The following is a 72,089-nucleotide window of genomic DNA, read 5'->3' as shown; positions in this document are numbered from 1 at the left end:
AAAGAATCATTAGGAATATTTTGAAAACTTATATTCCAATAAGTTAACCAATCTAGAAGATATAGATAAATCTCCAGACATATATAACCCACCAAAGCAACCTGAACAGATCTATAATGAGCAATAAGATTGAAGCAGTAATAAAGAATGCACCAACAAAAGCTCAGGACCAGATGGATTCACTGCTGAATTTATCACACCTTAAAAGAACTAACACCTATTCTTCTCAAACTATTTCATAAAATAGAAAGGGAGGGAATAATACCAAACTCATTCTATAAAGCCAGTGTTATTATAACATCAAAACCAGACCAGGACACAACAAAAAGAACATATGTTACTTGATGCATATAGATGTTATTCTCATTAAAATACTTGCAAAAAATTAAACAACACAAAAACATCATGCAGCATGATCACATGGGTTTCATTCCAGTATTGCAGGATGGTTTAATATATGCAAATACAAATCAATAAATGTAATATAGGACATGAATAGAAATAACAAAAATAACAAGATCATCTAGATAGATGCAAAAAAAATCCTTTAATAAAATTCAGCATTCTTTCATCATAAAAGCAGAAGAAACTAGGACTAGAAGGATAATAGCGCAATATAATAAGGGTTATATACAACAAACTGGTAGCCAACATTATACTGACTATGGGAAAAACCAAAAGCATTTCCTCTAAAATCAGGAATAAGACAAGGTTTTCTTCTCTGTCCACTTGTATTCAATGCAGTGGTTGAACTCCTAGCCAGAAAAATAAGTTAAATAAAGTGAAAAAAAGGATCAGAAAAGGAGAGGAAGAAATCAAATTGTCCCTATTCACAGATGGTATAGTTCTGTATATACAGACCCTAAAGAGTCCACCAGAAATCTCTTAGATCTGATAAACACTTTCTGCAAAGTAGCAGGATAAATAGTTAAAATACAAAAGACTGTAGATTCTTCTATACACCAATAATAAACATGCTGAGAAAGAAATTAAGAAAAATAATCCATTCACAATAGCCTCAAAAAATACCTAGCAATAAACCTAACTAAAAAGGTGAAAAAACTCTACAGTGAAAGTTACATAACAATGAAGAAAGAAATTGAAGAGGACACTAGAAGATGGAAAGACCTCCATATTTTTGGATCAGCAGATTTAATATTGTAAAAATAGCTATATTACTGAAAATGATCTACAGATTCAATGTAACCCCCACTGCAATCCAATGACATTCTTTTCAGAAATTAAAAAAACCTTAAAATTCATGTAGAAGCACAGAGATCCTGAATACCCACTGAAATCCTGAACAAAAACATCAATGTTGGAGGTATCACAATACCTGACTTCAAATTACACTGCAGAGCCATGGTAACAAAAACAGCATGGTACCAACACAAAAATAGACACAAAGAATAATGGATATAATAACAGACTTGAAAATAAACCCACCTGTTAGAGCCATCTAATTCTTCACAGAGAATTAGAAAAGACAGTATTTTTAATAAATTGTTTTTAGGCAAACTAGATATCTATATACATAGAAGACTGAAACTTGATGCCTATCTCTTATCCTGTACTAAAAGCAATTCAAAATGCGTTACAGATCTTAATATAAGACATAAAAGTTTGAAACTACCAGTGGAATACATGAAGAAAATACATCAAGATACACTCACAGGCAACTATTTTCTGAATAGGACTCTAAGAGCTCAGGAAATAATAGGAAGAATTGACAAATGGGATTGCATCAAATTAAAAAGCTCTACACAGCAAAAGAAACCATCACCACAGTGAAGACACAACCCACAGAACAGGAGAAAATCTTTGCCAGATATTTGGCTAACAAAGGATTAATATCTAGAACATATAAAGAACTCAAAAAATTAAACACCAAAATAACAAGCAATCCAATCAACATACAGAGTAATGAATTGAACAGAGTTCTCAAAAGAAGCACAAATAGCCAAAAAAAAAAATTTAAATGTCTGACATCCTTAGCTACTAAATAAATGCAACTCAAAACTACATTGAACTTCCATATCACCAAGTCAGAATGGCAATCATCAATAAAAGGATTTTTTTCATCAAAAATTAGGATTTCTATAATCCTGAGAAAGCATGGCAGCAGGAGAAAGGGGGTCCTTAACCCCTTTCAGCAGTAATGCAAATTAAATTATTGCAGTCTCTATGGAAGTCAGTACAGGGATTCCTCAACAAAGCAAAGTAGAACTATCATATAATCCTGCTATACCACTCTTGGGTATATACCTGATAGAATAAAGACGCCTGCATCCCCATGTTTATTCTAGCACTATTCATATTATATATATGATTATGCAATCAGCCCAGATACCTACTAATGATTGAATGGAGAAAGAAAATGTGGCATATGTACACAATATAGTATTAGTCAGCCATAAAGAAGAGTGAAATTATCATTTTTCATGAAAATGAATGGAACTAGACATAATCATGTTAGTTGAAATAAGTCAGACTCAAAAAGACAACTATCACTTGTTTTCTCTGATAGGCAGAATCTAGACTTAAGAAAAAAGCCATGAAAATCGAAAGGGTAGTATTTAGGGAAAAGGAAGGGGACCAGTGTAGGAAGAAAGTGGACAAGAAACAGTAATGGGGAAGTGAAGAGCATATCCTATGCACGCACGAAAATGTCATAATTAAACCTTTTATTTTGTGCAATTAATTCACTAATAAAAATAGATTTGAATTAATTTCATATTTACCAGCTTAAAGATTGTGTCCTCAGTATGTATGTATGTATGTATGTACATGAACATATGTTTATATGTTTGCATTTGCATGAAAAAAATTCTAAATCAAGTAAATCTCAAGTGACTACATGTATATTTTGGAATTTACTATTATGCCAGTAAAAATATAGATGCCATTCTGGAAAGAACTTTGGTTATATCACAATCATATTTCAGATCTTCATGATTTTGTCATGAAAACATGCAGTGCTTTGAAATTTGAGACTCAAAATGAACCTTAAGAAAATCAAGAATTCTTTTCATAATTAAAGCAAGGGTCTAAAATAGAGCAGGTAGGTTGTGCTCAAAATTTTTCTTATTTAATTTACATGTATTTTTTTAATGCCAAGTACACTGTGTTTCTGCTGCTCAGCTTGAACAATTTGTTCCCTTACTCTGGGAACAGGAGGTCATGAGCAGTAGAGGAAGTCTGGAGGAAAGGGGTGTGGCATGATGAAATTTGAGCAGTGGTAGTATATATTTGCAAGCCAACTCAGTATAAAAACCAACTGTTAATTTTAAATGTTTTCAAGCATTGGAATATGCATAATTTTCCCAAATAAAGTGCACTAAATTATCTTTATCTATGGTCACATATCCTCCAATTGGAAATCTGCAAAGACTATCAATGACAAGAAGCAATGATATATATATTTAACACAACGTATCTGCATATTACTATGCTACTTGAATATAGAATGTTTCAATAAAGCAATGAAATAGTCCAATATTGATCAGAAATATGTTTGATAAATGTGAGAGACTAATCTTTGATGGTGGCTTAATCAAATAGGAGTTCATTTTAGATATAGCAAGATGGTTAGTGATGAGCCCAGGGATGGTACAGCTACTGAAGGAAACCAGCAAGAGCAGAAAGCAATCCTCCTAATGTGTCACTTTCTCCTCACAGTTGCAAGATGGTGGCTTTACCTTCAGATACATCATTGTTCCAGGGTGGAAAAGGAAGGAGAGCAAAAGATACATTCCATTTGAGTTTGTCATGAAGAAAAAAAAAACAGGGAACAATAGATTTCTTGGAAACTATACAGTAAATTTCCAGTTACATGTCATTGATCAGAACAGGATAGTGTAGCCAATGTTAATCCCAAGGAAGTACGAATGTTTGAGTGGGGAGAAAGTGGCTTATGAAGTTGGGCAGGTAAGTTTCGTTGATGTTAGTATCACTGAAGAAGTGGCTTATGCAGTTGGGGAGGCAAGTGGCAATGCCTGCCAAAAAGAATGAACAGAAAACTATGTATGCACATGTGAATATATGAATAAAAATAAATAAATAAAATAAAGGTGCAGATGAAAGTGTACCTGAATGCTTAAAAAAAAGTGAATGTATTCTCTTTACAATTTGAAGATGAATCACAAGTTTCCTTACTCTTATTTTTAGGGCCCATTTGAAAAAAAAAAACAACATAATTTACCTATTTCTTACACCTGAGGTGATTTCTATTAGTTTTATAAGAAAATCTCACTCCCTCCAAAAGCAATTTCAATTTAAAAGGTTTGGAGGCTTTATCATCCTACTGTAAGTTCATTAGTAACTAACTCACTTATTCTCCTGCGAACTGAAAATTATTTGCTTCTAGACTTAGGAGCACACCATATCTGATGAAAGCCCTTGAATCCAATATTAGCTTTTTCTTTATACAATACAGAAGAGCGGCATAAAATCTAGTATAAATCTCTACTTATGTCTGATCTGGTTTCAAAAGAACTCATTATCTTTTATATGAGTATCTGTCAATACAAAGGAAAAGATGACTTCTCTTTCCCAGGACAAAGGAAAGACTTGTGTGAGTGGCTGATTTTTACAGTGATATTAGAAGGACACAAAAAGTCTACTGCTGTTAACCTATCACAGACTTAAACAGTGTCCATTTATTTTCTCACACATCAGGAGGCAGGAAGACTAAGAACAAAATGTTGGCAGATATGGTTTCTGCTGAGGCCTTTCTCCTTGGTTTGTACCTGTGTCCTCATATAGTCACTCCTATGTGCCCAGATGTATCTGTATGTTCACATTTCCTCTTCTTGTAAGGATATTAACCAGATGGGTTACAATGTTGCAGTACACTCTGATTTCAACTGAAATGCCTCTTTAAAGGCCCTACCTCCAACTACAGTTTGCATTCTGAGGCACTGGAGGTTAGAACACTGGCATATGTATTTTGGGGAGAAACAATTCACGTAATACCATGTGTGTGTGTGAAGGAGGGGACTTTTGTATCCAAAATTAATTCCTTCTCACATTTCCTTTACTCTTTGAGGATTAGAAGCAAAAAGAGAGTTGTTTTGAGACACACTAAAAGAACACACATGTGATATCAAAGAACATAGAAAGGCCTCTAGTTGAGAGGAGAATAAGGAAAGTTTTTCCCAAAATATTTCAGGTAATGTTTCCCAGGACAAAACTGGGAGGCAAACATATGTGGCTTGAATATAAGCTGTAAATATATTACCCATAACATTTCTGCCAAAACAACTAACTTTTCTGAGCCTCAGTTTCCTCATCTATACAATATAGGAAATACCTTCCTCATAGGGTCATATTAAGATTAAATAGGAGAATGTATGCAGCATCTCCCATGGTTGTTGGATTACATAAGGTGCAAAAAATTACTTAGAATAGTACCACACTGAACAAAAGTGAGCCAGTGTTATTAAACACTAAATCATTGGTTAGTACTAATATTTTATAAAAGTAGAGATATTTAAAAATAAAAGCATCCCCTCCCCCAGAATAGAAGCAAGATAAAATCCTCCTGGGAAAGAGCATATCATTCCCTTATTTCCAATTCATTAACTCCAATTCTAGCCTGCCTACTGGAGAAGACTAGTGGTTGGAATTTGCCAAAGCTTAACATCTAGAAGGTGAGAATTAGACCTGCTCTGTTGCACTGTCTCTACTACTTCCTGTTACCTGTTAGCTGCCACCTAGAACTACATCTTTCTGCAGCTTTCAGAGAAACAAAATTCCGTAAGAAAAGCCCAGACTTGTCCTTCCTTATGTGAAGGCGGCACCTTCATGTGTTCTTGATTTAATCTTTGTGGTGGACCACATTAGCTTTTCCCAATCACTGTTTTTATTCAGTTTATTGAGGCAGGGTCTCACTATGTAGCCCAGACCCTCAACTATACAGCCTCAGCTTCCCAAGTAACTGGAATTATAGCCTCCTGTAACTGGAATTACAGGCACGCACCACCATGTGCAGGTTACTAATTACTTTTTATCCAATTCGGCATTCCTGTTCCTCCCAATCTCTACCCCTAAATCCCCCAAATACAAACCTAGTGGTGAGACTCCTTTACCCTACAGTAGTTGCCCGGTCAAAAGGTTTCTGCCAAAAAAAAGAAAGATAGCAAACTGACTTTGGTTGTCCCTGTCTGCATAACACCCTGGTCAGAAAAATGTGCCAGTCCCTTGGTAAGGAGATAGGGCAAAGCCAACTTGGAAACTAAAATTGCAAAACATGCTTGGATACAACTGAGTATCGATAAGCAAAGAAAGGAAGATGCTCAGGCTGGGTGCCACTGGCCTGTGCCTGTAACCCTAGCTTCTTGGGAGGCAGAGATTGAGAAGATCTTGGTTAGAGATGAGTCCAGGCAAAAAGTTTGTGAGACACCCCCATCTCAATAGAAAAATTGGGCACGGTGGCATGCTCCTGTCATCCAAGCCACTATGGAAAGCATAAATAGGAGGATGTTAGTTCAGGCCAGCCAGGGAAAAAATGAGACCCTATCCCAGAAATAACCAGAGCAGAAAAGACTGGAGGCACAGCTCAAGCAGTAGAGCTTCTGCCTAGCAAGCACAAAGCCCTCAGTTCAAACCAAGTACTGCCAAAAAAAGAAAAAAGGCTAAAAAGTAAAAATTCTATAATGAAATAATTCTATAATGGAAGAAGAAACTAATTTGAGGTCTTAGTTTAGACAAAGGACAAAGTGATCAACACATGGACAACTTGGAAGACTGTGCATAGGTCAAAAAGGTATTAGTGACTATTTCAGAAGAGTAAACTTATATTTATTTTCTCTAGTCTGTTTTCCTGTTTTCTAAAACACATAATTCCTTCACAATAGAATATTTATTTAAATTAATAGTAGTGATAGCCAGTCTCTAAAAAGGGTCCCACTGATTCCCACCATTTGGGGAAGATACCCCTTGTGTGATTTCCTCCCCTCTATACCAGGGTTGGTCTGTGTGACCAGTGTAATATGGCAGAGGTAAAGAGACTTTACCTTTTGAAAATCTTGAAATTTTGAAACTCTTGAAAATCACGAAAATCACTTTCAAGATTGGGTTCTATTAGGTTGAGCTTCCATCCTGGGCTTACTCTATCTTTCTGTCTTATCATCACTCTGAGGGAAGTCATTGCTATGACATAAAGACCATCGGGTAACCTATGGAGACAGCTACTTAGCAAGGAGCCAGTAAAGAACTGATACCTGCCAACAACCAACTGAGTGAGCCTGGAAGTGGGTCCTCCAGCTGTAATGGAGCCTGGGAGATGACTACAGATCTTCTGGAAAGTTCTCCTGCAACCTCAAGGGAGTCCTTGAGCCAGAACCAGCCCAATTCCCAGTACTTCCAGACTCCTGACCCTCAGAAAATATGGCAGTCATGAATATTTGCTATCTTAAGCTGTGAAGTGTTGGGGTAATTATTACTCAGCAGAAGTTGACTGTTCTTTCCCTACAAAATTGCAGATAAAGACAAATAACCAGAACATAAAATGTCTTTTTGTTTTCAGATGGCTTACACACATTTCCTTGGGAATTTTTAAGTATTATGAACCTTCATCCAGAAAGACTCCAAATTTGGAACAATTCTCCCTAAGTGGAAAATCTGATTAACATAAGATTCCTGAACCCTTTCTTCTTAATATCCTTCCTATCTGTGAACAGGGAATTTTTTTCCATTAGAGATTATATTTTATAATCCAGTAGAAAAACCTGAAGTAAAGTAAATCTAAGAAGTAGAAAAGAACCCTTAAGGTTAAAGTAATTTTGTAGCAACTTGGGAATTTTATTAAAGCAGCCCATAGCTATAATTTTACTGAAAACTACACCAAAGGAACAACTCAGATCGAAAGCATTGAGTTATTGCTTTCCTGCTCTGACAGCACAGGGAACTCATTCTGTACCTAGAAGAACCCTCAGGCTCTCTCAGGACCAAACTGTATAGATGACAATGTTGACTGAACATAGCATTTGATATACAAACATTTTACCAAAACTTGTCCATAAGACAGTCTTCTTATGTCACTTATTTCCTTGGAGAAATAATAGAATCCTTTAAGTAATTTCTGAGTAATGAGTATTTTTTTTCTCCACTGTTGGTACCTTTCCAAATGGGCCCCAGATCCCTATAAAGCAGACAATTGATAAGGTGATACGAACTTTGTACTTTGTTGCTACTTATTTGGCCATTTCTAGTGCATTATCTCTTGGGAAATGTAAACAAAGAGCACACAACAATTTGGAACAATGAAATCTTTTAATTTCACATCACAGAACATACATGTGTAATGAGAATGTCCAGAGGCAATCCTTGACAGAGAGTTATTCAGCACAGAGCCACCTTCACAATCACATGTACTGCAGCATCGCAGCCACTGTCAGTGACCCATCACAATGTCACCTGCCAAGGCCTATGACAAAGACATCACTTCATTGAATCTTTCTCTAATATCTTAACCTGATGTGTTCTTTGCCTTTTTCCCAAACTACCTTGTCAGTGTTTTTATTGCACCATTCTTTAATTTTACCTTTTAATATTATGTTTTCTGTATTTGTCTTTATCACAAAAAGATGGATTGACAGTAATTTTGCTAGGCACTGAGAATACAATGATAAACCAGGGATGATCCCTCAACAGGAACTAAGAGAACCCTACATCTAGATATCCTTATAATCCTGGAAGAACAGCCATGCTCCTCTTTATTTTAAAATGAAATGCCCCAACCATAACAGCATAATAGCTTTGTTTCACCTAAAGTGAAACAAAGTAGAACTCATTCTTCTCCCTGTGAGAAATCATGCAGACGAGTGGTGCTGCATTTGTAATGTTCTTCCTTAAACCTTGTAGCTTCCTCAGTTTTCCCCCAACTGTCCTAATGCTTCCACTGTGTCCTCTAGGGTGGCAGCAGCATAAAAGTTGAGTATCCTCAAGTTCTCTGAATGTTCCTGTAACTTTCTTGCTTACTTGAAACCATCTGAAGATTTTCTTTGCCTTAAGGACATAGCTTTTCCTACAGACCTCAAAAATACAGAATGTTCTCTCTCATCCCATAAGACACTAGGAGTAGATGGAGTTGGAATCCTTTTTGTTTCCCAGTGCAGATTCCAGGTTAATGTTTCTCCCTTGACAAAAGCAAACAAAAAACATTGACTTGAAACCTATGCCATTTTTATACCAACTTTCATTTTTATGAGGTATCTACCATCCACCTGATTATTTCCTATATTCATTAATACTTTAGCACTTGGCTTCAACTTCTTATTCCTCCAGAATTCCTGTCATTGATCATGATGAATTTAACATATATAGAGAGGAATCACTGAAACTTCTAGTTCTACAGGCCCTCAATTCTTTTTACATCCAATGTCTTACATTTCACCTTCTTCCAAAGGCATTATACTCTAAACCAAAGGGCCCAAAAATTATGACCAATAGTCAAATTCAATCCCCTGCATGTTTTTGTACAGCCTGTAAACTAAGAATGGATTTTGTATTTTAAGTTTAACACAGTCAGATTTATTCATTTAAATACTATCTTGAGTATCTTTTATGTTCCAATTGCAGAGTTAAGTAGTTGAGACAGAAACTCTATCACCTATAAAGCTAAAAATATTTATCATTTGGTCCTTTACTTAAACGTTACTGACTCTTGCAACAGACTTTCTTAATACTAATAAATGTCATTAAATAAGCTTTTAAGTATATAGATGATTGATTGATAAATAGGTAATAGATAGATCTATAGACATAAATTTATTTCAGAGTTACAAGACTATTGGAGTTGCTGACAGACTCAAAAGAATAAAGAAAGACCTAAAATAATGGTAACTGTGAATCGATACCACATTCTTGTCTCTATGCTTCTCTGTAGGTTGAGTTCTGGTCCCACATTGTTGACATATTCATCCACCAAAAGATTGGGATAGGGAAGGACAACCATGGATTTACATTGTTCTCTTCAGGGTTTACATTGTTCTTGCTTAGTGAAAGGCTTCTCTTCTTGATCACATAAAATCTCAGAGAAGAAACTGAATTGCCCTGGTGTAGGCTACACAACACTTGATAAACATTTCTAGTTATAGGGATCAAGTGTTGTGATTTGTCAGAAGTAATCACCTTGGTGTCTGGGAGGAGATTAGATAGGTAGAATACACTATGGACATTCCCATAATAAGTACAGATAGTGGTGAAGGAACCTACCCAAAAAGACAGGTGAAGGAACACGATAATCTTACCAGAAGAGGGAGGGAAGGAATTAATGACCAACACTCCTCTCCTTCCAAAAAAAGTCCATCTATTTTCTTTGTGAAGATCTTTAATTTCTTTGGACCCTCTAGGGGAAATACAAATTTTGTGGAATTTTAAATTCTAATAGCAATGAAATAGATATTTTAGGGATGACACAGACCTGTTTAAACTTCTTAATGCTTATCCAGTCTCTATGTAAGAGGATATTAAGCAACTCAAGTAATAGCTTTCAACTATTACCTGACTTCCACCAAAACTGGAATTACTTGAACATTCATAAATTTTGGAACCCTAGTCTGGCAGAGCTCATGTGGCCTTTGGAGCACATCTGGAGTCAATCACTTTGAACAGGATGGAACAATCTTTCAAAGGAGGAGAGACACACACTCACCTTCTTTCATAATGACAATGAAGCAGCAATCAAGAGTCTTCAGTGTCACTCTACTACCTCATGAGATACATGAAAGGGAAAATTTCATTCTAATCCTTAATAAGTATGCTGAAAAAAAATCACATAGAATTTTAAACAAAGAGCTTCTTCTGGAAATTCACAAATATTATATGTATTTATCTTTCATTGAAAAATATATAAACTATGTACAAACTACCAACTGGGTATAGCCACAGACAACCTTGTAGTACCTTACTGAAGGATAATAATCACAGTCTGTTAACATTGTGTGTCCCTGAAAGAAGGAAGAACTGTTGTAAGAGTATGAAGTGTCCTGCTTATGAAGAACCTACTGTAATTTCCTTCTTCAATGTAAAGAAATACACCCATGGCTGTGAAATGTGAAGGTGCTCATGGCAAAAAAGCATTAGGTATCCCCAATGACCAATGAGCTCTCCAACTTACTCCAGAGCAATATCCATAAAACAGCCAGTTGTGTCCTCCAATCCACTAGCCATGAAGTATTACTCAAAGTTCTCATTAATGGACTATGCATCGCTATGTTACTCTTACTTCCATTTCAACTGTATTTTATCATTTATTTACCTTGAATTTATCTTTCAAGGCCTAAAGAGCTTTTGATTCCACTGTACTTATGGCTATGTTGTCCCATATTTTTTCTGTGTTCCTTTCATCCAAAACTCATACCCTTCTATGCAGCATCATTCAGTTTAATTCTAAGTGGATAGTAACCAAAATAATGATTAAAATATGAAACTGGAAATTTCCATCAGTGGATATTAAAAATAGGGTTGCCTATCTAAATTATGAAGGCAATAAGATTATAGAAGTTGTAACATATTTAAATTTGTGGGATGGACCTATTTCAATGCTATCAGTGTACCTTTGTATATTTTTATAAACTAATTTGGAGATAATGTCAAACATCTGAAACTATGTCCTATACTTTCTGATCCCTTTATAGGAAAACTTCTTGCATGGCTTTTGCAAGTCACTTAACTTTTCTGCATTTCAGTTTCTTTATATTTGCAGTGAGAACATTTGCTTACCTATTTCTAAAGACTCTTTCTACATGAAAATTCTGTTATTCTGAGATCCTCTCCTATTCATCCTGTCATATTGCACTGAAATGTAAGCCCCTTTTAGACTCATAACCAGCTTCATATCTTACTGAAAAAGAATGAGTCTGTATTCTCAAATCTCTTCTAAATGACTCTTGAGGAGAAATGAAATTTTTGAGACTCTCAATTCTTGATTGACTGAGACCTTTATATCCCAACAATAGCTATTTGATACAGTCACTGGATAAAGCAAAAACTCTTCTGTTGATGTGTACAAGTGCCTGTGAGTTCAGTCAACCAAAAACTCCATTTGGTTGAATAGTCTTAGTGCTGGACAAGGTCTTATCCCAAGAGAATCCATCCTTTTGTAAGACAAGAGATAATGTTGGGTAACATTTTGTTAACATCTTTATGCAATAAAAAACCTCATCTGATAACTTGACAGGCAGAAGTGAAGGTAGATTTATATTTTATTTAATGAGTTCTACAGTTTCTCAAACAACCAAAGTAGCAATAATTGACAGAATGAACTACATTGTTTCAATCAAAAATAAAAACACACTAATGAAAGCATCAGTTCTATATTTCACAAAAATCTACAATGTGAGAGAAATAGAAATATGAATATTAAGGGAACTTATACATGCAGATTCAAAACTTTTGTGTATTAACAGCTTATGGAAGGCTAAGATAAAATCAAGTCCTTATTTGAACTGTTCATCAAATGATTTAATAAAGATTAGGCTGCTTTGTGATGAAGGGAGTGCTACATTTTGGGCTGAAAAATTCCTAGTTGGATGTGTGTGTGTGTGTTTGTGTGTATGTGTATGTGTGTGTGTGCATAAAAACCAACTAAAGAGAACTGTAAAAGTTATATGATAAGGAACTTTATTTACAAGGCTTTCAACATTTACAAAGCATCTAAAAGTCATTTTAATGGTTTAACATTATTAACATCTAGCCCCATGTCTTTCTCCAAATGTTCAAAAGATATATTGCTAAAATAATGAAATATTACACTGTTCTTAATGAGCTGAATGAAAGTGACTTTCTCCAACATTTTTGACTGTAACTGAATTTTGTTTATTCTTAATTGTCTCTTCTCTGAAGCTTTCCCTAACCCAACTTTCCCTAGCAGATTAATCACTAGCACATCTGCTTTTTCTTTTACTTGGGTATGTTTTTAACATGCATGCACCATCCTATGCTTAAATGTTTGCCTATCTCCCTTGCATCATGGTCTTTTCTGTGTCTCTAACACTGAGTATAGAGCCTGATGTAGACTATCAGCTCAAAATTGTTGAACTTGTGAGAAAACTGAGGCACAGGGAACAGTGGTTGTTTTTGTCAGATCATATGGCTCCTAAAAACAGTGCTTGTACTATAATTTAAATGATCTACCCTTAGTATATTGTCTCATATCACTCATAAATGTTAAATAAATTAACAAATCTATAGACTGATGAATCAATGGCTTCTGAGCACTTTCGTTTTCATCATCCTAATCAAATAACAAATACAGTATATATCTCTTTTACCCAGTCTTTGGGCTACTTGGAGTCAATGAGGCAAGTAACAGAGCAGTGTGGTTAAGTAAACATCAAAGACATCACACATTTTATATGTATTTGATTATTGTATTTTCATGGAGACATAGTTTATATTAATCTTCTAAACTTTTTCTAGTTGATTGATATGAGAGACAACTCTCTTACTAAGTTGAATATTGATCCTGTCAACACAGCTATCCTATGGTTGTTTAAAAAGTAATTCTCCTGGACATGAATCAGTCTATGCTTTAGGAAAAATTAAACAGCTTCTCTCTTGTTTTAAAAGCAAAGAGATAGCCTTTGTATTGAGTTGTATGCTGAGCAATTGCCCATTTCCCCTCAAGGCTGTAATATACTAGGAATATGTCATGTTTTAAAAACAAAGTAAAAACCCTCTTCCTTTGAATAGCCACAGGGCTTATACCCTCACACCAACCAGGTATCTGCATACATCAGCTTACCAGAAAGGCCTTTCCAGACCAATTTTTGCTAAAATAAGACCACTTTCTGACTTTCTTCCTCCATCATTCCTTTACCCTGCTTTTCTTATACTTATTCTCAACTAATCTATTTACTTTCTCATAGCTTATTATTACATACATGCTGTATGTATTTTATACATTCAATATTTCGAGTAATTAGTGGATAATATCATAGACACATCAGAGATTTTTAGGTAAATTTTAGACTAAAGTTTTAAAAGCTTTAGTGAAAAATTACACTTTGGTAAGAATATAATAGGTCACCTACTATATGCCATTGTTATTTTATAAGCATGACTTTAATAGTAAAAACAGTAGCTAATTAAGTACATTTGATGTGTCAGACACTGAGTAAATTACTTTATGTCTATCATGTAATTCTATGAGGCGGATTACTATATTTCATTGATTATTGAATTTACTATTTTTCATGGATTTAAAGATATGCATTTTTCACATTTAACGTCTTAGTACCTTTTTTTTTTTTTGGCAGCATTTGAGTTTCAACTCAGAAGCTTGTGGTTGGTGGGCAGCCACTGTACTACTTGAACCAAATTTCCAGCCCTTTAGTTATTTTTCAGCTAGGGTCTTGTGTTACTGCCCAGGCCATCCTCAGACTATGATCCTCCTACTTATCCTGCCATGTAGCTGGGATTACAGACATGAGCCACCACAACCAGCTACATTTTAACATCTTTAAATTATCAAAATTGAAGTCAGAACTAGCATTACATCAAAAATTTTATAATTTGATTACACAAATTTGGAAGATGTAGAAAGGAAAAAAATTGAAGAGAATGTTGAAATAAAATCATAAGCTTAGTTACTGTGTTTATCAATGTGCAACTTTTCACAAAGATCTCTAAGATATGAAAAAAGTTGTCAATAATATCGTTTATAATCTTTCTCTGATTTTTTAAGCAAAAATAAGAGTTAATTTCTTCCAAAATTTTTTTGTCATCATTCATATCAGACACAACATATAAAGCACTCTGTTTCCAGTGCTGGCGTGAGACTCTGCCATGTGCAAGGTGGCTGGATGAACCAGGATTAGGGGGTTCTTAGATTGTCTTTCAAGATAACAAGGTAAAAACCAGAACACATAGATAAGGATAGTTTCCAGATAGGATAACATAGTTAATTTCAGAAGTCCAAATTGAATAAAGGGGCCCACAGTGTTGGGTAGTAACAGAGTTGCTAGTAGACGGTAGGATTAGGGTTAAAGACAATAGGATTAGGGTTAAAGATAGGAATCAACTTTAACAGGACCAAACTGGGATTCTGACAAATTGATGCCAGCTAGGAATCAGGGCTTAAATCAGACTAGAGAAAATAGAAGAAGTAAGTCCAAATGGAGGATGAGTTTAAGTTTCTGAGACTGCAAACAGGTATTTGTACCTGTTTGTAAAAAGAAATATGAGTAATTTTTTAAGTGTGTGCTCAGCTGTGTGTCCCACAACTTCTGGTTTGGGGAACAAATAAGTTTCTGAGATACTGTCTGATTGACAGGGAAGGAATGGTGGTGACTACACTTGGGTGGATCCTCCTTGAGCACTAATAATTCTAATGACTACTGCAAAGCTAATGAAACAGAAAAACCTAAGACTCCACTGAGAGACCCATGTAATATCAAGCGTAATTTTTGATGAACATCTCCTCACAAATGTTAACACAATACACAACAGTCTTCTACTTGAGTCCCTCCAGGATCCAAATAACAGATTACCAGGTGCACAATAATTCCGATGATGACATTCTGCCAAGGCTTTCCTATTACAGTGCTACATTTGTGACACAGCAACACAGGAGGGTCATTTTCCACTACTTAGAAACCAGTCATTCAGTTTCAGAAAGAGATCTGCCTCAAAAATAAACAAATAAAGAGCCCCAACAACTTGTAAAATTGAAATGATAAGGTTAAAATGTTAATATGCATAAATATAATTAAGTCTATGAATACAAAGTCTTCCTTCTAGCTAAAAATATCTTAATAAACATAATCAACCCTTGGGAACCCCTACTGAACATTTCATTGAGTAAGAATAGGTGCTCATGAGAAACTGCTCTTAGTTTTGATCTTTTTTAAAAAATAAACAGCTTAGAAATTAACTGATTCATCTATACAGCGGTGGTGATTGAGGTAGCAAATTCAGCCTCAAATGTGAATATTTTAGCCTGACATCTCTATTTACCAGAAAAATGCTGATTTACCCATACTACTTAGCAGTAAAGCACTAAATTGGGGGGAAGATTGCTGCTACAATATTTGAAGTATTGACTATAGTTTTAAGCTGTTGTTTGGGGATATTTTTAGCATCTGACTGCAGCTAACACTTAAGGAATGTTTACTATTAGACAGTGAATGTTGAAAGACAGCAATTTGCTTTATTTCATTTAATCCATGTAGAACCCTTCTAAAGAAGTATTACTTTCTCTCATGTGACCGTTGGAGAAAGTTAAATTAAGAAAGTAAAGCAACTTATTCAAAGTCACACAATTATATGGGGACATCTGCCAGAGGATAAAGGGGGAAAAAAATGCAGTGTCTAGATTAAGCTAGTAAAATCCACATGCCTAATTCTTTTTCTTTTTTTTTTTGTAAGTAAACCCCAACTTGGCTGGTTGGCTGGGTTTTTTGTCTGGTTGGTTGATTTTTTGTTTTTCAAAATATGACTGAAGACCATAAGAGTTTGTGAACATAAAATCTTGACTCACAGTGAATCACAGTTACCAGGCAGTACTTTCATAAACGTAGAACCTGAATTGAATTTTTGCGTTGACAGGCTTACTTGCATTCTGCCTCTTGAGCTATAACGTAGTTGAAGTAAACGTGAAAAGAGGAGGAAGCTGTTATCCTAGAAGTTGAAGAGATGCAAGCAGCTAAGCTCATCCAGAATGTTCTGCTCGCGGAGGCAGACACGATCTCATCACGGAGAAGGGACATCAAGCTATTTGGCAATATGCCATTCAACATGGGAATTATGAACCTCCCTTGTTTTGATCCATGCTGACTTCTGATTATAATTTTGCTTCCTGAATATCACAACAGGAACAATTCCACTGACACAAGCGTTCTAGTTTGCTTGCCATTGCATTTCTTACTGGAGATGAATAAATCACAATTATGGAGGTGTGTCAGTTTCTACAAGAAGGAATATTATGGTTCTATTCCTAAAAGGCAGACCAGTTTTTAGTGTGCTAATGAAATAGCATTAAAATAAGAGGACCAAACTTCATTCATGGTGAATTCTGCAATCCAGTGAGCTCTGCACAGCACAACACCCTCAGAGCAACTCTGTTGGGAAAAAAAGGGTCCAAGGATAAGTTCATTTTCAAAACTCATTGTTTCTTGCTACCAAAACTATCTCTACTCTAATTTACTCTTCCAAACCTCTTATAAATTTCGAAAGCAATAAAACAGCAACCAAACTTAAAGAGAATAATGTACACCAATAAACTTTAATAAATATGCCTAATATATGAAGCAAAATTCTTTCAGCTAAATCTCAGGCATACTGTGGTGTAGTAGTGTTTTAGTAGCTTCTGGAACTTCAGTAATTGTGCTCTTTAAACGACAATTATCCAGTACTGTTATGATGGGGGGTACTTACTCAATTGCACAATAAAAAGAACCAGAGCTGTTTGCCAAAATGGCTAATCCTAGAGCTGGAACTGGGAATACACAAGATGAGACAGAAGCAACTTCTATGCCAGAATGAGAGGAAATGCTCAGAGGACAGAAGGATGGGGGCATATCACAGGAGAAAACTTGAAAGCGTTCCTAATGGCCAAAGCTGGAACAATTTGAGCAACAGAACAAATGATAGCATCAGAGAATAGCACAAAATGTAAAATAAATACCCCATGTCCATGCCAACACAAATAAATGACTGAATATATGAACCAAGGGGGAGAAGAAAAAACTAATCATTCTTACACAAAATTTCAAATAACTTTTGTAACTATTCCCCCTTCCAGGAGGTAGAGCTTAACCTGCTGCCAATTTTGAGTATGAGCTATACTTAATGACTTGTTTCCAACGGGCAGGGTGTAGATACAAGGAAAAGACATAGTTTAACCGCAGAGAAATCTGGCAAACACTTGGCCCAGGTGTCTAAGATTAGCATCATCAGTAGTAAATCATGGTGACAGCATGTAGCTTTGGTAGGACGTGATAAGAATTCACCTCTATAGCTTTCTTCCCCAAACCCAACACCCCAATTAAACCATGAGAAAAACAGGAGACCAATCTACATTGAGAAATATTTTACAAAATACTCCTGAAAACTGGCAAGGTCATAAAGAAAGACAGAGTAATTGTCACATAATGGAGGAGAATTAAGGACAGATGGTGATAAGTGCAATGTGGTGTCTTGGAGGGCATCCTGGAACAGGAAGCAAATATTAGGGGGGCGAAAAACCCTAGTGAAATCTGAGTAAAGTCTGGAGTTCAGTAAATAGCACTGTACCTATGTTGTTTTCTTAGTTGTGACATTGGCCCATGGGAATGTAAAATGCTAACCTTAGGGGAACTGGGTGAAAGGTATTCTCAAAGTCTCTCTGCCGTCTTTGCAATTTTCTATAAATCAGTAAGTATTCAAAAATTTTAAATTTATTTAAAAGAATTACTGCTTTCTTCATATTGTGGTACTAAATGCTTCTTAAAAGGTATATCATGGAAAATCTGCATCAGATGGATTGCATTATTTCTAATTGTTCTGGGGCAGTCACTCTCTTTGAAAAGATTCAGATTTATGCAGTGTTGAAATTCAATTTGATGCCACATCAAACCCTCTGCACTTCAGATCTTGCCCGACACAAGCTCTCTGAGCTCCATTATAATAGCAGGAGTCTGTATAGATTTGGATCCTTAGTTCCTAGGAAAGGCTAAACCTAGAAATAAAAATAAATAGATAACAAACGAAGGAAAACAAGATCAATGAAATCATTTTGTCCCTATAGACACTCAGCACAGTTTGGAAGGAAAGGAACAAAGCATGTTTTGAAAGGTCATCCCATCAGAATCAAGTCTGGGATGAAAAATTTTTTATTCACTCGATAAACTATTCAATAAAAAAAATATTGCCTGGCCATCATGAGGTAACTAATCCAGAAACAGAGAGAAAGGATAAAGTTTCTGTTATCATCTAAAAGGAACTCACAATTTAGGGGAAAAGACAGACCAAGGAAGAGAGAATTAATACATGCTCATAAAAGCTAGAAGTGCTGATTCCTTCCTATGTCTGAGCCTGGAAAAATACGGTGGATGCTGCTTCAACACATTACCTATTCCTGTACTGTTAGTTAGTGGCTAAGAGTTCAGGTACCATTCTGGATCTATGGAAAAAGAAATGGGTCTTTTTTTCACATTGAAAAGCTACTTCAAAATACTTTATCCCTTTTTAAAAAAGGATTATTACTTAACAGTGATTTCTCTGTTTCCTTCAACTATTGTTCCTGTGCTGCCATCTGGCCTGTATTAATTAACCATTTTTGCAGCAAGTCACTATAGCGACCTAACAGTATAGGCTTATCCTTAAAAAGAACATTTATGATTCCTAACGGTTTCTAAATACAACACCTGCATAAGAGAAGAATACAGTTTTACCAATATTATACAGATTTTTACCTCCTTTACCTTTGCAATCTGTACATAACGTATCATCTGACCAGTAAACCATGAGTACCATCTAGGGTTGTTTTTCTAATGAATCAATTTTATTGAGGAATAAAACACTGTCAGTCTACTTTTCAACACAAATGGATAAACTGATATAACCACCACAATAATACTGATAGAGAACATTTTTCCATTTACACTAAAAAGTTCCTTCCTGCTTCCACCTTCAGTCTAGGCAACCACTTTATAAACTTGTATATTCTGGGAAGGAAGGCAGAGAGGCTGGGCAAGATTAACCATGAAAGAAATTTAGGAAAAATGTCATGAAAATCCAGAAAAGACCTGAAGTCTTTGTGGGGTATTGTAGTCTGACATCTAAAAAACAGATGAGTTAGAAGAGGGTGACAAGGAGTCTTGCACTGCATTACAATTCCAAAAAAGTCACATCTAGGCCAAGGGGGTGTCCTCAAAGTCGTTTCCCATTGGAGGAGTCCTGTGTCTCTCAGGAATGGGGCTGACTGTGTATATCCTCAGTGTCCACCCACTGCCAGGGTGCTGGATTCCACTGTGGCATTACCACAACAAGTTATGTCCATTCATCTGCTGCTGGACATTGGAGCTGTTTCCAATTTGACACTATTTATGGATAAAGCTGCTGAGGACATTTGCATAATGATCTTTGTGTAAACATAAGTTTTTATTTCTCTTAGTTAAGTATATAAAAGTGGGATTGTTGGAGCATCTGAGAGACGGTCCGTAAGAATCAGTCATTTTCATCCTTAACTGTTTGAGTCATTATATATTTTACAAGATTAGCAGTTGCCCGTATTTTCAACATACGGTGTTACTGGTCTTTTTAGTTTTAGCTGTTCTAGTGGGTGAATAACAGTATCTCATTGTGGTTTTAATTTATCTTTTCCTGATGACTAGTGATGAGAGGCACTAGTACACAAGCTTATTGTTCGCCTCCTTCTAAGATTCCTGACTCTCATCCCATATAACATCAATGGAAATCATTTAAATTAAGCTTAGGCATAAATGAGGCACTGAGGTTAATCTGTTAAGTACAACTCCTGGGGACAATTCCTCTGCTTTTTCAGATATAAATGCAAAGTATTTTCTCCCAATCTGTGGCTTGACTTTTCATTTGCTAGGACTTTGTAATAAACACAATCCTAGACAACAAGCCACTGGCAAAATAAAAGTAGCTTATATTTAATATACCCTATGAATGAGGAACCCACCATTACTACTTGTAAACCAAATTTACATCTTACTAAGGCACCATTCTCCAAAGAATTTTTTTATAATCTGTTCATCTCAGTGAGAGGTTCCTAATAGAAAAGTAACAGGTTGATTTAGTGTAGACTTGAGGGGGAATCTTTGAATGTGACATAAATCTCATATCATGAAATGAGAACCTGATTATTGCTGGGGTTTAAACTCAGGGCCTCACCCTTGCTGTGTAGGTACTCTTACCACTAAGGCCACTATGCAAACCCCCCAGATCTGATTATTTTCTTAAGCAGTTAAAGCAACTATAATTTTTAATAATCACAAATAGTATAATGTAGTTTCTTCTTATTGAACAGCTGGTGAAAATCATGAGCCAGGTAGAAGGCTAAGATAATTGTTTCTGCTCTGAAATAGATGGTTCCCATTCTTTCCCTGTCCAGTTTCTGCTGCTTCAACATTGTATATGTTAAACTGACCTTTGCAGGATATTGTTCAAATGGAATAGCACACTTATCCCTATTTGTAGGAATTGTTCAGTCACTGGATTTGAAATTACTGAGGTTTTACTCAGTGATTAAAAAGAAGTCCACAGTAATGAGAGTTGACAGGGGTTTTTTTCACATCTAAAAGCCTTTAGAAATACCTGATGCTCTGTGCTCATTACAGGTATGGCTTCTCCTTCTTGTGTGGTGCATCATGCCTGTGTGCATGAAGAGCCTCCTTGTTCACATGGTACATTGAAACCCCTGGCCTTCCTTAGATGGTGAATGTAACTTTCTAATTTCTTTTTTTATTTTTTTTATTAATCATATGCTTGGGTCATTTCTCCCCCCTGTCCCCACCCCCGCCCTTACCACCCACTCTGCTCCCTCACTCTCCCCCCGACCCCCTCAACACCCAGCAGAAACTATTTTGCCCTTATCTCTAATTTTGTTGAAGAGAGAGTATAAGCAATAATAGGAAGGACCAAGGGTTTTTGCTGGTTGAGATAAGGATAGCTATACAGGGCATTGACTCACATTGATTTCCTGTATGTGTGTTTTACCTTCTAGGTTAATTCTTTTTGATCTAACCTTTTATCTAGTTCCTGGTCCCCTTCCCTTATTGCTCGCAGTTGCTTTTAAGGTATCTGCTTTAGTTTCTCTGCATTAAGGGCAACAAATGCTAACTAATTTTTTAGGTGTCTTACCTATCCTCATATCTCCCTTGTGTGTTCTCACTTTTATCTTGTGATCAAAGTTCAATCCCCTTGTGTTTGCCCTTGATCTAATGTCCGCATATGAGGGAGAACATACGATTTTTGGTCTTTTGGGCCAGGCTAACCTCACTCAGAATGATGTTCTCCAATACCATCCATTTACCAGCAAATGATAACATTTTGTTCTTCTTCATGGCTGCATAAAATTCCATTGTGTATAGATACCACATTTTCTTGATCCATTTGTCAGTAGTGGGGATCTTAGCTGTTTCCATAACTTGGCTATTGTGAATAGTGCCGCAATAAACATGGGTGTGCAGGTGCCTCTGGAGTAAGCTGTGTCACAGTCTTTTGGGTATATCCCCAAGAGTGGTGTTGCTGGATCATATGGTAGATCAATGTTTAGCTTTATAAGAAGCCTCCAAATTTTTTTCCAGAGTGGTTGTACTAGTTTACATTCCCACCAATAGTGTAAGAGGGTTCCTTTTTCCCCGCATCCTTGCCAACACCTGTTGGTGGTGGTGTTGCTAATGATGGCTATTCTAACAGGGGTGAGGTGGAGTCTTAGTGTGGTTTTAATTTGCATTTCCTTTATTGCTAGAGATGGTGAGCATTTTTTCATGTGTTTTTTGGCCATTTGAATTTCTTCTTTAGAGAAAGTTCTGTTTAGTTCACTTGCCCATTTCTTTATTGGCTCACTAGTTTTGGGAGAATTTAGTTTTTTAAGTTCCCTATATATTCTGGTTATCAGTCCTTTCTCTGATGTGTAGCTGGCAAATATTTTCTCCCACTCTGTGGGTGTTCTCTTCAGTTTAGAGACCACTTCTTTTGTTGAGCAGAAGCCTTTTAGTTTTATGAAGTCCCATTTATCTATGCTATCTCTTAGTTGCTGTGCTGCTGGGGTTTTGTTGAGAAAGTTCTTACCTATACCTACTAACTCCAAAGTATTTCCTACTCTTTCCTGTACCAACTTTAGAGTTTGGGGTCTGATATTAAGATCCTTGATACAATTTGAGTTAATATTGCTATAGAGTGATATACATGAATCTAGTTTCAGTTTTTTGCAGAGACTGCTAACCAGTTTTCCCAGCAGTTTTTGTGGAAGAGGCTGCTTTTTCTCCATCGTATATTTTTAGTTCCTTTGTCAAAGACAAGTTGGTTATAGTTGTGTGGCTTCATATCCGGGTCCTCTATTCTGTTCCACTGGTCTTCATGTCTGTTTTTGTGCCAGTACCGTGCTGTTTTTATTGTTATTGCTTTGTAATATAGTTTGAAGTCAGGTATCGTGATACCTCCAGCATTGTTCTTTTGACTGAGTATTGCCTTGGCTATTCATGGGCTCTTGTGTTTCCAAATAAATTTAACGGTAGATTTTTTTTAATCTCTTTAATGAATATCATTGGAATTTTGATGGGGATTGCATTAAACATGTAGATTACTTTTGGGAGTATAGACATTTTTACTATGTTGATTCTACCAATCCATGAGCATGGGAGATCTCTCCACTTTCTATAGTCTTCCTCAATCTCTTTCTTCAGAAGTTGATAATTTCCTTGTAGAGGTCATTCACATCTTTTGTTAGGTTTACACCTAGGTATTTGATGTTTTTTGAGGCTATTGTAAATGGAATTGTTTTCATATATTTTTTCTCAGTTTGTTCATTATGAGTGTATAGAAATGCTAATGATTTTTCTATGTTGATTTTATATCCTGCTACCTTGCTGTAGCTATTGATAGTGTCTAGGAGCTTCTCAGTAGAGTTTTTTTGGGTCTTTAAGTTATAGGATCATGTCATCTGCAAATAGGGATATTTGACAGTTTCTTTACCTATTTGTATTCTTTTTATTCCTTCTTCTTGCCTAATTGCTCTGGCTAGGAGTTCCAGTACTATGTTGAATAGGAGTGGAGATAGTGGGCATCCTTGTCTAGTCCTGATTGTAGAGGGATGCCTTCAGTTTTCTCCATTAAGTATAATGCTGGCTGTAGGTTTGTCATATATAGCATTTATAATGTTGAGGTACTTTCCTTCTATTCCTAGTTTTCTTAGAGCTTTTATCATGAAATGGTGTTGGATCTTAACAAAGGCTTTTTCTGCATCTATTGAGATGATCAAGTGGTTTTTGTCTTTTCTTCTGTTAATGTGGTTTATTACATTTATTGATTTTCATATGTTGAACCACCCCTGCATTCCTGGGATGAAGCTTACTTGGTCGTGCTGAATTTTTTTGATGTGTTGTTAAATTCGGTTTGCCATTATTTTGTTGAGGATTTTTGCATCAATGTTCATTAAGGAGATTGGCTTATAGTTCTCCTTTTTGGAGGTGTCTTTGCCTGGTTTTGGGACAAGTGTAATACTGGCTTCATAAAATGTGTTAGGCAGTTTTCCTTCCCTCTCTATTTCATGTAACAGTTTAAGGAGGGTTGGTATTAGTTCTTCTTTAAAGGTCTGGTAGAATTCAGTAGAGAATCCATCAGGTCCTGGACTTTTCTTTTTGGGGAGACTCTTGATTGCTGCTTCAATTTCCTTTTGTGTTATAGATCTATTCAGGTGATTAATTTCCTTTTGGTTCAGTTTTGGATGATCATATGTATCTAGAAATCTGTCCATTTCTTTAAGATTTTCAAATTTATTTGAATATAGGTTCTCGAAGTAGTCTCTGATGATTTCCTGGACTTCCATGGTGTTTGTTGTTATATCCCCTTTTGCATTCCTGATTCTACTAATTTGGGTTTTTTCTCTCCTCATTTTGGTCAGGTTTGCTAGGGGTCTATCAATCTTGTTTATTTTTTCAAAGAACCATCTTTTTGTTTCATTAATTCTTTGTATTTTTTTTATTTCTATTTTGTTGATTTCATTTTCATTGACTTCCAGGAACTTTTTAATTTCCTCTTTTATTTCCTCATGACCTATTGTTCATTAAGTAATGAGTTATTCAGTTTCCAGCTGTTTGCATGTTTTTTTGTCTTTACTTTTGTTGTTGAGTTCTGGTTTTATTGCATTGTGATCAGATAGTATGCATGGTATAATTTCTATTTTCTTATATTTGCTGAGGCTTGGTTTGTGCCCTAGGATATGATCTGTTTTGGAGAAGGTTTCATGGGCTGCTGAGAAGAATGTATATTGTGTAGAAGTTGGATGAAATGTTCTGTAGACATCAAGTAGGTCCATTTGATCTATTGTATATTTTAGATCTTGAATTTCTTTATTGATTTTTTTGTTTGGATGACCTATCTATTGATGATAATAGGATGTTAAAGTCTCACACAACCACTGTGTTGGAGTTAATATATGCTTTTAGGTCTTTCAGGGTATGTTTGATGAAATTGAGTGATTGACATTGGGTGCATATAGGTTGATAATTATTATTACCTTTTGGTCTATTTCCCCTTTTACTAGTATGGAATGTCCTTCTTTATCTCGTTTGATCAATGTAGGTTTGAAGTCTACTTTGTCAGAGATAAGTATTGCTACTCCTGCCTGTTTTGGGGGGCCATTGGCTTGGTAAATCTTCTTCCAGTCTTTCATCCTAAGCCTATGCTTATTTCTGTCGGTGAGATGGGTCTCCTGTAAGCAACAAATTGTTGGATCTTCCTTTTTAATACATTTCATCAAACGATGCCTTTTGATGGGTGAATTAAGTCCATTAACATTAAGTGTTAGTATTGATAGGTATGTGGTGATTCCTGTCATTTAGTTGTCTTAGTTGTTTGAAGGTTTGATTGTGTGTACCTAAGTTGAGGTTACTGTCTACTTTCTTGCTTTTTCTTTTCCTGTAGTTTGGTGCTGCCTGTCCTTTCATTGTTATGTTCAGTTTCACTTTCTATGTGCAGAATCCCTTAATGAATCTTTTGTAGTGCTGGCTTTGTGGTCACATATTGTTTTAGTTTCTGCTTATCATGGAAGACTTTTATTGCTCCATCTATTTTGAATGATGGTTTTTCTGGGTAGAGTATCCTGGGGTTGAAGTTATTTTCATTCAGTGCCTTGAAGATCTTACCCCACGCTCTTTTTGCTTTTAATGTTTCTGTTGAGAAGTCTGCTGTGATTTTGATGGGTTTACCTTTTTATGTTATTTGTTTTTTCTCTCTTACAGCCTTCAATATTCTTTCCCTAGTTTCTGAACTTGTTGTTTTAATGATGATATGCCGTGGGGTAGTTCTATTTTGATCTGGTCTGTTTGGTGTTCTGGAGGCCTCTTTCATCTGTATGGGAATATCTGTCTCTAGATTTGGGAAATTTTCTGTTATTATTTTGTTGAATATATTACACATTCCATTTGCTTGTACCTCTTCTCCTTCTTTGATGCCCATTATTCTCAAGTTTTGTCTTTTGATGAAGTCAGTGAGTTCTTGCATTTTTTTTCCACAAGTCTTGAGTTGTTTAATTAATAGTTATTTGGTTTTTCCTTTAATTACCATTTCATCCGAGTTCTGAGATTCTGTCTTCTGTTTGTTCTATTCTGCTGGATTGGCTTTCCGTTTTGTTTTGCAATGCTATTTCATTCTTTTTTCTGAGGTTTTCCATATCCTGGGTTGTTTCCTCTTTAATGTTGTCGATTTTTGTCCCGAGTTCATTTATCTCTCTATTAATTGTGTTCTCTGTTTCACTTTGGTGTTTATACAGTGATTCCATGGTTTCCTTTATTTCTTCTTTTGCATTTTCAAGTTCTCTATTTTTGTTGTCTTGGAATTTCTTGAGTATCTCCTGTACATTTTGGTTGACCATATCGAGTATCATCTCTATAAAATTCTTATTGAGTACCTGTAGTATTTCTTCTTTTAGATTATTCTTGTGGGCTTCACTGGGTTCTTTGGCATAGTTTATCTTCATTTGTTGGAGTCTAATCTGAGTATCTGTTTTCTTTATTTCCTTCTGGTTCTTGTACTAATTTTTTGCTGTGGGGAAACTGGTTTCCCTGTTTTTTCTGTCTTCCTGTCATTGCCCTTGATGTTGTTATTTTCCCTGTACTGTGTGCAATTAAATATTTTCTGGCTTGTAATAATAGCACTAGTGATATTTAGAAAGGAAGGTTGAGAGGGGATGGAAAGCAAAGAAGTTAAAGGAAGAAGGAAAAACAAATAAACCAGTAGAAAAAAACAAAACAAAGAAACAAACAAAAAAGTTTCAAAGATATAAACAGGGAGAGGCAGTGTACTAATCAACTGTAAGCTGAAAAGGCATTAGAGAGACAGAAAGAAGATTGAAAATAAAAAATAAAAAGAATAAAGATAAGAATAAAAATAAAAAATAAGCAAATGAAAGAAAAATATGTATATAAAAATAAAATAAAATAGATAAAAAATAAAAAAATAACTAAAATAAAAATTTTAAAAATATCTCCAAGTTCAAATACAATGAAGTTTCAGAATTAATAATTTTGGTGCTCATCCCTCAGCCTCCAATCCTGGAGATCGTGCCTCAGATGTTGTTCTGTAGTTGTTTCATCAAAGGGGAAACATAAAATAGAACAAAAACACACAAAACAAAACAAAAAACCCACAAAGCATCCCAAGTTCAAATGCAATACAATTTCAGTAAGTTTTTCAGCATGCAGGCGTAGTTCAGTTGTTTTCTCATCAAAGGTAGGGAGAGAGAAAAAAAAGAGTCTGGAGACAGTTTTGAGAATGGCTATCTGCGGCTATGGCTTGCCTGCCCACTGCTGTCAGCCTGCTGTTGCTGGAGGCGTTATTTATGCAGATCTCAGGAGTGAGCTTAACATTCCCCTGGCCCTGCAGGCTTTGTTTACTCATAGTTCTCCTGTGCGTGAGCCTCTGCTATGAGCTTTCCCCTTTCCAAGCACACTGGGGGAGGTGACACTGCACCCGCTTTCTCAGGTTGGTGTGTTTATTTACAGCTCATGTGGGAAGTGGGTCTTCCCCCTCTCCTGTGGAGTTTTCCTGCCTCTGCCACTCTCACAAGCTTTCCTACTCCTGGTTGCTGGGTGCACGCCCCCGACTCCTGCCTTCTCTGGCCAGGCCCGGCTTTTTATTTACAGTTCTGTGGGGGATTCCCCTCCCCCCCTTCGGTGCTCAGGGTGCCCCACCCTTTTTGCAATGTGTCTTTATTGTTCTTATTGCTTATTACTCAGTTTCTCTTTTTTCCCTGAGTGGGGGTTGGTCTGTCCAAGGGGCTGTGCTGATCTGGCCCAGGGTTGTCTGTGGAAGTACTGCGTAACACTTAGCTCACCTGTGGTCCACGTCTTCCCAAGCCATCTAGGTGTGGCATCTGGCAGCCCAGTGGCCCTCCTGGTTTCTCCATTCAACGTGAAGTGGAGATGCTCTGTGCAGTATGGAGGTGTGGAGGGTCAAAGGTTTGCCTCTTCTCGGTGGTCTTGCCTGCAAGGTGTGTCTCCGGCATCTCTCTAAGATTTCACTTTAGAAGGCATGCTTTCTGCTTCCTCCCTCTAGCTGCCATCTTGGAATCTTCTAATTTCTTATAATACTAACACAGTTTGCTTGTTGGAAAGAGACATAACTTCACTACAATTTCTATATAATGTTCTAAGCTAACTCTTTTAATATCTCCTTCACTGAAGTGCATATTGTTCAACCACTTTACATACAATGCCTCAAAATTTATTAGCCTGTTAATAGTCCAGGAAGTGTCTTATCAGGAGAATAGAAGGAAAAGGGAAGAAAGATGGAAAGAAAGGGATGAACAGAACAGGAAGAATGAGTGAAAAGGGATACATATTTATTGAGTTTCTAATAAGTGCAGTTAAATGTTTTACTTATGTTCTCTGTGATGAAAGAGTAGCAAATCAATCTGGAGAAAATAACCCCAAGAAAGTTGTAAGCTGTCACTTTAGGACTATATATTACTTTAACCTTACATCACCTAGCTATGACACTTCATCAGTTTGCAAGAACATTCAGCTGCTAAAAACAGAGTTCTAACCAGAGAGACTTTAACACATATTGAAAGTGCAATAGAAGTAAACAGTTGATGTCATCAGTTTGGGAGGTCAATACTAGTGTTGAACTATCAAGAGTCTCTTGACCTTTTTTTTCAAGGGTCCCAGGATAGTTGCCATTATGCCTACCATTCATTCCCACTTCAGAATGAGAAAGGGAAAGGAAAAAGGGGAAAGAACATGCTTCCCAACCAAAGCAGCCCCTTAAAGAGTTGTCCCAGAGGCCCCGCTCAGTGAATGGGAATCATAGCTCATTGGCCACTTAATTTCAGGGAGTCTTGGAAATCTAATTTTAAACTGAGCATATTACTATAGCTAAAAATATAAGATTTGTTTCTCAATAATAATGGAGTTCATATGGAGTAGAAAACTAGCAATCTTCACAGTCTTCTTCCCTTCACAATTCAAGATCTTAAAAAGAACAACTTTTAATTACTGTTGTCTATTTGATCACTTTTAATTCACTTTGCAATACACCTAGCTCCTGTCTCCACTAATTCTTCACAAATGTCTATATTTAATCCCGTCAGAATAGTGCATGCTTTTATCTGTAACATTTATCTATAATTAAAGTCCTTTGTGTAAAATGTCTTCCTTGCTTTACAGTAAGTTGTGGTGATTACCACCACTGTCAGGCTACTCCTGCTTAGTCTCCTTTTGTGTCTTCTCAGCTCTCTAACCTTATTCCTATGTGCTCTTCCTGGCAATATCATTCACACCTATGACATAAATTTTAATCTGACCTGTCTTCCACCTATGCTTTCTTTTAAATCTCAGATCCTGAATTGCTAATCTTTTTACATGCTTACTTGAATTTCCAACTACATGCTAAACACTTCTGTTTGGGAATCTTACAGAAAATCAAAGTATAGATGGTCAACTAGAACTTTCCATACTCTTTTATTTCACTGAAATTTTTCCATATGTCCTACCTCAGCTAAGGTTGCAGAATTAATAATAAAAAGAAGAAAAGACAAAACCAGAAAATTATTAATCCCTTATTAGAGGCCATTGTAAAATATTTTTATGCCCCATCTCATTTCCTTGCCACTATATTCTTTAAAAAGGTAGTTTAATATATCCAGCTTACAAATGAGGAAACTGAGACTTGCAAAAATAATTGATAATTAAGACCAAAGAGATGGTAAATGGTACTCTTTCCTACACTTGAGTCCAAAAATGATTATTTTAGGTTCTCATTTTTAATTCTGTTAACATATCTGACAGAACTTTGCTACATACTTATGTACCTGCCATGAGAAGGCGATTTCTTCTACCTGAACCCTCACAAAATTCAGCAGAGTATACCTTATATAAACCGGTCTAAATAGCCATCTATCCTACAGTCATTACTTTAATGGAGGATCTAAGTCTTTATTGCACACATTCTACCACTTGAGCCAGTCCACCAGCCCAAAACTTCCAACAGTACTTTTTTGTTTTGCTTTTTGTGGTATAGGGGGTTGAACTCAGCCTTGTGTTTGCTAGGCAGGCACTCTACCACTTGAGCCATGCTGCCAGCTTGTCTTAGCATTTCTTATCCGTCTCCATACCAGTGCTACCAGGTTTTGTTTCATCGTTCTCTACCTCCCACCAAAAGAGATGTTAGTAAAACTAAATTCTGACCATGTTAGCACCTTGGTTGTATTCCTTCAATGGCTGTTTACTACATGCATGCAGAAGAAAGGCCAGATACTCAGTAGGGTGAAATAGTGGCATGGCCAGCCTCATGCCTGCTTCTCCCTCAAATCATCCTGTGGTTCAGTGTGAAGAGCTACTTGACGACTCCATGTCCTTGTAGATGCAGGTTCCCTGAAGGCCCTCTCCTCAGCCTGTCCCATAATTCCTCTCCAGCCTTTGAGAGTTGGGTGACACATCACCCCCTCTGGGAATGCTCCAGCTCTTTCAGGCAGGCATAGTGCCTCATTCAAGGTTAGCAGTCATTTGTGACTATATTTAAAAATGTGTAATGCCCTATGCAGGACAGACTGAAGGTGCCATATTAATAGATATTAATACATGTATTAATGTTAATGATATTCACTAATATTAATTATTATATATTAATATAGAGAGAGATGGTAGATGGAGATATATATATAGTTACAGTGATAGTTATTTTCTGTAACCTGAATTGTTCATGACATTTCTTCTTCCTCATAATTAGCATAAAATAATGATATAGGCTAACCCAGATTGTATAAGATTATAAGATGTTAGTGGCAAAAGAAAGAAAGTATTATGTCTTTTGACCATACTCTGGAGGAAGGAGCGTTATATTACACCAACTATATCCAAAGACAAATAATGAAAGAAAGCAAGGGATATCTTCTAAATACAAACACCTTTCTCCTTTCTTACTCTGCACTACATTGAATACTTGCTTCTGATTTTCTAGGTATTTATCAACTTTGCTGAAGTAGCAAACAACTCCAAGTTTCAACACATATGTTTTTCCCATATGTAACTGAATTTCTGTTCTAGGCAGAGGCTCTACTCCGTGGTTTCCTCCTCCAAGGACCCAAAGTGAAATACCAGCCACCATCTGTGAGTGGACTATGAGCTTGAAAGCAAGTTGTCTCTATAATCACAATCCATATTCTGTCACATCTACTCATGTCTCCCTCAGCAAGTCACATAGTCAAGCCTGACAGTAGTGCAGACAGTGGAAAAGCATAGGAAATTTGTATGGCAAGGATGAGATATAATCTTCTTCTATGGGATTTTTCAATGAACCTCACTCAGTTCACTTGATTTTTAATCTTTCTCTGTAGACAGAATACCACAGTGGAAAGAGAACTCACCAGAAGTCAGGGGTTAAACATCTATCTCTTGATCAACTCACTTGACCTCATTGAAGTTTTGTTTCTTGATTTATAAAATGAAAGAATAAATCTAAAAAACACTTTCCTAAAAGGCCACCCAAGTTTTCTGTGACACTTTCTCTTTTTATCATGATCAGGAAGGAAATGTAAAATACAAAACAAAATAAACAAAAAAGTAGGCTCTATTTATAAGGCTTGGTTCAAACATATCATGTCACAAACATAAATCCTTTCATATTTTATTGGGTTTCTGTGGTTCTTGCTGATATTTTCCTAACACATGATAGAATAACCAATTTCTTTTTCTCTAACAAATGAACATGTCACTCATAGGTACTCATGTCTATTAAGAGTCTTTCTGTGTCAAATAACAGAAAATCCAACTCATACTGTTGTTTTTAAATGAAGATGATTTATGAGTTAAGAGAACTTTTAAAGTCTAGAAAGAGGTCAGACTTCAGGTATGGCTGGATTTGATGACTAAATCATGTCAACAAGAATATGTCAGCTTAATCCCAAAACTGGCTTTTCTGTTGGTCACAGCTGCAACTGGAGTAATGCATGCTTTTACTTCCAGTTCAATAGGAGAGGGTTTGCCACCCCAACTATTGATCATAAGATCTGTAAAGTACTAAGAATGGAATATGTGTGCCAAGTTCCCATCTGTGAGCAAATCACAGTCAAAAGAATATGAATTTGCTATTTGCCTTCTTCCTACTTTGCCCCATGGTTTTTCCCAATGGGAACAGAGTAAATGCCAGAAAAGGGATCAATCAAGTGAACAAGTAAAAGTCAGAGACTGAAGATGAAAATTTTCTTACTGCATTGTAAATTCTGTCAGTGTTAAGGAATATACTGCTGTCATATAAAGAAGTAAAACATACAATAAAGAACATGCCATTTTAATATATCCCTGAGAATATTTTATATTTCTAATAGAAAACATGAAAACTAATTCTATCCTGGATTTTATAAGCTTCTAATGTGTTTACCTCCTTAGAGTACTTACGTTCAGGAAAGTTAAATTTTCTAATTTTTAAGGGTTCTTAAAAATCTTTCAGATAAAAATATCTCACTGTAAATGATAAGTATTTATGGTGAGTAAAATATAACCACATAGCTCTACTGTTATCCCTAGGGGTCACCCCTAATTGCTTTACATTGATTCACATTGATTCGAGATCTTAAGTAAGCCACTGCTTATTTTAATTTTTTCTTAATGTAAACATAATTTTCTTTTACATGGAACAGACATAGGAGACATAGAAGAAGGGATCCCTAGGTGAAAACACATTGCATACCCCAAATACCAATTCTGTTTTTGTCTCTTCTCTTTTTCTTTCTTTTTTTTTTCAAATAAATAACTTGTTATTATTCCCAGAGGAGTCCTTGGAAAAAACAGGCCATAAGGGTAGTATGGGGAAAAGCTAACCAGGAGGGTAATTCTCAGCTTCTGGAGAATCAGGTGATACAGATGTGCCTTCAATCTTTTGTATGAAATAGTAGGCATTCCTAGAGCACTGGCTGCAGTTATTCCAAGGAAAATGCCAAAATGTATTCAAAACACAAATATAAGTGATTTTTGAATTATCTGTTTTTGTTCCTGTCCAATAGCTTGGAAAAATGAGTCAACTGCATGTGAACTTCTCACGCACAGCTAGACAGAATATAGCCTCCTCTGAATTATTCATGCCAATTATGAGGAAGAAGAAATGTCATGAATAAATTAAGTTTACAGATGAACGAAAATATCTGTAATTCCATGGCACATTGTATTTCTCCTTGAGATAGACTGTTTCCAAATATATTATGATTATTCGTAATGGAGATTTAGAAGCACCCCGTGATAAGAAAATTGAGGCAAGCACTAGACATATAGAAATTATGAAGACACAGTTGGGAATCTAAAGGAATTTAGAATCTTACAGAAGACAGATAAAAATACTGAGGTTTACAGAACAGTAAGATAATTGCTATGACAATTGCTACAGGGACACAGAAGGAAAGGAATTGCTTAGAAGAATGAAGAAATTCCAGGAGTAAGTAATATATGAGCTGAATGTTAGAGGATGAAGTATCTAGACAGCAGATGAGGAAAAGCATAAGCAACCACCATGAGTGAAACAAGGAGACCCCAGGCTTGCCAAGAAAACTTAGCTATTTCTTTGAGCTGTAGCAAGTCCTGGTAGAAGTCTGGGCCTGGATACTATGACAACCTTTATTGGTATCACAATTAGTTATGCCAGTTAATATTAGAGTACCATACAAAGAACTGAACACTTGAGGACTTATTTTTTTAAAGCATAGATCTCTGGATGCCACACCTGACCAATAAACATGAAAACAGGATTCGGCCTCAAGAACCTTTTTACAAAATTATTTAGATATTTTAAATGTTCACTAAAATTTGCAGAATTACTGATCTATGACATCTAATACATATTATACTCACCAAGAAAGACTTAAGAGATGCAAATGCCTGGTCTCCATAATAGACATTGTAACCCAAACATCAGTGCATTTTAATAGTTCCCAAGTGATTCTATTGCACAATTTCAAAACCACTTTTCTTTTTGCTGACACAGGTATCCAGTGATTTTTTTTAACTATGGCATTGCCCATTTCATCAGATACTAAAATCCACTTTTACTAGCATCAAAATAATGACAATCTGGTTTTTCCGTTTGTACTTATCAATGATTTGAAATAAACTTAGTAGTCAAGCAACCACCTAATTACTCCTTTTATCCTGAAAAGTCTACATAATTGAAAGAATATTAGAGTATACAAATCATTAGAAAGAAAGTATTGCTAGTCTCAAGTACTATATGTTGGAACTAAATAGCCCAAGAGTTCTATTTCAGGGAGCTCAGAATCTTTGTTTCATGAATTTAATGATGATATGTCTGTCTTTTTATATATGTAAATACATTAATTCACCATTATGAATTTCTCAGTATAAAGTCCTTCTTTCATGAACATATATTTATTACAAGATCATTTTAAAGACATATTTGAAGATTTTTTTGTGTGGCTTTTCCTACTACCAATTTATACTTACAGTAAACTCTTAACTGCCTTTCAAATGGATCAGTGTCCTCCAACCTGTATTGTTCAGTCACTGTTCATCAGAGTGTCTCAACATCCCAAATTTTTAAGAAAGGACAAGAGACAAACATCAGCAGTAATTTAATTTCCAGCTGTACCAGAGAATAGAATCCATAGACCAGTCTCTAATTATTTTTGGTACAAAAACAATGAAAAAGATAATAAAGAATATCAAAAACATAAATGTAGGAGAGTGAGTCCATTTATTTTGTTAGCTGAAATAATGGAAGCACCAGAATGTTTAGCATATTTTAATAGAGAAATGGCAAGAGAAATGAGGAGGAGAAGAATAAAGCCATAAGCCACTTTTTATCTCTTGTTGAAGATATTCTTAGCTATTTTAGGTCTCGGACTGATGTTGTTTACAATAAAGAGCAAGATTGTGCCTGACTTGAGGTGGGGTGAGTCGTCCTTTTCCAAACCACTTCAATATACTGACAGGAAGTGAAAAAGAAAAAGTAAAAGTTCATTCTGAAGTATCAGCTTTATCACTTTTCTAATGACATCTTCAGGCCAGATATGAGCATTTATTACCTACTGTCATAGCATAAATGGCCTAATTTTCACTTTGTTCCCAGCCTTGAAGCCATCAGTGTTACCATAAGCATTGATGATGATGCCCAAAGCATTGCACATAGAAAACAAAATGCATTTACACTGTCTTTTGTGACATTAAAAATCAAAAGAAACTGGCTTTATGCATGGGTCAGGCCAATACCAGATGATCCTCAGACATTTTGTGGTGCTAAAAAGTAAGGAAGTACTTGAAAATAAGGTTATGGGTCAGGTCAAAGTGACCAAGGAGATGATCTGCACACAGACTCTGCAATCAAAGCTGGGACAATTTAAGCAACAAAAATAACTATCACAGCATTAGAATATAATTCAAGATATAAAGTATATATCCAAAAGACCACACTGGTATAAATAAATGATCAAATAAGCAAATGGAAGAGAATAGAGAAATCTTTCTGACAGAAGAATTCCAAATAACTCATGAAGATATTCTCCCTCTCTAAAAGATAACACTTAATCCTCTATCTTCTAGTGTAAAATGAGTTTAGTGACTTGATTTCAAAGAATAGAGGAGGGGATAAGAAAAATAACTTTACAGTGGAGGAACCTAGCAAACACTTCCTTGGCCAGATAATCAAGGTTAACGTCAATAATGATGAGTTGAGTTGATGGCAGTCATGAAACATAAAGAAAGACTCAGAAACTATGCCAGACCAGAAGATTACATAACATGCTATGTCCTGCATGTATACTAGACTAGAAATACATAGTGAAAAAACTAGTGAAAACCTGGAGTTTAGTATGTATCAATGTTGATTTCTTAGTTTTGACAAAGGTACTACATATGAACAAGGTACTTACAGGTCCTTGTACAATGCAATGCTAACAGCAGGAGAAACTGGGTCAGAGGTATTTGAGACTCTTCATACTATCTTTGAAATTTTTCTGTCAATCTAAAACTATTCCAAACTAAATAGTGCATTTTAAAAAAGGCAAATAAAGTCAATAAAAGCGTGTGGGATGTTACTGTCAAAGTAAAAAAATATTTGACACAAGTGATATATAGGTGATTTAAAAATTGTGTGAATTAAGTGCACGTAAGAGAAGAAACCAAGAACATACTATAAAAATTTATGCATGGAATTTAATACGGTTCCATTTCATCCTGACAGTTCAGGAAGTCTTCCTACATTAGTTTGCCTGCTTTTCCTAACATAAGCAAAAGATCATTATCATTAAAGTACTTTCAAGGATGATTTTCTTCAGACCATATCAAATCTGAGATAACTATGCAATAGGATAAAAGCTTCAAAGATTTTGCTTCAAAATCCACCTAACATTCATTATTGGCCCCTGTCCATCTGAGACGCCCTTGCTTTTTTCTGTAAACTCAGGCTGTTTCCCACTGTTTATCCTCAGCTGTTGCTTTCTTGGTTTCAAATGATGTCTCATTGTCTTGACTGGCTTCTGTTTCTCTGCCATCACTGCCTTATCTTTATTTTTTGTTTGAAAAGAGGAAGAGCATTTGAAAAAGAGCTTGATTTCCATCACAGGGTGTTTTAGTTCAGATCTGGAATGTCTCTCAAAGGCCCATGTATTTATTAAAGGATTGATCCCCAGCCTTGGTCTTATTGGAAGGTGGTAGAACCCATAAAAGGTAGGCCCTCATGGGAGGTCTTAGGTCATTGGGACATGCTCTCGAATGGGGATGGTGGAACCCTGATACCTGCTCTTTCTCTTCTTTCCTGTCTTGGGCATGAGACAGACAGGCTTCACTCTGCTGTGCACTCCATCCTAACAAGCTGCTTTGCCACAGGCCCAAAAACAACAGGGCCAATTGACTATGGACTGCAGCTCCCAAAACTGTGAGCCAAAATTAATCTGTCCTGTTTATAAATTACTGACTTATCTCGGGTATTTTTATGGCAACAGAAAGTTGACCAACAAAGCTTACAAATTTTTATCAAGATTGGATACCACTCAAGATTGTTTTGACTGCCTTAGCCTTCTTTCTAGGTCACAATTTCTCAAAGAGTAGTATGAGGATGTCCTATATGAGATTCATCTGGATATTGATTCTTGGCGTAGACCTACTGACTTGGAATCTCCGAAAAACATGAAAATTTTTCATCAGTTTCCTAACTTCAGGTGAATGTTAAGGTGTGCCAAGGTTCAGAGGCTGAGAAGCTGTATCTTGAGTCTCTGTTAGGAACACTCTATCAGTCTCAAAATAAAGAACCTGTAGAAAAAAAACTTCTTGTGATTGTGTCGATCTTAGTATTTCCAAGGAAGCTGTATAAAGAAGGTTCTTACCAAGACCTAGCTACAAAAGTCTTCATCAAAAATTGTTCTTATTTATAAGTAAAATACGAAGGCAAAACCACACTGAAAAATGAACATACACTGAATGAGGACAGGAATATAAAACAGGTCGTGTTAAGGGGAGGGTGTTAGTGGGAGGAGGAGAGTAAATGAAATGGTATGGGTGATGTATTTCTACTCATGTATGAATTTGGAACACTGACATTTGTTGAAGTTATTTTAAGAAAGGTGAGAGGGAATAGGGGGAACAATGGAGGGGATGAACCATGCCAGTGTACCTTCTATGTGTATATGGAAGTGTCACAAAATTATGAACTAATAAACAATTATTATAAATGAATAAAAATAAAATAAATTAAATAAATAAAAATAAAAGTTTTCTTACACACACAAATGTTATTTCTATTACTTGATGCACTTTTGTTAATTTTTTGTCACACATACAAATATTGTATTTGTATATGATGAATAATATAATAGGTGTTATATAATGATTAAATGGAGAAAATTATACTGAAACAATGTGAAAAACAGACCATTTTAGCAGACACAAATTGGCTTAAATTTTTCCTGAAAAATGCTCTTCTCAAAGCTAGAATAACTTGAAAAGTGTATGTAGTTTATACTTTTTCAATTTTTTTTTTGTTTTCTTCAGTAAACAAAATTTCCATTGTCTGCCTCTTTGTAGAAACATCATTCTCATTTGCTTCTCATTTTGCTTAAAATGATCAAATTGTCTTTCATGTTAGTTTTGAATAAGAAAAAATATCTCTGTGAACTTAATATCCAACTCCAAATACACATTATTTCATTAGCTTCATGCTTTGGAGACACAATGACTGCTTGGAGACTAGTGTAAATTAGCTCTAAGTGAGTCATTCATTAAAAGGCTGTGAGAGGTGTCCTGAAAGGCAAGGTCTCTTTGTTTAATTTACTGGTATTTTCCCCATGAAATACTAATGTTTCTCCAACAGTTCAAACACACATCTATTTTAATTCATTTCTAAATTCTTTACTCCAAAACAATACCTTAAAAATGAGAGATTTAATGCTGATTTGAACTTAAGAGAAAACAGACCTACAACACCAGAGTTTATTCCAGCCAAACACAATTGGAACCTATCCATTCACTTTTGTTCAAAAATAAATGTAAGCAAAGAGCTGTTCATGGTTATTGAAATATCAAATTTAATTATTTAATGGACACTCATAATTTTTAAAGCAAATAATTTATTCCTTTAATATTCTGAAACCTGAAGTAACAATCTATCTATAGCTTAGAATGGTTCATTAAACCATTTAAGATAGAAAACCTTTGTATTATAAAAACCTTTGCAGTTTTTTTGGGGGATGCCTACTGGAAGACATGTGTATTTTAATGGTATTTTGTTCTATCTTATATTATATAAGGAGGAAAGCTTTACGGTTTGGGGGAATACAGATGTCTAATTAGACTTTTTCTGAATAAAATTTTTCATTCTTTCAATAAAAATTTTCTTAGCCCTCTTCTCTTAACAGGCACTATATCAAAACTTTTTTGAGAACAAGCTTGAATATGGCAGACACACCCCTTGCCCTCATGAAACTTAAAACCAACTGCTATCATTTTTTTCCTAAACGTGTAATGATTTTGTGCCAATTGGATTCACTGCTTATTAATCACTAACATTTTAATATCAACAACACAACAAAAGGAAATAGAAAATTTTAAACATAGTAGAAGCTCAAGTCATGTATTATACATGAAATAATTCATCATCAAGGCAATATGAGTTTTATGGAATTACTGACCATTTCACTTATTATATGGTTCAGTCAATTATATGATAAAATGAAAAACCAAGAAAGTAGCTGACAAAATGGCCATTTTGTTATATAAATCTTACTACCTATACAATTAGAAGATGCATCTTCTGGAAGTTTGTCAGAATAGATTAACTCTGAAGTCAGAAAGCTCAAGCTCTTGTCTTTCTCAAGTAAATAATGATATGTTATAAATTAAATAAACACTCTCCCTTTGCCTCTTTTGATTGTTTCCATTTAGAAAATTACATTTTGTATATTAAGAAGGTTAATTCTGAGAAATTCATAAAAATCTCAGGAATGATTTTTTGATTTTGAGATTAATACTGCACATACATATTAAAATTTATAGTTTACACATTTTACTACATGATCAATAAATTTAAGAATCACCTAGAAACTGGGTTTCTTGCAACTTTTACTTCAGCTCACTTTACCGTTCACCATTACCAAATCAGTAAGGATTTCTGCTGGTTGTCAAGGAAACTATAATGTAAAGGGGGCTGAAAATTGTGATAATCCCATCCCCCATAAACCTGTACATAGGAGATAAACCAAGTAGAGCAAGCACAAATGCACTCACCATTCCTTTGGAGAAAACAGGTTTTAAATTATGCAACCAAAAGGCTCTTCAAATATAGGATATGCTGTTTCATAGTAGAAAGAAAAGAAGAGCAACAATTTGAAAGAATCTCAAGAGGTACTGGAATAAATGAGAAAAGAAATGAAACCTAAAGTAAAATGACATACATGCATTGCAAACTCAAGAGGTATTTTTTCTGTGTCTAATTTAAAAATTGGAATCACGAGCCTGCAATTCTGCCAATATTACTTTACTTTTATTATACAGTGGAACAATTTTATTTGTTAGCATAAATATAAGCAATTTTCAGGAAGCTTAATAAAAAGAAAATCTTAGCAGTAGCATTTGTGTACTTACTTCAGTGGTTTTGGAAATACCCAGAACTATTACTTTATTAAAATTCTAGGAATTAAATATGTAAAGTGTTCAGATTTCTACTTTTCAATTTTGAAGTTATAAGACTTGGAAAAAACCCCACCTCTTTGACAAGAAGAAGAAAGAGGAGAAGGGGGGAAAACAGGAGGAGAGGGAGAGAAAAGGAGGAAAGGAAGAGGAGGGGAGGGGAAAGGGGAAGTAGAAGGAGGGAAAGAAGGGGGAAGGGACGGAGAGGGAGGAAGAGAGCAATTCCATTGAATTTTCAGCAGCATTAATTCTGGTCATTTAAAAGCCCAAATAAAGTCAGTAGTAGGGAAGGAACAGAAATAAGTAAATATGCAGGATATTAATGGTAAGGAAGATCAACAAAATCAAGTTTCAATTATTGTACAACTTAGATAAAGCAGATCCTACATAGGCAGTTCTTCTAGTACTAATTGCATAAGTGATATAAATCAATACTTGGTTATATTGACAAGACACCCTTCTTAATCAAACTCATCAGTCTCCTTTGAACTCATTACTCAACTCAACCTTGACCTGTGAACTTCAGGTCTATTTATGCATGGCTCAATTTTAGCAAAAATCCTGCTAAATCAGTTTAGCAAGAATCGCCCACTCTCAATGTCTGATCTAATTCCATATCCCTTAACCTTGGTATCTGATTCTGCAAAGTCAATTTAGTCAGTCTCCCCTCATCCCCTATATTTTCTCTTAGTAATTTTCCAGCCACTGGCCCTTACCCTGCTCCTTGGCTATAAATCCTTATTTACTCATGTTATATTAGAATTGAGTCCAATTCTACACTGAGGTCTTCTTTCCCCTATTGCACTATTTCCTGAATAAAATCTTTTTACTTCATTAATTGCTATCAATCACTAGTTTTATTTAACAATAATCAATTAAATATTTTGGTACAGACCACTTTCTATGTTTCCTTATTTCACAGTGCTAATATTCAACTCTATAAATACTAAACCTAATTCTATTGAGACCCAGAGCATACAATATATTTCTCTTATGCTTCCCTGTCTCTTACTCTAGAAGTATGCAATGATAAGTGTTCAAAAATATAAGTAAATTAAACAGGAAGAGGATTTATTTTTCTTAAATATTGAGTAGGTAGGTAAATTTCAGTCTTAAATTCTTTGCTTGTACCAATAGAAATGTATGTCCAGAGGTTGCAAAGTTGATTTTATGAGTTCTTTTCATTGAATAGCTTAAAAATTAGAAAAATCTCAAAATCTCAGTCAATTATTAACACAAGATTTAAAAGGAATGTTCAAAATCTATTTAGCTTCCTTAGATTCACTTGATAGAATCTTCTCTAAAATGGAGAAATAAGAAATGGGATAATAAGATATCTAGACTTTCTCTAGAATAACAATGGCTCTTCCAACAGAAAATGTGATGTACTACATTTTCCTAAGACCCAGTTTAAGTTGATATGGGAAAGACGCACATAATGCAGTTAGCTTCTGAGTAAATGATGCTATCTGCAGAACCACATACTCTCCAGCTGTTTTTCTCAATACTCAGTCACCCATTATTTCAGCACTTACTGAATCTTATTTTTACTAGTGCTCATCCCTTCTGGCTGTGAGCATGACAGGGGGCACTGTGTTCAATTTGTGATAACTTAATGAACAGATACTGCTGGAATATTGATAAACACTGAAACAAAGCAAATACGGCTACCTCTGCTAAAAGGCCAGAGAAAAACAGCAACATGTATGGCTGGCTGCCCAGCCCCAGTGATCTTCCTAATAATGTCCAGCACCTTCCCGCACTCCCCCTTCACAGTCATTTTTTCTAATGCCCACCCCCCTCCAACCTCCCTTTTCCCGCCACAGGATGCTTAAAACTCCGGACCGGAGAGAGAGCCATGCCTCGCCCCTCTCAGAGGGGCTGATGGCCAAGGGTCCCTCTCAGGTCTCCTCTCCTTAATAAAAACCTGCTGCTTGCAGAGGTCACAGATTCTTGGTCTCTCTCTTGCTTCTTCATTTTCCTTTCAGATACTGAATCTTTAGTTTGTATAGTTTCCATTTTTATAGGAAAAGTGGCATTTTAAGTAATTATGAATAGAAAAAGTACTAATATTGAAAATCATGCAAATTTGTACAATCTTTCATTATTTATGTATTAATTTTGAATATATTTTCTCATCTGAACATCAGGAAAAAATCTCTGAAATGACTATAATAGTTATTATTTCCATTTTTCAGCAAATGGAAATCTGACTTAGAGAAAGTTTAAATTTGCTCTGCTTAAATATTTAACTGCAGCAAAAATCAAAAATACATGGAAGAAATAAGCCTTCATCTCTTAGAGGTACCCTTTCTAAGCTACATGGTGATCTTTTCAGGATTAGAATTCATATAAGATGTAAGATATAACTCATATTACATGAGGTATTTCCTTCTTTTGCCACATGTAATGATATGGGAGAAAGAATTCAGTGGCCTAAATAGCACCCAAATAAAAACAATGCCTGCTGTAATAGTTTTTATTATATGTAAGGTAAATTTTATCTTTCGTTGGCATAACTTTTTAAAGTTAAAAAGGATTTAGTAGGAAAATTTAGTGTGTATTTTAAGGTCAACCTGTTATTAAATGCCTGTGGAATTACATTGTCAGCACTCCTACCAGAAATTGCACATTATCCTGTAAACTTCATAAAGAACTAGGACAATCAGTCCTAAATTTCCTTCTAACCAAGTAAAACAATAAACATTGTATTCCATTGCTATGGACAAATATTTCACTAGTTCATGTCAAAGGTTGGGAACAGTGAACACTTGTTTGGAATGATGGAAAGACATTGTCTATAAAGAAGAGACTGGCAAACTACAATGGAAATTCCCCTTCTCAGATTTCCCTTGATAAATTCCAGTGAAGTACCTCTTCCACTTACAACATAGATAAAATGGGAATATTCTCATTATTCATTCTATGTTGGTCTTTTTATGTTTTAGAAACGTGGAAGTTTATGTTTCACCTATATTTGTAGTTCAAAATAACAATAAATTTTTCACAGTGAACCCAGTGTTATTTAAGCATGTGTGTGCAAATCTTGGTGTTAAGTCATGGAGGTCCTATTGGGAAACATTTTTCTGTGTAATGTTGCAAGAGCTTTGGGTCACTGATAATTTTCCTTTGTTTTCCCTCCTGTACTTGTCAAGATCCATCCATACCAGCAGGGAATGAAATCAGCAGGATGCCTTGCAACCAACTTCAAAAAAGCACCTCTTCACTAATGAGGCATTGAGATGAGACAGCCATAAAGTCTGATAAAATTACACCATTATATGAAACTTTTGATGCTTCTGGGTACATTTTCCACTAGAATTACATGAAAGCAAGGAAATACATAGTAAGACCATGAAGTATACTATAATAGAAATTCAGCTAGTTGCAACCACTACAGGAAGACACACACAGTTTTACAGCTTTTTAAAAATTCAATACAACTAGAATACAAATGTTTTAAGAGAATAATGACTTTAAATTATGCTAAGCATTATATTAATTTCCTAACAAGTTGCCATCAACATCATTTTCTGTCCTAAAGATTCAATACTGATGAGGTGAAAACAATTCCCCAATTGAAACAAAAGATTTGAGTGATCTGAAGTCCCACCAAGAAGAACGAAATGTTATCATTCATTGGTAAATGGATGGAATTGGAGAACATCATTCTGAGTGAGGTTAGCCTGGCCCAAAAGACCAAAAATCGTATGTTCTCCCTCAGATGCAGACATTAGATCAAGGGCAAACACAACAAGGGGATTGGACTTTGATGACAAGATAAAAGCGAGAGCACACAAGGGAGGTATGAGGATAGGTCAGACACCTAAAAAACTAGATAGCATTTGTTGCCCTCAATGCAGAGAAACTAAAGCAGATACCTTAAAAGCAACTGAGGCCAATAGGAGAAGGGGACCAGGAACAAGAGAAAAGTTAGATCAAAAAGAATTAACCTAGAAGGTAATACACATGCACAGGAAATTAATGTGAGTCAACTCCCTGTATAGCTATCCTTATCTCAACCAGCAAAAACCCTTGTTCCTTCCTATTATTGCTTATACTCTGTCTTCAACAAAATTAGAGATAAGGGCAAAATAGTATCTGCTGGGTATCCAGGGGGTGGGGAGGAGAGGGAGGGGGCAGAGTGGGTGGTAAGGGAGGGGGTGGGGGCAGGGGGGAGAAATGACCCAAGCCTTGTAGGCACATATGAATAATAAAGCAATAAAAATTAAAAAAAAAAAATGAAGTCCCACCAAACTACACAAAATGAACTTGGTTCTGACAAAAGCCCTTGAAAGACCATGCTGTGATGTGAAAAGGCTCATCTCTACCTCTTTGTGGGTAGAGCATCAATCAATCAAGATCAAAGTTAATACTGTGTTGTGGGTAAACCTATGGCAACAATGGAGTAGAGAGAGCAAAGGTAATAAAGAACATTCCTTTGCATTCTTTTCTCCAGCATAATTCTATGATTATACTTCCATTCTATGCTTTTGGTTAAAAGGAAGTTACAGCTGACTCAAAATTTCAAATATCTCGCCAAGACTACTCAAATGTGCTTTAGTGGAATGATACTATAGGTTGGGGTTACTGAGTTGTGACTAAGAGATTTCAGACACATGGATTCATCTGGAGAACTTCTGGAGATGATTAGGAGCTACCTTCACAGACTCCTGATAAAGGTTTCATCACTTGTCTTTGGAAGAGAAAGACCAATATCACTCAGATTTGTCCTCACTTCATTGTCTAGCCAAGATCTCAAGCTCTCATATAAAAGTCATCAGAAGAAAATTTTTGCATGATAAATGAAATTGATTTCACAGAGAAATTTTCATGGCATTCAAGGAAAACAATGGTGGAACAATTTGGGAACAAAGTATACCAGATGTATACCAAGCACGTGACTTTAAGCAGCATTTTTTACCGTATATTGGGATAGCTGGTAAAAGCTGAAATAAGCCTAAGGATTAATTTAATAATATTCATTTCCTTATTTGGGTGATTGCTTCATATTTGAATTATTGAATGGTTGTGTAGAAGACTGTCCATAAACTCATTACTGTTCTTAGTTGTAAGAGGATATCAGGCCAGCAAGTTAATCTCAAATGATTCAAGAAAAAAGAAGTTCTAATTACTAAACTTATAACTTCTGGTAGGTTTCTAAATTTGAGATTGCTTTAAAAATTAAACCAACATTTCCAGCATTTTTACTCATTGTTCTCCTTCACAAATTTTCTGCACCATTTTGTTGAGTTTATTGCATATTCCCCCTAGCATACAGACTACAGACTTGCCACTATCATGATTTTGCTCTATTACCCCACCCAAGGAATGATCGCCCCACTAAATTTGTCAAATTCTATTCTTCTTTGATTTTTTTTCCTTTTTTCTTTTGAATATTTTTACTGGGGATATAACATTTACAAAAGTTCTTACAGTATATCATAATTGAATTCACCCCCTCCATCACTCTCCTGTATCCCCATCTCAGCATTCATGTCTCATTTTTCCATTTTCATACATAATATTTCTACCACATTCACCCTCTTACCCCTTTTTTTAATATCCTCACACACACACACTGGTACCAATCAATAGTCTACTCTTCCTTGAAGGCTCAGATTAAATCACATATCCTCCATGAAATTTTCTGTCAGCACCTAGTCCAATGTCTCATACAAAGGATGTGCTCAAAATATATCTAGTGAAAAGAACTCAATCACTACAATTTTGGCGGTTAAAAGCAAATTAATAGAGAAAGTATGGAAGCTGAATCCTTCAAAATCAGCAGAAATTGACACGGTGGTAGGGGTAGATGAAGAAAACATATTCTATGAATAGGAAGTAAATAATGTCTTGGAGGATACACACTTAAATTGGGAAAGACAATGAGATTTACCACCAATTCAAATGCTAGTCTTCTCCAGAAATGCCCTCACAGACACAACTAGAAATAATGTTTAACAAGCTATCTGGGCATTCCATGGCTCAGTCAAATTGGCATATAAAAATTAACCATCAGAAAGAAGGAAATCAAAAAAGGAGATATAAATTGGCTGTTTGAAGGTAAATTTGGGAATGCAATGTAATGATCCATAAAAGTAGTATAGAAGAGATTCAGATTGTTGTAATTGACTGTATGGAAGACTAGCCCTGCTATGTTTAGGGACTGGGTAATAACCTAGAAAACTAATGAAATCAAGCAAGACAAGATTCTGTTTCTAAGTATGGAAAATGTGTTTGTATATTACTGTGTTCAAGTCCTTGAAGGAACATAGAGTTGAGACACAGCAAAGACTAGAGATAAATCTAAAGCATTACAGTGGGAAGAACAGCCAAAAGAGGATTACCTATTCTGGCTGTATATTTCCCAGAAAATAATGATCTAAATTAAATATATATTCATTATCTATAGTTATGATAATAACATTTACCTGCTAGAGACAAACCATTCCAACTTCTCCTTGAATTTCCTGTCTAATAAAACCTAGAAGAAAATGGTAGCTATTTCATTATATCAGAATATTTTTCCCAGAGGACTGCCAAGAATTGTGCAGATATTACCAATTGCTGTTTTAATATGAGTTTTCTATTTTAAAAGAATTTCTTCAGGAATGGTGAAAAGAATAAAAGTGATTTCTATTTCCAAAGGAAAATACTGGAATAATGCCATTTATCAAAAATCAGAAGTTTGGCAAATTAAAGTCTGACTCACAAAACAAAAAGAAGCAATTTCATAATCACACAACATTGCCAGCACAAAACAGCTCACCCTTAACCCTGGATGGTTCAGTACTTCAATTAAGCTGTAGATCACCTGGTTTTTCTCAATTCTTTCACTTCATCCAGAATTCCACTAAATAAACCAAAAAAATTGTGCAGGGTCTTTACAAAAAAAAAATGCATATATCCAGAGTACATCGATCTCAGAATGCTTGGAACATCTGTATTCCTTTGTGCCACCATTTTTCTCTGTTCCTAGCCTCCCCCACAGACCCATTTTTCTTGATGGGAAAACATTGTTCTATGTCTTACTTTATTTTATTATCATTGTTGCACTAGGGGTACATTGAGGTATTTATAGAAGTTCTTCAATATATCATAGTTAGGTTCATCATTCTTTATTCTCCCTCTCCCCCTCCTGGAATAGTTTCAACATGTCTCATTTTTCCGTTCTCATACACAAGTACATAATATTTCCACTACATTCAGACTCCTTCACACGTTCTGATATTCTCTCCCTTCCCACTGGTACAAACCCCTAGACAGGATGTGTTTTACCTTTCTGTTCACTGCTTTTAGAAACAAAACCAAAAAACCTCATTTTTGTTTGTTTAAGATAGTGTTACAGGGAGTTTCCTTGTGACATTCCCATGTATATATGTATGTAACTCAAATTGGTACATATAATCTATACTTCGCCTTTCTACCTTAGTCCCCTTCTTATGATAATTTCAAAAGATTTAAAAATTCTATGTTCATTTATTGTACACAAAGCACATCACTCATATTCACCTTCTTATCTTACTCCTTTCACCCTCTTTCTCCTGCTAATGACCTCCCCTTAGAATAACCTGTTTTTTTTATAATATTGCTTATATTTGCATTGTATCTTTCTCCCACATGTGAGAGAAAATATGTGACTTTCATGTGAGTCAGGCTTACTTCAGTTAATATGATGTCCTCCAATTACATCCATTTACCTTCAAACCATATGGTTTTGTTAATGGCGCTGGTGCAGTCTGTGATCAGAAGACATCCAAATTCTTTGAATCCCACCAGAAAGAATCCATGGCAGGATATGTGAGTGTAAAGTTTATTAAAAGTTAGGGGAATATTTGCCATGTGCCTGCTGGTGGGACATTGTTCAGGCTATACATCTGCAGCAGCTGTGTGAACTCTTCTGACTGCAGGACCATAGGGAGGCCACCTGGATGCATCAGAAGCAGGAAATGCCAGTGCAGAGAATCTCCACTTCACATTAAATAGAGAAACCAGGAGGGCCCCCAGGCTGCCAGTCACCAGTGCCCAGACGGCTTGGGAAGACACGGACCAGGTGAGCTTCATGGTACACGGTACTCCCACAGACAAGCCTGGGCCAGAACAGCATAGCCCCCTGGACAGACCAACCTCCACCCAGGGAAAAAAGAGAAACTGAGTAATAAGCAATAAGAGCAATAAAGACACGTGGGAAACAGGGTGGGGCGCACTGAGCACCGAAGATTGAGGGAAGGGAATCCTTCCCGGGACTGTAAATAAACAAGCTGGCCTGGCCGGAGAGCCTCTGGCGGGAGCGGGGGCGCACACCCAGCAACCAGGAGCGGGAAAGCTTGTGAGAGTGTCAGAGGGAGGAAAACTCCACAGGAGAGGAGGGAAGACCCACTTCCCACGTGAACTGTAAATAAACATGCAGGCCTGACAACGTGGGTGCAGTGTCACCTTTCCCAGTGCTTGTAAAGGGGAAAGCTTGTAGCAGAGGCTCACACACAGGAGAAATCTGAGTAAACAAAGCCTGCAGGGCCAGGTAAGTGCTAAGCTCACCCCTGAGATCTGCATAAATAACGCCTCCAGCAACAGCAGGCTGACAGCAGCAGGCAGGCAAGTCACAGCTGCAGATACCACTCTCAGAACTGTCTCCAAACTCTTTTTTTTCTTTGTCTCCCTACCTTTGATGAGAGAACAACTGAATTACAACTGCAAGCTGAAAAACTTACTGAAACTGTATTGCATTTGAACCTGGGACACTTGGTGGGGTTTTTGTGTGTGTGTGTGTGTGTGTGTGTGTGTGTGTAGTTTTGTTCTACTTTATGCATCCCCTTTGATGAGACAACTACAGAACAACATCTGAGGCACCATCTCCAGGATTGGAGACTGAGACGGACACCCAAATTCATTGCATTTGAACTTGGAGGTTTTTTGGTTTTTTGGTTTTTTGGTTTTTTAAAATTTTCTATTTTTACATTTTATTTTAATACATTTTTATATATAGATTTTTCTTTCATTTACTTATCTTTTATTTTTATCCTTATCTTTTTTTATTTTTGATTTTCAATCCTCTCTCTGTCTCTCTAATGTCTGTTCAGCTTACTGTCGATTAGTACACTAAACCTTCTTGTCTGATACCTCGTAGTTTTCTCCTTCCAGTCTCTGTATTTGTTTTTCCCATTTCTTTACCTTCTTGCTTTCCATCTCAGCTCACCCTTCCATTCTAAATATTACCATTGTTATTATTACAAGCTAGAAAATACTTAGTTGCACACAGTACAGGGACAGTAACAACACCAAAGACAATGATGCGAAGACAGAAAAAACAGGGAAACCAGGTTCCCCACAGCAAAAAATTAGTACAGGAACCAGAGGGGAATGAAGAAAACAGGGACTCAGATCCAGACTCCAACAAAATGAAGACAAACTATGCCAAAGGACCCAATGAAGCCCACAAGAGTAATTTAAAAGAAGACATACTACAGGTACTCAATGAGAATTTTATAAAGATGATACAGGATAGGGTCAACCAAAATGTACAGGAGACACTCAAGAAATTACAAGACAACAAAAATAGAGAATTTGAAAAAGCAAAAGAAGAAATAAAGGAAACCATAGAAGCACTGTATAAACACCAAAGTGAAAGAGAGAACACGATGAATAAATAGATAAAATGAACTCAGGACAAAAATAGACAACATTAAAGAGGAAACCACCCAGGATATGGAAAACCTCAGAAAAAAGAATGAAACAGAACTGCAAAACAAAACGGAAGGCCAATCCAGCAGAATAGAACAAACAAGACAGAATAGCAGAACTTGAAGATGAAATGGTAATTAAAGGAAAAACTGAAGTGGTCCCTGTTTCAATGCTTAATTGCATTATAGATAGATAGATAGATAGACAGAGATATAGATATGTATAAAACAGACAGATGTTAGGCCTAAATGGCAGAACTTTTAGCATTTTTCATAAAGAACAGAAGTGTCAAAGACCTTATTAGATAAAAGATACCTTAGATAAAAGAACTATAGCTGTTTACATGTGTATACTTCTAACTCAAAATGACATTTAGATATAAGCAAAAGGCACTAGGAGTATTAGAACCTAGTTCTTTTAGTGTTATCAGAAAAATACCTTAGGGTTTAGGCAGGCTGTAAGGAATAGTAAGTAATTTCAAATGGGCGTGAAGAACTTGTTATCTTATTTTTAGTTACCAGGATCAAAGCATCTCCCAGTACTTAAGGATACAGCCAAGTGAATATGTTGGCTTCCCCTATGCTGGTGGTGGAAAGAGAGAGAGGGCAGGGAAGAAGGAGAAGCCATTCACACCTCCACCCCTGCATGAGGGCTTCTGAATGGAATTCACTATGCTGGCCAGTGGAGAATGAGAGAGAGGAAAGTTGCTCTTTGGTAGAGAGTGAGATCAATTCCAGGATCTTCGGGGCATCTCCCTTATATCTTGAAAGTCTAAATTGCAGGTCCTCTAGACCCAGCTTGCCTTAAAGGCCCTCAGCAGACATCTTGTCTTTGTGAAACAAGCAGCGGGGTCCCCTGACTTCCTACTACTCCAAAGGTCCAGTCTCTTGCACTCCTGCATGAGGGTTCGTAAATAGGATGCTGATCCTGTGTGCCAACCCAAGTATTAAAACACCAGAACTATTATACACAGGGCAAAGAGGCGAATACCAAAAGCAACATATAAAGGGAGACAATCTGTTGGTTGTTAAAAGGGAAACATCTCAATATGAACTTTTGTAGCCAGGGTAGAATCCAAATCACACCAAGATAAGCTTGGCGGATACAAATTCATCACTCATGGTCCATTTTTACATCAGGCCACGGTGTTGTAGTTAGCTTGTAAACTGAGAAGAATAGGGAAACAAGTACATTTTCTAAAAATATAATAATAAACCAACAAGACTGATGTCTCAAATGATTAAATACAGAAATTAGGGAGTAAGCATAAAGTTAGTAAACCCAATGACTGAGAGTCATGGCTTGGATATTGGTAGGAAATAAACCCCAACATCCCATCTGGAGGGTGAACTTTTGTTTGGTTTTGGTAAAATTGTATGTCAGTCTATAGCAGCCTATATCCCTGACAGTTATTTTAATAAAACAGAAACCCATTTTTAAACACACATTAATATCTTCAATTTTGACCTCAGAAAACTTTTTAGGGAATCTTTAAACTATAACCAACCCAATCACACATATAAACACAAGCTTTAAGACTTTAATTTATACCTTGAAACAACCTTTGTAAAAAAATTTAAAAATCCAAGTTTAGATAACACTGTTTTTAATAAAACTCTTAGTAACCTTATGCCTTAAAAGACTTAGGAAGAAAATTAAATTAAACCATCTTTTTAACAATAGCAATCTACAAGAAATCCTGGGTCAATAAACCTAATATAAAAGAGTTAAATGTAAATTACACTCACAATAGAATGAAATAGATTGAGATTATTGTCCATAAATTTTCTTTAGTCCTAAAACAGAATAGTTAGGCATGGTTGGGATTAGAACTTTAGATAACTTTTGAGACAGTTGTGCACATTAACTTTATAAAAGTAATTTAGGAACCATCCTAAAGACATCTGCACACACACACACAGATGTTATGATCTAGGCATGTCAAAGAATATAAGCATATATAATGAACTCAAAAAAGTAAAAATTAAGTGGCCACAATTAGTAGGAGACAAAGACATACACAGAAAACACACACAATAACATAAAATAACCACATTAATTTAGCATGCACTCTTAAACCATTTCTTTATTGTTATCTTTAGAAGATTAGTCAGCTAGATTCCTAAGTAGTTTATAACAGATTTTTAACAGATATACTCATATTTATTTGTCCAATCTTTAGCAGATTAATGTATCAAAAACAACATATATAAAAACTATATTTATTTAGAAAATTTTAGCCACAAGTTAGTTATAATTTTCCTAGAGGATGACAAGATGGCATCACCCATTCATAGAGAGTGGCAAGATGGCACTGAACACATGGTGGCTTAATCATAGTGGCAGCATTTCCTGTGACCACATGGTCTCTCCAAAATGTCTCTCAATTGGAACACAAAGACATCTTACATGCAACATACAGGTTCAAAATAGCAATCTGTGATAGGAATAAAAGACATCTCCCCCTGAGAGACAGGTGTCCATGACTTAGGCATGCTAATGAAAATACCAAGTTGAAGCAAGCTAAGGTGGGATTTTAAAAGTTTTGTGATGTGATATCAGTTGATACTTTTGGAGAATTAGTCATAGTTTGTAGAATTTTTTTATTTGAATATAATGTCCTGTCTTGCAGTTTTAAAGGCTAATATAAATTCAGGATTACTGGAGCTAGGGAAAATGTAAACCTTTAAGCTTTGTTACTGTCCAGTTTACTCCAAGTGTTTATAATTAGATCCTGGATTTTTCTCATAACAGGGCCAAGAATTCAAGTCTTGTAGAACCCAGCCATTTACAGATCTGTAGTTTGGAAAGGACCTTAAACAAGTTTAGAATCTGATGTACTACATTGAGCTTCAGAGGACAAAAATAATTGTTAGGAATAAAACCTCTATTTAAATTGCCTACACATAAGGACCCATTGTGTTTAATCTCTTGGCTTAAAGTAAGCCTAATTTTTTTCTCTGTAGGAAATGGGGCATTAAAAAAAAAAACAAACACATGTTATTTATGTTGTACTTTGCAAAATATCAACAGAGAAGACCTAAAATTTTGTAAGAAAACTACAAAACAAAACCAATGATTAACTATTACCATCATGTTCTCCTTAAGTATATATTTAAAACTCGTGTTCTAGTGTTAAAAAAAAAAAGACATCTTTTTAAGGAGCAGCCACCAGAGCTGGCCTACACTATAGGCTGGCTTCCAGTGTTGTGGAAATATTGTCAGAAGAGAAACCAAGCAACACTCAGAGAAGTGGAGCACTTGGATTTTATTTTATTCGGGTGGTCCCAGATGAGCTCACACTCAAAATTCTGGGCCCTAAACAATGAATTCACAGGATTCTTAAAGGGCAGTGCAGGGCATCAGGTTACAAGGAATGTGTTAGTTATTAATAGGTTAGCCAGTGTTGGGTTAGAGATCCAGAGTTGTTTAGATAAGGGCAGCAGGGGAGATCTGTCTTGGAAAGTTTGTCTACAGAAGGAGACAAAGGAAGGCAGGAATGAGCAGTTATCTCTGCATGGGGCCTTTTGTCTTGGCCCTGAAATAACTTCATAGCTTAACTAACAATTTCTCACATCCTATGGCCTTGCCTGAGACAATCTTCTTGTTCATTCCCCACTTTCAATGTTTTTCCTACTTGTAGACAAGCATCAACCCTAAATTTCAATGGTTCCATTAGGTTCCTCCTGTCCCAAAGGCCTATATGGGGTCACCAAGAGCTGTAACTTTATTGCCTCCATTCGTGAGCTAATGAAGTGAGTTATGGCATTAAGAATGCAAGGGCCAAATACCAGGGCCAGCAGGAGCATGAGAAGAGGACCAGACAAGGGGAGTAGCCATGAGGCCCAATTCCAGATGCTGCTCCATCTGTTCCAGGAATTTGCTAATTCCTCTCTCCTACATGTGACCCGGTCCTGTAATTGTTGAGCCATGTCTCTGACTATTCCCAACTGATTCACATTAAAAACAACATTCTTTATTTAGGAAAAGGCAGAGCCAACAATCACCCACCAGTGGTGGGTTTGTAACATTAAGGAGGCGGTGAGTTGCATTTAAAAGTTTGTACATTTGGGGTTCCAAGTTAAAGTTCCCTGTCCAGAAGGAAGACTTAATGGAGTTGTGGTGGTGGCAGATCAATGTCTTTTATAGGCTCATTGCCACGGAGGTAATCACCTCTGGATGGCCTCTCTATATCTGCAGCTTTTCCCTTAGTAAACTGATTTGGGGATGGGAAGGATGGGTAGGGTGCCCAGACATAACAAGGCTTATTTCCTCCTCCAGTCATTTCATCGTTCCATGTCTTTAAGGAGTCCCCGTCTTTCTGCCAGCAAACCATATGCCCTACATTGCCTTTGTTCTTGCAGAACCCTGTCAGGCCTGTCAGTTTTCCCTTATAGTAAATTGTCCCTCTTCTGGTACCTTTAGAAATTGATGTGCTGCATGAGGGTAACAGGTATTGATAATAGATGAAAGCAAACAACAGTTTTCCCTGGAAGGAGAGTGGTTTTATGCAAGCTGAGCAGTCTCCCGGCCTCTAGATAAGACAATCTTAAAATGTAATAGAGTCAGGAGGCAAAAACACATCAGAGACCTCATGCCTGACACTGGGGTCTGGGCTACAGATAGCACCAAACAGCAGTAAGGCTTCCTACTATGAGGAGATAACAGAAAGCCAGCAGTAATTTCTGGCCTACATTCCAATCCTGGGGAGTAGTGACAGCCAGTCCTAGTGCGAGCAGTATTGAAACAATGCTAATCAGTAGGATACGGTATGGGTGGCAGAAAAGGGGATACATTTGTGTCCTGGTGGACAAATCCTCAGGCTTCCACCATGTGTTAACCAATCAGCTTCCAGGAGGTTGCTAGAGCAGGGCTGGAGCTCTCTCGGGCAATAGCGTGCTATTGTGACGTCTTCTGGAACCTTAATTTGAGGAGGTTAGTTGGGTCATGGACAGCCTGCCAGTCACTGGGGCCTGTGAGGGCTTCTGCCTTCTTTATCCAAGAGTGATGAATCCAGGGAGTGATACCTGCAACTTTAACAACTATGGGAGTTGCTAATATTACTACATGGGGACCCATCCAACGGGGTTGGAGTCATTCCTTTTTCAAATCTTTTACCCATACTATATCCCTTGGTTGGTGGGAATGGGCTCAGTTACCCATGGGGATTGGGGTCCTTTCTAAGACTTCCTGGGAAATGTGGCATAGGGTTTTTCCTAGGGCCTGGAGATGTCGGGACCTGTCTAGATTTCCAACTTGCCTGAAGTCCCCTCTGAGCCTGTTTATTATGGGAGGGGGTCTGCCATAGAGAATCTCAATGGGTGAGTAGCCAGGTGTAGGGATACAGCATGCCCTCAGCAGGGCTAATGGTAGCATGTCTATCCAGGGGGATTTTGTTTCTAAGGTCATTTTAAGGGTTTGATTCATGTACTCTACTTTCCCTGAACTCTGAGGCCTGTACATTGTATGGAGCTTCCATTTTATTTTTAAAATTTTAGCCAAGCCCTGGACTATTTCCTCCATGAAGGCTGGTCTGTTTTCTGATCTAATGGAAAGGGGGAGCCCATATCTGGAAATAATTTCTCTTAAAAGAGCCTTTACTACCTCTCATGCTTTCTCTGTGTGTGTAGGGTAAGCCTCAACCCATATTGAGTAAGTGCAGACAAGACCCAAGAGGTACTGGTATCCTACACAGGTCTTGACCTCTGTAAAGTCCACTCCCAGGTCCTCAAAAGGCATGGTGCCTGTTGTGTGTACCCTGTGGCTTGGCTTAAGCCCCTGACTCACAGTGTTTCATGCACATGTGATGCATCTAGCACTTACTTGGGCACACAGGGTGGGGAGCTTGGGAATGAAACAGTATCTGCCCAATAGTTTTTCCAGGGCCAGTTTCCCCAAGTGTGTTAGCACATGTTGTTTTACCAGAGGGGCTGCTACAGCACTGGGAACAAAGAGCCTCTGGTCAGGCAACTTCCACCAGCCTCCTTTTTCTTTTATTCCCTTTTCATCTTTTGTCCATTGTTCTTCCTCCTTGGTGTAATTTGGGGTGGGAGGCAGCTCCAGAGCCAGCAGAAGTTTGGCAGTTTCCTTCAGCACTTCAGGGGAGGTTAGCTCTTCTGCTGCCCTTCTTGCTGCTTGGTCATCTAGGCAGTTTTCTCTACTGACATTGTCCGTACCCCTTTGGTGGCCTCTGCAGTGTATGACAACCACTTGAGGAAGTTCCCACTGTTTCCAGCAGTTGGAGGATTTCTTCTTTGTTTTTAATCTCTTTCCCCCTGCTGTCAGCAGTCCTCTTTCCTTGTATATGGCTCCATGCATGTGCAGGGTGGCAAAGGTATGCTTAGAATCTGTGTAGATGTTCACCTGCTTTCCTTCTGCATATTGTAACATCTAGACCAATGCCCAAAGTTCAGCTCATTGTGCAGACCATCCTTGAGGTAGGACTTCAACCTGTATGATGTCATTAGCAGTGGTGACTGCGAACTCAGCCTTTTACCATCCACCCTGGACAAAACTGCTTTTACCCATGAAGAATTCAAGCTCTGGATCTGAGAGGGGGGTGTCCATTAGGTCTGGCCTGCTGGAGTACACTTCATCCATTACCTCTTTGCAGTCATAATCTGGGGCCCTTCTTCTGTTGGCAGGAAGGTGGCAAGATTTAAAGTTCATACAGTCTCAAGCCTGACTAGAGGATTTTCACATAGTAGTCCTTGGTAGTGAGCCATTCTGGAACTGGTCAGCCATTTATGACTCTGCCCATTCATTGGAGCCATGACTGCATGAGGGAATTTAACATTAATGTCCTGTCCCAGGGTGAGTTTGTCAGCCTCTCTGTCTAAGTGTTTCAACAGGTAAGCCACTGGCCACTGCCATGGACCCACCATTTGAGTGAGGATCCCCAGAGCTGTGTGATTTTTCTCACAGATAAAGAGATTGAATGGTGTGTTACATCTGGCAGCCCTAGTGCAGGGGTGCTAGTTAACAGTCTCTTTATTTCCTGGAAAGCCTTTTCTTAATCTGGTCCCCAGTTTAGAGGGTCCTTTCCAGAGTCTGCTATGGCCTTGTAAAGTGGTTTGTCCAGGCTTGAATATCTGGATATCCAGATGTGACAGAATCCTGCTGCTCCCAAGAAATCTTGGACCTGAGGGATGGAGCAGATAACCTGTTTCCTCTCCAGATCCAGGGCACATCACCCCTCTGAGATGACAAATCCAAGGTATTGGACCTCTTGTTGGCAAACTTGGGCCTTTTTACAAGAAACTTTGTAGCTTGCCTCAGAGAGTCAGGCTAACAATGTCTTTGTCCCTTCCCAGCATTTCTCCTGGTTGTGGCTTGCCAGGAGCAGACCATCCAAGTATTGGAGCAAAGTACATCTTGGATTTTCTTCCGGGAAAGTTGACAAATCTGCCACAGGGCTTCCCCTAACAAAGCAGGTGAGTTTTTGAATCCCTGAGTCAGTCTGGTCCAAGTCATTTGTGTTTTCTTCCAGCATAGGTATCTCCCCATTCAAAGGCAAACAGAGGCTCGCTAACCAGGGCCAAGCAGAGGCAGAAGAAAGCATCCTTTAGGTCCAGGCAGGTGAACCAGCTTGCTTGTGGCAGTAGAAGGCTCAAGAGAATGTAGGGATTAGGGACTACTGAATGTGATAATGGGCAGTTGTTGACTGCCCACAGGTACTGAACAGGCTGGTAATCATCTCCTCCTGCCTTCTTGATGGGCAACAGTGGGGTGTTCCATGGTGATTGGCATTCGATCAATATCCCTGCATCCTTCAGCCACTGTAGGTGGGTCTGAATTGCCAGGCCTGCTTCCCGTGGTACTGAATATTACCTGGGTCTGACAGGGAGAGCCCCAGGTTTGAGATCTACTATTATGAGCACATGGTTGCAAGCCAAGCCAGGAGGCCCTTTTTCAGCCCAGACATCAGGAATCTCCTCCAGCAGTCAGATGGGCTTTGCCTGGTGATAGAGTTGCCATTCATCTTCTGTAGGCATGGTCACTACCATAATGATGGCATTTAGTCCTCTCATTGTAAGGCTTGTAGACACTCCCTGGGCAAAGGTGAGTTGGGCTCTGAGCTTTGTTAGTAAGTTCCTTTCCAGCAGAGGAATTGGGCATTCTGGAAAATACAGGAATTTGTGAGTCACCTTGTGCCCTCCTAGTTGGCATGTCCAGGGTCGGCAGAACTGCCTGGCAGTTTGGGTGCTGGTGATTCCGACTACTGTGGCCCTGCACTCAGTGAGTGGGGCCACAGGTTTAGTGACCCCTGAATGATCAGCGCCTGAGTCCACCATGAAGATCATGGTTGGCCCCCACTCTCATTTCAACTGTGGGCTCTCGGGGGCCTAGTAGTAAGGAGACCAGTCTTCCTTAGTCTGACTCAATTCCTGCTAGACCAATGAGGTCCTAGGCCTCTGATTCAGGTTGCCATCCTGTCTTCTTTCCTGAAGTAATTTTGTTAGGCTCCAATTCTGGTCCCTTGTGGTGGGGGCATTCATTCTTCCAGTGGCCAATCTCCTTGCAAAAGGCACATTGGTCTCATCAGAGTGGGGTTCTTCCACTGGGTCTCCCCTTCCATGATGGAGCTGACTGCTTGGTTAGGTCTAACTTCCCCAGTGCTGAAGCCAATTAGGACACCTTGACATTCATTTTTTTATCAGCTTCTCATTTCTCCTCATGTTCCCAGTTTACAAAGACTTTATTTGCCACTTCTAACAGCTGGGTGGCATTCATTCCAGTGAAGCCTTCAAGTTTCTGAAGTTTCCGGCAAATGTCAGCATGTGACTGGGCCACAAATGCCATTTTAACCATTTGCTGGTTTTCTGGTGCTTCCAGATTGAAGGGAGTGTACACCCAGAAGGCCTCACAGAGTCTCTCATAAAAATCAGATGGTGTTTCCTCTGGCTTCTGGATAACTGCTGCAATTTTGGACATGTTGGTAGGTCTCTTAGCTCCAGCCCTGAGCCCATGTAGAAGGGCAGTGTGATATTGAGTGAGGACTCCTTGTCCTTCTGCTGTATTGAAGTCCCAGATAGGCCAAACATCAGGGGCCACCTCTTTTGCCCAGCATCTGCATCTAGTGTTCCTTCTGGGGCCTGCCCTTGGAGCCATCAGCAAGCTTCTCTCAGAATTAGCATTGCTCTTATGTTGAAAAATGTCAGGAGTATCTGTCAGCAGTCATCCCAAGTGGGTTGATGGGTCTGAAATATAGATTCTAGGAGGTGGACCATGGCTTGGGGTTTTTCTGAATACAGCGGTGTTGTGGTCCCTCCAATTTCAATTTAAGAGGTCAGCTGTACTGAAAGGCTGGTAATAGAGGATGGAGCGTCCAGGCTGGACAGTGCCATCAGCACCAATCTGCTGTGGCCCTTGCACCTCATGGAGCAGTATTTGCAGAGCCCTGGCCTGAAGGGCCAGTGCCTGGGACAAGTGAAGGCAGCGGCTCAGGGGCTGTGAACTCAGACTCCAAGCCAGGGATGGGTGCTCAGCCTTCCAGGAGACATTTTGATCCCATAGTCTCCTGAGAATCCCTTATTAAAATGTTTAAGCACACACTCTAGGACTATAGGCTTTGAGGAACTTCCACCTATGGCAGTTAGAAGTGTCCCCTATATCCACCCTATGTATTCTCCCCTGCATCAGTGGCACAAAGACAAACAAGGGTGGGTGTCCCTTCAAGAGAAGAGACCAATCAGATGTCTGCCTGGCTGCATCCCAAAGGAACTTGGGTACCTTTTGGCATCAATGGCAAGGTCAGCCTTGTTACTCTAGATTGGGTTTCCCCCACACCGCCTTAAGCTAAGCTGTATGAGGAACTGCAGGACAGACCCACTCAGACTCTGTAGCTTTTCAGCCGTGGAGTCACAAACTCAAGCCTGAAGCAAGGATGAATCAGACCACACATTCACACACATATTCATACCAAAGTGGACTGACTTTTCCGGGGGTGGGGGGGAGGGGGGTGCTTACCAAGCCCAGATGAAATTGGTCCACTTCTCCTTGGAGTCCAAGTCAGGTCAAAACTACTCAGAGGATTGGAACACTGGGGTGAAGGAGGACCCGGAATACTGTCAGGTGGCATGCTGCCTCATTTGGTTCCTGGTCCCTCCCTACTCCAGTGCAGTCCAGCCACCAGCCTATGGCTCAAGGAGCCAGAACAGTTGGTAGGTCTCTGGGACCTCCAGAAATGTTATGGAAATATTGTCAGACAGGAAACCAAGTGACACTCAGAGAAATGGAGAACTCAGATTTTATTTTACATTGGTGGTCCCAGACAAATTCACACTCAAAATTCTGGGCCCCAAACAGGGGCATCAGGTTACAAGGAATGTGTTAGTTGTTAATAGGTGAGCCAGTGCTGGGTTAGAGATCCAGGGCTGTTTAGATAAGGGCAGCAGGGGAGATCTGTTTTGGAAAGTTTATTTACAGAAGGAGACAAAGGAAGGCAGGAATGGGTAGTTATCTCTACATGGGGCACTTTGGCTCAGCCCTGAACTCACTTTATAGCTTAACTAGCAATTTCTTATGTCCTATGGCCTTGCTTGAGACAATCTTCTTGTTCACCAGCATGCCTAGGTGCTACTGTTGCAGCCTGGGTGGGTTCTCATGCCTCCCACCCTCCAAGCTGAGGCTCCCAGGCTGGTACTGATAGGCAGGGCCAGATACTAGGGGCACAGGCACATCCTGGGTTCCACTGGGAGTCAGTAGGTAAATGGCAGCCACAGGAAGGAATCACTTTAATTTTCCAATTACACTAATCTCTACTTAAGATTAGTTAGCCAAAGGCCAGAGGTCATCACAGAAAATTCTATAGTTAGCTTAAATTCACTCACAAGCCTAATTCACTTTTCAACCTAAGAGCAATCAACACCTTAAACAACTATGTTTGGAGCAGGGAGGTTTTTACACGTGAATTTAAAAAAACAAAAACCCAAACCAAAGAACCAGGCAGAGCAAAAGCTAGGAATTTCAAACAGAAATTCTACATCCATTAGAGCAGGAACCAGTAGATTACTCAATGTCTCTCTTAACAAGACAATGACCCAAACTCAGGAAACCACCCCAGAGCCAAAAGAATCCAAAGCTAAGAGTTTCTTAGTAAATACTTTAACCTTCAAATCTGACCCTATTTTCCTCACTTTAGAGATAAGGCCTGAAGCTGATTGGGTGGGGAAAGCCCTCTCACTTGCCAGCTGGCTATCTTGGCTGAGGCCACCATTGCCAATGTGCTTCCTGGGCTATGTGGCTGCCTGGGCCTGGAAATTAGAAAGGAAGCAGAGGGAAGGGAGAAGGGAGAGAGAAAGGGAAGGTGCAGATACATGGCAGCTGCGGAAAAGAGTCAGCAGCTACCAAGTATAATAACTTAAAGCCTTAAGGGCATACTGACCACCCTCTTCACCTGGGCCAAATGGCAAACTTGTGCCCTGCTGTACTGGCCACCTCTATAATTGTGCCCTTCCGGGCAACATGTCTATCAGAGGCTTGTGGGTGTGTGAAGGCCCTGCATGTATTGAGTCACATGGGGCTGAGCTAATAAAGTACATCACAACATCTCCCAGCAGCATGCTCTGGGGAGATGCTGATGCATAAGAGGAAGGAAGGAATGGCTTAGAAGAAAACAAATCAATAAACATAGCACTTTACCTTTTTAACTCCTTTACTGGCTTCACCAAAAATGTTAATGGTGTAGTCTATGATCAGAAGATTTCCAAATTCTTTGTATCCCACTAGGAAGAATCCATGGCAGGACACATAGTTATAAATGGAGTTTATTAAAAGTTAGGGAAGAGAAATACAAAGGGAAGCATGGTGGGGCCCAGGTGGAAGCCCAGAAGCCTAGAGGGCATTTCTCCTCAATAACTTATGGGAAGGAGAGAACAAGGACACTCCCACCCAATAAGTAATGATTGGGGTGGGGCATGGGCAGTTCCCAGCCAGGTGAGGGTGGTTCCTGAGACAAAGCATGGTTAATATAAGCTGTAATGTTTGTTTGTTTGTTTCTATGAGTCCCTTGTTTAGCTTGCCTCCATTTCATTCTTCCTAATGGCTGAATAAAACTTCATTGTATCACCACAGTCTCCTAAGCCTGTATGTCTTGAATAGAAGACTCTCAAGATAACCTTGACTGAGATTTGGTCATCTGTAAGTATAAAATGCCCTCAATGTGATCAATTACAATCACAGTTCCCCTTAGCTTTTTCCTTTTCAAAGAGTAAAATTAAACTCATTAGGCAAAAAGAAATCATGTAGTCATTTTTTTTTTCAAATTATCTTTCCCTTAGGGTGCTTGTTGAGGAAGGAATTGAGAGGTAAGGGGCTCATTTGCACACTAGGGATGAATAATAATGGCTTATAATGACCATGACAATAAATACTGGCCCATGGGGTCTAAGGCTTGAATAAATCAGGGTGGGCCTACTGTGAACTAGGCTGTAGTCCAAAAAGGCACTACTAATGGGATATGCAATGATTTCTGTCATGCCTTTCCTTTAATTTATGGTTTGCTTTTTTGTGGACTTTGACTTGTAAATAACTTTAAGGAGTGTTTCCTCCAGGTAAATGCTTGTGTTCTCTTGTCTCCTGATTTGGAAATCCATAGATGCTCTGTGGAAGACCAAGAATAGGAATCTATGTCCAAAGTATGTGAGGAAGAGCTTGGAAAATATTCAACCTATTTTCACTAGAATAGGTTCACTAGAGTAAGAATGCTAAGCTTAAGAGAATGCTGTTGGAGGGTGTTTTGGGAACACTCAGCAAAGCATAGTATACCCTTACCTGCATAAAATATTTCCTGAACTGAATTCTGAGTGGAAGAGTGGAAACAATTCATGCTTATGAAGTTGGTGATATCCCCTATTCTCAAACTTACATAATGAAAGAAAGAATATCATTCTTTCATCCATAAACTGGACCAGCTTTGTTGTACAAACACACTCATAAATCACATGACTTAAATCAGTTTGTTGAAAAAAAGAGAAAATTGACTTCAAATCAAATGTTAATATTTTAAACAACCAATTAGACACTAGTATTGAAAATTAGTTGTTTGGTTAAGACCAGTTTTATGTTGTATAAAGCCATAGTTGCTTTTATTTCCTTGGGGAGAAAAAAATTAAAATTGGCTCCTTAGTATGGAATTGAATAATAAGTTAAATTGTAGAGAAAAAAATATAATTTAAAATTCACAGAGCTGAGCACTCCTTTTAAATTTTACTGTACTTCCAACTATTAAGGAATTTTTCATTTTTAGTTCTTCCCAATGAAATCAGTTAAGACAGAAAATAATTGCATAATTGTAGTAAGTGTTTCAAAGTTAATGAGAACTTTTAGAGATAATTTTTAACACATGTCTTTCCTACAAAGCCAATGGATTAATAACTAAATAGGGAAGTTACTGTAAGATACTGCCGAATAAAGACCATGCCATGTGTGGAAAAGAAAGATTCATTAGGAACCAGACTGCAGGACTGTCACTCTTTCGGGGTCAGAGTGAAGTAGCTTGGCTGAAAATGGGTAGTGGGCTTTATAGGAGGGGCCAAGCCATAGGGAGAGAGTCTCTGGTCTCAATTATCTGTGATCACCAGATGGAACAGGTTGACATGCCTGGCTAGTTGAGTAACTGGAAGTTCCTGAGTTGTTTTGCAAGCTGAAAAACAATCAGAGAAATAAGCAGGGGAGTTGGGCAAGCAGTCATAAATCAGGAGGTCTGGTTTTGGTGCTAGTTTCTGGAATTTCTGCCCACCCCAAGAATGCCAGGGACCTAACATTCCAGCCTTTTGTTGGTATTATGGGCACCGATTGCTCTAGCTGCTTTGTGCTGAGTGGGGGGCATCATTAAGGGAGGGGTTGGCTGGAATTTGAAATTTTTGGGGTCCCCAGGAGCAGAGGCTGGTGATTTTTCCCAGGCTTCATTTACAGACAAGGCCAGTTGTTAGTAGGCCGGAGAAGCATCTGGTAGGAAGTCTGTCTGCTGAGTTCCCTGAATGATCCTGGAGGCATCTAGGGTTAAAGAGCATTTTCCTGGTTTAAGGGTTTGTATTTCCATAGCATCATTACATGTGCAGCTGTTCTTCTTTCTATAGTAGCCTCTATAATGGACCTAATCAATCGTATAACCAAGGGAAGGAAGCAGGGAAGTATTGTGTATGCTCCCAGAATTAGGCCCACTGCCCCTACCAGTGTTTTAAGTGGGGTTGAAGCAGGTAAATTGATTATCATGGGAGCACACTTGACAGATGGTGTGATTGTGAGTACATGACCCAATAACAGAGCCTGCACAGGAACAGTAAGTATGGAACAATAAAGTCTTAGTAACAATACGTCCTGCCCGCTCAATGCACATGCATGGGTCACAGGAGGAGGATTTCTGGGCTGTGAAAGGAAAGCAGATAGAGAGCCAGATGAGGACTAAGAGCTTATGCAGGAGTGGAAGAGGGAGAGCATTTGCAGGAGAGGCGTAGCCACGTGGGGCCCAGCAGTGCACAAGAGTACTCATCCTTTCTTGTAGTGGAAGAATCTGAGGTTGGTGGGCAATGTTTTATCTTTAAAAGGTGCTGCCACTGGGGGTCTTGTTGAGCTTTGACGGTGGTGGGCATTGTGAGGATGACCAGATAAGGGCCAGTCCACTGAGGTCCCAGCAGAGAGTGTCAAAGATCCTTGAGGAGAACAAGATCCCTTGGTTTAACAGAAGTTGTTATGGCATGGGCAGGATCTGGTCTGCATGCTGCCTGAGAAGTTCCCAGAGGAGGTTAAGATAAGATATATACTCAGCCAGAGGAGCAGGGTCTGTTGGAGGCAAGTTTCCTAAGAGAAATGGGTGGCCATACAATTTAAAGGCAAACAGGGTCTGACTGTCAGAATGCAGGATAAATGTAGCATTTTGGGATAAAAAAGAGCTTTAGCTCATTATTTTACATAAACTGACACTTTCAACTCTGTAAATATTTGTATCATATTTAGATAAAGTATAGACACAGAACACAGTTATAAGGTGGCCATTTAAGAGACCTTTGCATGAACAAATACATAAATGAACTCTGATTTAGTAGTAGTTAAAGCTTGACAAGATCAACAGAAAACACAAATAATTACTTTGATAAAATCTTTTCCTATAACAGTTTTCTGTAGATGTTACTCAGAGGAGAACAATATTAAGATAACCTTGTCATTTTGTGGACATAGAGAATTGATTTTAGTTTGACATGACCCTAAAAATCTTTTACTTTTAAAACCTACTCAGACCTTTATATAACATACTAAACCTTTTGATGGTTTGTCTTTATCCCTCATATTTGAAACAATCATTAGAACAAACCCTTCTTTACAAGATCCTTTCTCATCCAAAAAACCACTCCTTTTTCCTTTAACTTCTCAAAAATACCTATCTTTATCCTTTCCAGTTGTTTACTTTGTAACTTGTATTTTAAAATTAACTTTTATAAGAATTTTAATTTTAAATAAAACTGTCTTTCCTTTTTGGCTGGTGGATGAGACCATCCACCCCCACCACAGAGATCTGTGAAGGATAAAGCTTACCTGAGAAGTCAGGTAACACCAAGTAGGTGACTGAGGCCTACCTGCTACTTGGATGGTTACCCTGGGCTCCTCTGAGGTGATCTTGAAGGGGCCAAGGTCCCAGGGCCACGTCAGTCTTCTGCCACCAGGCCCAAGAGGTCTGTGAGGCCTTCACTCTGTTGGGAGTGGGAGTGGGAGACTGACCTACCTTGCAGAGACAAAGAGGGGCAGTTGTCCTCCAGTGTCCATTCTGGCCACATTGTGGACAAGGTCCTGGCAGCAGGCGAGGTGAAGGCAGTGTTTTGCCCAGTGTCCCATCTGGTTGCACTTGAAGCAGGCCCGTGGAGGCATGCATTGTTGTCCAGCCAGTCTGGAAGTTGGAGGAGGAAGCCTCAGGGCAGCCATCAAGAGCTGGGCCTTTTACTGGTCTCAAGCCTCATCTCAGTTATTAAATACCTTAAATGCCATTTTTACAAGATCTCCCTGGGGGGGGTTGAGGGCCACCCTCTACCTGTTTAAGTTTTCTTAGAATATCAGGGAAGGATTGGGAAATAAAATGAGAGTTGAGAATAATTATTCCATCCTTGGAAGATGGGTCTCATGCCAAGTCATATCATATGCTTGGGTTAGGTATTTAAATTCTTTAATATAGAAGACTGAGTCATTAGAGAAGGAGTTAAATCTCTTTTCAATTTGAGAGAGATCAGTCATGGAAAAGGGCACATGAACACTGATAATGTCGTCAGCTCCTGTCACCTCCCAGAGTTAAGATAAATGAGAGTTAAGATAAAGTATAGTGGGTTAGGTTTTCTGTCAAGCATCCCAAAAAGTCGGCGGAGTTTTCAGTTGGATGCTGGATAATTTCTCTAAGTTTGTCAAAATTGACTGCCCTATGGGAAGCAGTCTGTAGCCCGCAAGGAGCCAGGTGAGCATATAGATGAGCTGGGTGTGCTTGGGAGGAGGTATGGGAGTGTGTATAGGATGCAGGTGGGGAGGAGAAGGGTGAGGGTGTAGCAGGTGCTGAGGGCAAGGCTGGCACTATTGGTTCCTGAGGAGCCGATGGTTCAGGGTCAATAGTGACTACTGTAGAAGGAGAATAGGGTGGCGGATGTTTGGGAGAGCCAGCAGGGGTGGAAGAAGGGGGGGTCTGAGTCATGGGAGGATGGGGTGGGAGAAGAGATTGAAGTAGAGGACCAGAAGGAGGAGTTGGGAGGTGGGCAGATGGAGCCCGTGGGGTCACAAGTAAGAGAAGAGTCTTCTGAAGGGGGTTCAGTGGGAGGGAGAGACACAGACTTTGAGAGGGGTTTGTCGCTGGCAAGGAGGATTTGAACAGCGTTACAAGATTGGAGCAGGGAGGGTTGAGAGCAGAGAGAAAAGAAAGCTTGGACGAATGGAATTTCGGATCTGTTGTGATGGCAGAAATTGTGAAGATCTAGAAGTGTGTGAAAATCAGAAGTACCATTTTCGGGCCATTGTGATTGATTGTCTAGCTTATACTGAGGCCAAACGGTGTTGCAGTCATAGATCAGTCACTTAGGTTTTATATCGTCCTGGAGACCAAGGGGGGAGGGTGTGGAGAAGGCATCCCAGTGGATGCATCTAATGTAGAGTGGGAGGTCCCCATAACATAGAAGGAGAGAGAGAAAGAAAGAGGGAGAGCAAGAGAGAGTAAGGCAAGTGCCTTGGTGAGTTTACTCTTCATGCCAATATAGACCTAGGTCAAGATCCAGCCTCCCTTATGTGACTCAGGCAAGGAGAGCAGAATCGTTGGTTGCTGTTTGGTCAAAGTAAGCTGGAGGGGCTGTTGAGCTCTCACCCTAGGCAGAGGAAAGGAAAACAGGGAGGGAGAGCAAGAGAGAGGAGAGAGAGAGTGAGTGAGAGGGAGGGGGAAGTGTCACCTGAACAGGTTCCCAAGGGTAGGTGTCCCCAGCCTGGGTTGCCCTTTGTAGGGAATGCCCAACTGGTTAGCCAGGCGTCCCTATGCTAAGTGGAGGAGCACCCCAGTGGGTGTAGGAGGCATACCTGGCACAGCGCCACAACTACCAGACCAGACAGAGCAGGCAGCCCCGAGGAGGGTGACACTTACCGAGTCTGAGGAGAGGAGTAGGTCAGGTGGAGGGCAGTGGAAGAGAGAGGCTAATGATGGATGGGAAAGCCGGCAAGGTAGTAAGTCCGAAATCCACAGTTTGGAGGCAGGTGGGGTCAATTCAGCTGTCTGGGTTCGGGTGAGGGCAGGACATGGAGGCCAAGGGAGCAGCCCCAAGCTGGATCATCCTGTTAACCTCTCCTGGGTTTCAGCACCAGATGTAAGGTACTGCCGAATAAAGACCACGCCACATGTGGAAATGAAAGATTTATTGGAAACAGACCACAGGACTGTCATTCTTTCAGGTTCAGAGTGAAGCAGCTTGGCTGAAAATGGGTAGTGGGCTTTATAGGAGGGGCCAAGCCATGGGGGAGGGAGAGAGTCTGTGGCCTCTGATTATCTGTGACCACCAGATGGAACAGGTCGACACGCCTGGCTAGTTGAGTAACTGGAAGTTCCTGAGTTGTTTTGCAAGCCGAGAAACAATCAGGCAGGGAAACAAGCAGGGGAGTTGGGCAAGCAGTCATAAATCAGGGGGTCTGATTTTGGTGCTAGCTTTGGGACCTTCCGCCTGCCCCAAGAATGCCAGGGACCTAACAGTTGCCACAGTTGGATTGTCAGGAAGAATTATGTAAACTAATTAACAGAAGACCTTGGAGGAAACTGGGCTCATTTATAACCTTGATTAAAAAAAAAAAAAAAGGAGAGAGGAAAGATGCCATAAAAGAACAGGAGAGAGCTCACAGGTAGAGCGCCTGCCCAGCAAGAGTGAGGCAAGGAGTTCAAACCCCGGTACCTCCAAAAGAGAAAGGGAGAAATGGATTCTCCTGGGTATGAACTTTTTCTTTTTTGTTTGCCTTCATTTATTTTTAATTATTGTTGTACTGGGGTGCATTGTGTCATTCACCAACGTTCTTACCATATACCATAGTTGAATGCACTCCTCCATCATTCTCCTTTATCCCCCTCCTCCCATTCCTGGAATAGTTTCAACAGGTCTCATTTTTCCATTTTTGTACATGAGTGCATAATATTTTCAATACATTCACCCTCCTATACACTTTCTTTTTAATCCTCCCCCTTTATATTCTTTTTAATAAAATATATGGTATCAAAAATAAAAAGCTAATGAAATATTTGCAAGACATAACATTCAAAAGATGAAATGTGCACATATGTAAGAAAAATAAGTAAGCAAATAAATCAAAAGTTAAATAAATTAGAAATTTTAAATTTTAAAACATGTTATAAGTAACAACTACAGAAAATGAAAAATGAGATTATTATTTATGCTAGGAATGTGTATATGCAAGTTGATAATCAGCAAGAAATCATTTTAAACCATTCCAAAAATCATAGAAATGTTGACACCCTTTGATACTATAATTTCACTCCAGAGAATTTTCCTAAGGATTGCCTAAAAGAATGAGCATCTACATTCATTGCGGAATATATTATTATAGTAAAATTAAAACTCTTGCTACTCAGCAATGAGAAATGATTAATTAAATTTTGGTCTACTAACTGATGGAGTATCATTAGGCAGTAATTAAATTGTTATTTATGAGGATTTTGTAGCAACCTGTGAGAAATATTAAGAGAAAACAACTGTCAAAAACCTGTAAAACTGCAGAAGAAAAGCAAAAGAATGTGGAAAAAGGAAATAACTTTGAGTGGAAATATTGAGCTGTATCTAATTTTTAGCCACATTTTTGCAGCAGCTTATTTGGGGCAGAAGGTAGTAGAGGAAAAGATTATACAGACAATCCTTTCGACTATCTTCTACTAGAATTTGAGATAGTTAAAATCAGTTCTGCTAGAACAAAGGAACTAAGCTCTGACATGGGTGGAGGCAAGATAAAAGGTGTTTCGCACAGAACCTAACTCTTCTAACTAGAACTCATCTGCAAGTTCTTAGGAGGAAAAAGTAAGACGGTACCAGAAGGCTCCTCTAACTCCTTTATAATTTTACTTACATGATTGTGTACAAAAATTGCTGCATGAATTTTATTAGAATGCAAATTCAATCTGTCTGCACAGATTCTTTGGTTGTTTTCACAAATGCCAGAGCCAATTAGAGCAAGAGTCAAAACCTAAAGACCTAGGGGCTAAATCTGCCTTGCAGATTTATGTTGGGCTGGGAAGTTTCATAACTGTTTGTGCAGATTTGCCTCACGGTGGGAGCCACAGGCTGGACTAATTCAGACATTTTTATCACTTGCCTGGATCCCAGAGGATCCCCCTGAGTAGACAATGCATGTATCAGGTACAACAAAGTTTTCAGCTCTAGATCTAAAAAGAGTTATGAATAGGCCTATCATGGAAGTTCACATGAGTCCCCTAATTTTTTAGGTAGCTCAATTTTCCCAACAAGGTCTAGGGCTATGGCAATTGACTTTGATTTCTTCACAGCATGTGCTTGCCAAGGTTGGGGAGCTAGGACTGCCTCACCCTTGTACTTTCTTCTCTTAGCCCAAGGATTAAGGTATTTTGCAGTGTTTGTATTGGAATCAAACCATACTCAGTACAAGGTTGGAATCAGTCAGCTGTCAGTTAAGTTGAGAAAACTCTAGGAAACCCTATCTTCCTTCTCTGCCTCCTACTGAAAGCCAGCTCTCAGCAACCCTTAATTGACCATTAGGCAGAAATATTCGAGCATAATTGTGTTGAGATTATTGGTAGTATATGAAGAGTCATCTGCCCCAGTTTAAGAGAAAAATATGATAATTTGAACATATTGCAATTAGGCATGCATTTAGTATAACACCTTTCACCTGAATCTGAGAGTTATAGAAATAAGCTGGTTAATCAGCAATGCATGCAGTACTTTTCATTTTAGAAATTGTAGACCACTATATAAAAGCCACAAATGGAATTTTAAGGTGTGAAAGAAAAGGATAATTCTGTCACTAAACAAATGAAATGCATTTTTTTCACAAACTAAATATGTCCAATTGGAAGAAACTGAATTTAATAGATGAAGGGGTGTGTGTGACATAGTCTATGAAAAAGCACAGATTCCCCCCCCGGCCTTGTTTCACATCTAGATTGAAATAACACATGTGTCAACACTTTTATGAATTCTGTTTTTTAGGCATCTTTAACTTTTTGGTGACATCTACTGTAAAAAGAGGAAAATGCCATGGAATCTTTGTCCAAAACTATAGTTGAGCTGCCCAGATAGCATGCACATTTTATTTCATTTTTATATTTACAATTCTATAACTTCTTTGATACTTCTCTCTAATGTAATCAATTTTCATTTAAAAAAAGGTGAGGCTATTTAAATAAGTTCCATATGTATGGTATGTGTAAATATTGGCTGGTGCTGGCAAACCCTCACCATTTTCTGGTAATTAAAGATGATATTACAATGTAATGACTTTTCTAAAAATTCAAATATTAGAAATTATTGAAGTGGATATTGAAATGTACTTTCTTATATTTAAATATGACTACTTCTGAGGACTGATTAAAGTGTTTTTGATACCATTATATTAATATTTATACTAGAATTTGATTTTTTAATGGTAATCCAAGCTTCTAATAAATTGTCATTTGACTTATTTTCCTGTTTGATGGTACTGGAGTTTGAACTCAGGGCCTCACACTTGCTAGGCAGATACTGTAACACTTGAGTTACTCTGCCAGCCCTTTTTGGTTTATTTTTGAGATCGGGTCTCCCATTTTTTCCCTGATCAAGCCTGGACGGTCATCCTCTTATTTAGCTGAGATGACAGGCATGCACCACCATGCCTTGGTTGAGACAGAGTCTCACAAACATTTTTTTTTTTTTTTTTTTTTGCCTAGACTGGTCTCAAACTGCCATCAAATCTCCACTTCAAATCTCTACCTCTTGAATAGCTAGGACTGAAGGCTTGACCTACCACTCCCAGCTGTCACCTTGACTGTCTATTCCCCATTTTAGCTATAAAAAACTAGCACAATTATGTGAAATACACATGGAAATAAACTCCTTGTTGTTCTATACCTAAAGCTTTTGACTCTGTTCTACAGCTGATGGTTGGGAAAATATGTAAACAATTCACTATGCAGTTTATGATTGTAACTAGGAAATTCTTTCAGAGGCATTTGGAAATTCAGCAACAAAGTTAGCAATTTACCCCTTCCCTTCCACCACCTCCCATTATTCAACAGCACTTCAGTGCATATCGTTATGTCCTCTACCTGAAAACATGCAACTTTCATGTTTTAACTTGTCCATGGTAAGCTATCACAGGAGCAAAAAATGGATATGGTTGAAATAAGCAAAGCCAGAATTTCATATAGTGTGATGAAAACAGGTTTAAACTTTAAAGCAATTCCTTCCCCAGTGTGATCTTTCCTGTTCTGTTATGATTTTTTAAATTTATGACCCTAAGATCCAATAGCCTACTTGTAATAATAAGCCATATAAATTAATCAGTCATTTTTACAATTATCTGAGTTAGTTAGATATTTAGTTTAATTGTTAGACAAGCATAATTATATGTAATAATTAGAATCGG

The 72,089-nt window shown here is 37.8% G+C and overlaps 1 long non-coding RNA gene across 1 annotated transcript; it reads right to left on the bottom strand.

Moving 5' to 3' along the window:
- Window positions 1–12,464: 12,464 nt before the first annotated feature.
- LOC141410722 (uncharacterized) lies at window positions 12,465–67,888 on the bottom strand. Its single transcript, XR_012435512.1, has 3 exons — window positions 67,582–67,888; window positions 65,704–65,865; window positions 12,465–17,066 (listed from the first exon to the last, which is right to left on the bottom strand). It is a non-coding gene; the product is annotated as an uncharacterized lncRNA (long non-coding RNA).
- Between the last annotated feature and the right edge of the window lie 4,201 nt (window positions 67,889–72,089).

This window comes from Castor canadensis, chromosome 9 (genome assembly GCF_047511655.1).
Source record: "Castor canadensis chromosome 9, mCasCan1.hap1v2, whole genome shotgun sequence".
NCBI classification, from domain to species: domain Eukaryota; kingdom Metazoa; phylum Chordata; class Mammalia; order Rodentia; family Castoridae; genus Castor; species Castor canadensis.
Note: the sequence above shows the minus strand (reverse complement) of the source record. Positions and strands in the feature narration are given on the sequence as shown.